The following is a 72089-nucleotide window of genomic DNA, read 5'->3' as shown; positions in this document are numbered from 1 at the left end:
TATATGAGTGGGTTTGTGAGTGTGTATGGGAGTGTCTGTGTGGGTCTGTGAGTGGGTATAAGAGTCCCTGTGTGGGTCTTTGAGTGGGTGTGTAGCTGCCTATGTGTGTCTGTAAAGGGGTGTGAGAGTGCCTGAGTCGGTGTCTGAGTACATCTGAAAGTGTTTTTACCCAAAGTGCACCAAGATTCACAAATCTGTTGCAGATTAACAAGGGGGAGGGGCTCGCTGAGCCGGATTGTGAATCTGTGGATTCCCAAAGTGGAAAAAAGAAAGGTTTTAATTAAATTTCGTACCCAAAATAGGTCCCTCTGACACCCCACCAAATCCCCTAATAACTGAAGGCTCTGCGGAGGCTACTCCTTACAAACCACATATGTCTTTATGACTATTGAATTATTCCGATGAGGTTGAAAAATTACCAGGTCATAATAATAAAGTGGCAGATTATTTGAGTAGATCTCCATTACAAGTGAAAGAAGTAACTTCAAATCAATGTAGGTTTAGGTTGTGAGACTGTTGCTGTCACTAAAGAAGAATGGATGTATAAGTATAAGGAAAATAAGGAATTGAATACAGTGATGAAAAATGTATTGCAAGGTTGGTCTAGCAAAAACAAATTAAGTAATGACAGTCAAAAGGTTTGGGTAATTAAGGAGGAATTGTCCATCTCTAGTTTAGGATTTTTAATGAGGGGAAAAAGAGTAGTGCCGCCCCAGGGACACACACAGGCTATTTCGGAAATAATGCATGAAGTTCATCAAGGAATAGTTAAATCCAAAAGAAGAATTAAGACTTCATATTGGTGGCCAGTGGTAGATCTCAACACGGAAAATTTTGTAAGAAAGTTTAAACAATGTGCACATTCTGAAAAATCTCAAGTGGTGTTCAGCCCTCCATTGTGTACTAGTTATTTACCTATCACTCCATGGTATCCTTTAGGTATAGACATTTTGGGACCTGTGTTAGATAGCAATGGTGTGCAAAAAATACTGTAAGTCAAAAAGAAGATTCTTCAAGCATAGTTTCCTTCCTCAAGAGGATCTCATAAGGGAAGGAATTCCGAGGTCCATTTTGAGTGACAATGGTCCTCAGTTCACTGTAGAAAAATTGAAGAGCTTTCTTTCTGGGGGCAGTATCTAAACAAAAAAGAAATGTGGTTTCTCATCCTGCTGGAAATGGAGCAGTGGAAAGATTTGACAGAGTAATCACGGGGAGTGTGCAATCTACCATCAATGCAGGGAGAGATTGGGAGAAAGAATTGTGTAAATTGGTTTGGGCATCTAAGATTACACATATAGTAACGGGGTATAGTCTGTTCCTGATCTTAAAAAGAAGAGAACCATTTACTAAGGACAACAATGCATGCCTCTCTACAGAGTATCAAAGGAAGTGCTCTCCTACGGTGGTTGGACCTAATCTGGAGAATGCACAGCAAACCTACAAAGAATATTATGATAAGAAATATGGGGTGAAATAAGTTGTGCCTGGGTATGTGTAAAGTTAGACAAGAAAGTCAGAAAATGAGATAGGAAATGTTCTAACCTTTTTCAAGGGAGAGAAGTGTATAGATGCTCTGCTAAACTGGCTGATGGAAACATTTGGCCTTTCAGCAAATTATCTAGATGAAAAAGGATCCTTGATTGTGATAAAGTGAAGGAAGAGTGTGCTGTATCAGGAAAAACCAAATCATGATTATGGGCGGAGGAATGTGAAATAGTTCCCCAACTGAACCAGCATGATGTACATCCACAACCTCTAGGTGTAGATAATTGTGATGCTGAATAAACAGTTTACTGGAGTAGTAGGGAGGAGAATGCTCGCAGCATCGAGCCTGTGGACACTGCTGAGTTTAAATGGAAACCTGTCGATCTGACAAAATCTGTAATGAAAGCTGTTACCACTCAATCCAGAAGAGTTTAAGAGCATTGTATTAACCATAACCAGATGAGCAATGTTGTAGTTATTTTGGTGTTTTGACAAAGTGACTATATTTGAAAGTATTTAGTTATTATTTTTATTTGTTTTGATATTTTATCTTATATATACAATTTAGGGTTTTGACTAGTTATAGTTTTTAGGTTTCAAATTTCTGTTATGATAAAAAGGGGGAAGATATGTGGTGTTTGCTATAACCAGCTGTCATGGCTACAGTTGCTATGTGTGGAATGATTCTAGAATACAGGATGGAAATGGTCATTCTTATTGAGGGCGTTTGTTACTGCCAACGTTACCACTTGCTCTCCTATAATCCCTTGAATTAATACTAAACTGCATCCTGTGTCTTCTCTACAGTTCCTTACCTCCAAGTTGTGCATCTCAGGTCCTGGACCCTTAGAGTGTGGCTCCCAAGCTCCTCAAATCAAGCTTTTGGGCTCTTTGCGACTTTAAACTGTTCCATTCATACCGGAACCACACCACTCGCACAGAGATTCAGCGCGAGTCGCTGCCATCCTGTCTCTTTGCACATCAAGCATCAATCGCCTGCGGAGGAATGCCAATAAAATGCCAGAGCCCTTCCGCGACACCAGGCCTGCTCTTCACACCACGCAGACTTCCGCCCACAACACCTTGATCCTAGTATCCTCTCACACTCAAATGGGACTCTTGGCACCCAAAACTTGAGAAGGTAAACTTTCAGGGGGACTAATATGGGACTGTATCCAACCCATGCCCCTTCGCAGTGGGCATGAACTTTTGTCTTTGACCTAGTTCAGCATGACCATGTAGACGCGGTTGGCGCTTTCTACTTTTAGGTGCTATTTTACAGTTTATTCTTTAAAAATTCCTATCTCCGGTTCTACTGATTAGATCTTTGTCATTTTGGCCTTGTTTTAGTTATTAAATTAAGCTCTGTTTTTCTAGCTTTGTGTGAGTTTCTTTTGGTGCGGTGTTATTACTGTCTTACTGTCCAAAGTGTTGCACAAATACTTTACACAATACCTCTAAGTTAAGCCTGACTGCTCTTTGCCAAGCTACCAGGGGGTTGAGCACCGGTTAATTTGGGTTTTGCTTTGCCTTACCTTGACTAGGATTGTGTTTGCTGCTTGACCAGGACTCACACCCAAGTCAACCTGTAACCCAATTTCATACAGAAACTATATGTACATTAGGTTTGCTCAATCATTACAAAAATTCCTAATTTAGAATGACGTTCCCCTGAGGAGGTCAAAGCAGTTCTATTTTGTCCTCACGTACAGCATGGTTCTGTACACAAAATTTCCTTAATCTGATTTGGAAACCATCATGTGAAGATTTGTTTTGATTTGATAGATGCGTCTCAGTTCAAAATAAACAGAGGTATGCCTTGGTTGACTTGACATAACCTCAGTATTGATTGGGAAGCACAAACAGTACATTTGAATTCACAATACTCTCAGGCTAGTTGTTTGACTAAAAGTGAGCCTGGTAAATGTCGTCTTCCTAGGTTATAGCAGGATTTTGAAAACAATCGGGCAAGAAAGCTCCCCTTTGACCTATATTTCTTCACAAAGTAGATTGTATCTAGTATGGGTATATGAAAAAACTCACAATCAATGCTACACAGTTATAAGATACCAATCTAGTTATTTATGTTTACTTTTATCTTTTACTTGTTGTTCATAATCACTTTGTTCATAACATGTATATCATTTAAAACAACGTGCAATTATATTTTTTTGAAATATTTTTTCTTTTTGTACAAACATTTTTCTTTTTTTTTTCAAAACAAAAATGTTCAAGCTGAGTATGCTCTAAATGCAGTACAGAGATTCTAGAAACCAACTAAAAAACTGAATAATCAACACTATACCATTGGCAATAACACTCATTCATTCAACACAAATGTCCAAAAACATTCAAAACAGATATACACATCTGGGTGTGAAGGAGAAACAAAGATATAGAGAGTCTCCAAGACAAAGTTACTACATGACCGTATGCAGCAAGGGCTAGACAAATGCGGTTGACGCGCGTTTTGCTGGGTTGAAACACAATATGAACTGTAGAAATCAAAAATCCACTTCTCAGGGGTTCCACTGATACTTAGTCCTTTTAAACTCACAAATAACTTGACACAGAAGCTGGAATATAAAATAACATCTTTATTAAACTCAAATGAGTGAGACTACGTCACACAGAAGCCTTAGCAACTGAAAGAGGCAGTCTGCAAGAATGGTCTTACTTCACGTCTTATATGCTGTTTATCCTGCCCCAGGCATGTAAGGGAGTTGTACCAATTACATTCCTAAACAAATGGAAAATCTGGAGTGTCAGCAGGTGAGTAGCCTTTGGGGTTTTAGCAGGATATCGGCAAAACATTATAATTACATAGTTCACAAAGGTTAATCTGATTTAGATGGCACTGCAGGGCATGGCGTGATTACATGTACAGTATCCCAACCCAAAGGTCAATCATTAAGAATGTCCCAAATTCAACCTCCAAAAGCCGGACAAACCTATAATTGAAAGCATAACCCATGTAATGAAGAAACATAAAAAGAAACAGTAACAGATGATGAACAAGATAAGGCATGTGCAAGGAAACTAAAAGTTAACGATGTCCTGAACATTGATTGGCAATCTCAGACAAAGATCAATCAGGGAAATTGGCTTTGCGAGGTCAGTTTCAGGTGAAGAGGTCAATTTCTTACAGTTCATTTCAGAGTCAAAAAGAAACCTTAGTTAATGTATACATGGACTAAGAAGGCCAGGCCACTTTATTCGCCAGGCTACCTTCACAGGCCTACGTGAGGGCAACACAAAATGGTGGCACAATATAAAATGGAGTCAGTCTCGAGAATTACAGAACCACAGACCCTCCTTTTGCCATTATGTAGGCAATAACCTAAGACTCATGTTAATCTGAATCTAGGTCTATATCGATATTCAATAGGTCATCAAGGTATTGCTGTAACATCATCTTATTATTCTCTACTTCTCTCGGGACAGGTCTCCGAACACACATAGTAGCACAAAGACTCACTTCTGGTGGACCATTTTGGGATGCTAGAGGCGGAGCCACTTCCTCTTCCATGGCAATTCAGTCAAATGAGAACTTAATTAACATGTACTTTATACAATTGCACTGGAATCGCTTGTGCAACTGTGCCCAAAGTCCGTTCAAAGCCTCTCTTGCAGGCTTCTATCGTCCATCAAATCTGCTTTCATTGTCTTCTTCCGCATTAGGCCTCTGGATTCAGGCCTTCCATGAAAATAGGTCTTCTCAGTATCCGTTAGAGTGCCCTCCTGGCAAACACTCACAGCTCACTTGAAAGTCTCAATGTCTCAAGGCAGTGCACCAGTGTCCTCTGCGGCAGACACTGCAGATAGTGTGCTCTTCATTGATAATGGGCACAGATCACATTCCTAAACAAATGGAAAATCTGGAGTGTCAGCAGGTGAGTAGCCTTTGGGGTTTTTGCAGGATATCGGCAAAACATTATAATTAAATAGTTCACAAAGGTTAATCTGATTTAGATGGCACTGCAGGGCATGGCATGATTACATGTACAGTATCCCAACCCAAAAGTTAATCATTAAGAATGTCCCAAATTCAACCTCCAAAAGCCGGACAAACCTATAATTGAAAGCATAACCCATGTAATGAAGAAACATGAAAAGAAACAGTAACAGATGATAAACAAGATAAGGCATGTGCAAGGAAACTAAAAGTTAACGATGTCCTGAACATTGATTGGCAATCTCAGACAAAGATCAATCAGGGAAATTGGCTTTGCGAGGTCAGTTGCAGGTGAAGAGGTCAGTTTCTTACAGTTCATTTCAGAGTCAAAAAGAAACCTTAGTTAATGTATACATAGACTAAGAAGGCCAGGCCACTTTATTCGCCAGGCTACCTTCACAGGCCTATGTGAGGGCAACACAAAATGGTGGCACAACATAAAATGGAGTCAGTATCAAGAATTACAGAACCTGAGAACCACCTTCTTCAGGACCTTTCCCAAATAGTATAGGTTTACACACAAACAAGTGAAAAGGGATACAGGCAGTACTGTTCACAGACTTGTTTTACAATTGATCAAGTCCAAACACGAGGAGGATGAACATTCGTAAGCGAAGCATGGGGCAGCAGGGCATGAATCATATGCGGCCCTGGTCCACTTGATATACTACCTACAACCTGTTGTATGTTTCTATGTCAGTTCTTTCTTTTATAGCAGGATTTAATAGATCTCCAGTTACTGGTTATGCGATTTCTCTAACATTTTTTTAAAATCAACTTTATTGGTTTAATTACACATAGTGAACAAAACAAAAAAGATCCACTGTCTACATCACTTATGTTGCTACATATATCCAACAATATTGCTTTACAATGGATTACATTCATTGTTAGTCAAACCATAGATTTAAAACCATCTACACCGATCTTAAGATGTTTATGAGGATATCCTCTGGCATGATGGCAGCATTTTCCAGACTATATATAAAAGCAGAAATCCTTCTATACCAACAAGCTACAGACTCATAGCATTAACAGATGTGGACGCAAAGCTATATGCAGTACCTGAAATCATGGCTAGCAACAAAAACATTTTACCCCGACTACAAACAGGGTTTAGGGCAGGAATGGGGACTCTAACAAATCTAATAGCCCTGACACCTGTAGCAGAAAAGGCAAAAACAAGAAAAATACAGCTATTTGCCTGTTTTGTAGACCTCGAGTCCGCCTTTAATCGAGTGCCACGGGAGGACTTTTGGAAACTAATGGCTGCATGGGGTGTACCGACTAGCCTAATAAAGGCAATTAAAGAGCGGTATACAGGAACATGGGCTCAGGTGAAAATTGGAGACGGCAACAGTGTAACGAACAAAGTCTACACAAATAAAAGATTAAAACTGGGGTGTGTATTGGCTCCATGCCTGTTTAACATATATCCTGCAGATCTAGCTCAAACTATACGGAACATCAACGCTCACCTGCCCACAGTGGCTCAAGAAGAAACAGATTAACTAAAGTACGCTGCCGACATCATATTATTGAGCCAAATGCCAATAGGACTTCAGCAAAGTATGGACGCCTTAAACACATACATGGACAGATATGAGTTAGAGCTAAACCTGAAGAAAACCAAAGTGATATGTTTGGTAGTCTCGAAGAAAAAGAAGTTCACCTGGTTCTTGGTAGGGAACAAAGACGAGGAAGTTAAGTCATATAAATACTTAGGATTCATCGTGGAGCATCAAATGAAAGGTAAACAACACAATGCAGGCGAAAGAGCAATCTTTAAATTACGGCTTCAAAACTTTAAGAACAAAATTGAGCTGTCCTTCATTTGACCATCTTTTAACAGTGATGAGTGATCAGTTAATGCCAACAGTGACTTATGGTAAGGGAACACTGAAAGGACGCGCAGAAGGCATCTTAAACAAAATCCAAATAAGAGTATACACATCTGTATTCAGCATCACGAAAACTGCATCTCCAGCACAGGTGCGTTTAGAGTTCAGCTGATGAATCAAAAATACAAATGTAAAGGAGCCTTTATAAAATTATGCTGGAAGTTAGGTGCGTTGGAAAGAGGGTCAATCAACTATGTGTACTGGAAGAAAATAGAGGAGCAAATACAGCAAAATAAAAAAGATTCATGGGGGCTATATCTAAAACAGGCTATTGAGGAACCTGGAATACAAGACGACCGGAGTGCAAATATTGGGAAACATGCCTTTTATAAAGTGATAAAAGCTACAAACAAGCATTTTTCATATTTAACAGATAAGACAAGCCTAGCACTCAGACGTCACGCATGGACAGTGATACATTTCTATAAAAAACTACAACTACCGAAAATAAAACTCCAGTTTATGCAGTACCATTTCCGAAAATGGGAATCAAAAGATCTAATGGCATCCTGGAGGGAACAGACACCAACCAAAGAATTTCGATAATGCAAATAATAAGGAAGAAAGTCTTGCACATATATTCTGTGTTTGCCCAAGTTACCGGACAGAAAAAAAGATAGTGCTGAAAAGAATCTTTAGGGAGTCTGAAATATGAACATGCAGGCAGCAGTAACCCATTGGTTGGGTGGTTCCTCTATACCGCTCATATGCCGGGGATTACAATTTGTAAAAGTAAACATTGAAGCACAAGAGCAATCAATTTAGGGCATCAGCACCTCAACAAAGAATTACAATTGGGAAGCATAACCAGAAGAGAATTACATCGCATTTGCACTTTAACTCGGGCTGCAAGTAACGTAAAAAGAAAGAACATTAATTAATCTGAGCTAAAGAACTGAAAGTCAATCAATATAATTTAGTGTTATAAGATCGATTAAACAAAAAAATAAAGACAGCGCACTTTAAACCCCGGGACAACGTGAAGGAAGACACTCGAATTAAAATGGACCTTAGCACAATAGCTCTTTAAACATTAGCTCTAGCACTTTAAATAGCAGGACATAAAATGAAATTTAAAAAAGAACAATTATTCGAGTCAAGGCCTCACTAGAACTGCACTAATGACATTTTTATATTTATTTTAATTTGGAGTTTATAGGTCCGGTTTGTCAAATACCTAAGCTTAAATTAAATTTTATGAAATGTAAGGAATAGATGATTGTGTAATGGTTTCTATTGACTAAATACATGAATAAATAAATTCAAATTGTTCAAAGTGTGCTGATAGATAGGTTGCTCTTGCTCGCTGCACCAATCTATTGCTGTTTGGCATTCCTACAGTGCCAGTTCCTCTTTTGGCGAACACTGTAGCCATACCGACTAACACATGTTCACCACATGTCTCTCCCACGTCACTCAAAATCCTGTAGAGCTACTCTGGTTGACATCTCTAATGGTTTCCAAATGTCTTGGGACAAATCTCTCACAATCACTTGCAGGTAAATGGTAATGTTGGGCCATGGCCAGGCCAAGTCAGGGTCTTGGTCAGTACAGTGAAAATAGATGGTAGCAGGGGGTTTCTTTGCATGCCACAGGAGTCGGAGTGTATAATATGTCTTATGAAGTCATTGTAAGTGGACCAGTCTCAGAAGGGATGAGACAGCAATCACCTGGAGAATCATACGAGCTTCCTGCCACTCGGTGTCATCGAGGGGACCGATCCATCCTTATTATTTCTGTAACACCTTGGGTGCTAGAGGTTTTCCCGCTGTGCGCTGGAACTTGAGATATTCCATTGTTCATGACAAAGCCAGCTCGTCATAAGCACAGCGCAGGTAAAGCCCATGACGAGCTGGCTTTGTCATCAGCACTGAAGGACTATGAATTAGTATGGAGCATTGATAATTAATGATCGATATATTTGAGAAATTCCACCTTTTCAAACTTGCCCTATCAGGATTTTGGCCTCCAATAGGCTGTGTTCTAGGACTTCTGAGAGAGCAGTTTTGTGGCTAGCAAGGGCATGAAGAAGCTACAAGTCTTTATGAAATTGTGTTATCAACAGGGAGAGCTGGTCCTGCAGTTCCTGAAATTACAACATATGTGATCCATGGCATACATCTCCCAAGGTTGTAATCCCTATCTTGTCCCTTCTGCTAAAACAGTTGCACAGTATGTCTCAACCAAGTCCCTTGCAATAAAGGAGTCTGTTGTGTCAGTCGTTGGTCCCATCCAGTTAGTCTCATGAGCAGAGCGCCAACGTAAGAATACTACCTTGTTGACCTCAGGGAGATGTTGATGAAAAGAACTGTCATAAGGTCAGGGCTCGAGTCGAGGTACCACGCGGGTGGACGGCATCCTCCCACTTATTTTACCGAGTGGATGCCATCCCCCCTGCCAAACAGCTGGACTTCACTGTTTGGCCTCTCTGGGACGAGATCGGAGCGCACCTTTCGTGACGTCACTTCCGGCCGTGACGTCACTTCCGGTCATGACGTCACTCCCGGTGACAGCGTCCCCCCACTTCTCTTTTTAGGACTGATGCCCTGCATTAGTTGCGTCCGATATACCAGGTCGCCCCACCCAACCATGCTTCATAATAGAGCTGTATGTGAGTCATTCCCATCCCACCATCATAGACCGATTGTCGTCATTTGTCTAGAGCAATGCCGAGAGGACAGTTCATGCACAACAAGGCTCTTATCATAACTGTGAGGATCTTAAACCTTGTATTGGGAAGTCTAAGTGGGAAGTGATGCATTGCATAGAGGAAGCATGGGAGGACCATCATTTTGAATAAGACCAGTCAGCGAAGAATATCTAGTGGAAGTTTTGCCCACCTCTGGAGGTCTTTGGCATTTTGCTTAGGAGTGGGTAGAGGTTGGGGCTTGAAGTCAGAGAAGGTTTTAGAGCACTGTAAACCACGAAATATCAGAAACTCACCCACCTTATTGGGATAGAGGACTCACATCTTATAGATTCATTATCTCCTTTAAGGGGAGTCAGCATCAATGATTTGGACCAGTTGGCACGGAGGCTGTTGGCCTCTTTATAGGAATGAGAAGATGTAGAATGCGAGGCATGGATAGGTGGGGTTTGGCCAGTAAAAGCAGCACTTCATCCACAGATAGTGCTATCTTGTCTTACATCCATCTTCCCAGCTTCAGTCCCACAGCTGAACATTACAACGGATCGGGCTGGCTAGAAGTTCTACGGCAAGGGCAAAGAAGTGCCAGGATAATGGGCAACCTTGTCTTGATTCCCTGTGAACTGAGAATCTGTGTGAGACCACACAGTCTTTTAGTACCCACGCAAAGGTGTCGAAGTAAAGGATTTGTACATACTTTCTAAACCGGGGCCAAAATCCAGATGTTCTAGGACTCTATCCAAGAAGGACCATTCGACACAGACAAACGCCTTCTCAAAATCTGCAAGAAGGAGGATGCAGGAGTCTTTTGATGTTATGCATGTGGGTCGGAGCCACATGTACCAAACATATACAGTGGCGGGTGCTATGGTTGCGTATGAAGCCAACACGATCAGGTCGTACAAAAGCAGTTAGAGCTCATAGTAGTTTATTTGTCAAGGTTTTAACTAAGATCTTAACTTCAGTGTTAATCGGGGAGAAGGCATATGTGACGCACATTAATCAATAGGTCAGCCAGTAGTTTTGTGGATGACTATGAGGGTATCTAGGACCAGCTGTGGGGGAAAGGCACCATTTGTTACTGATTCTACATACAGAGCTAGTAGCCTGGGTGTCACAATTTCACTATATTTACGACAATACTCAAGAGGGAATCCATGTGACCCAGGTATATTGCAAGTATTTATATCTTGTAGGACTTCTTCTATCTCTTTGTTCATGAGGTTGACTCGAGGATCTCCTTTTGAAACCTGTTGATCAAAGGAAGGTAGATCCATTACAATAGATTTGAGTTATTCACTCAAGAAGTGCAGCTGCTGGGCACAGTGTTTGATAGTAGTCAGCAAATGTTGTTGTTATTCCATTGGACATGTACTTCCTTTGACCCTCTGGATCCAGGATTTCTGGGACTATTTGGACATCCAGATTTGTCCCCATGTACATATACCCACCTGTTTGAGGCTCTCGATTAATGGCGAGCCTCAGCAATGCAGATCTGTTGCGAGGAGATCCCCTCTAGCTCCAACTGGCGATGAAGCACACCTGCAGTCTTTGTCAGGCTAATTGTAAAATCCAGGCTTCCACTTCAACTAAATCACTTTGTTTGTCTCTCTTGCTATGACAAAGATATGCCTTAGGAAGACCCCTAATGGTGACTTTCCCTGCCTACCAGTGTGCCTTCCCAAGACAGCTGTGTTTTAGTTGATGTTATCCATGAGGGACGTCAGTCTTGTTGAAGGAACCACGACTTGTACAGTGATTGGTAGTTTGAGATACCTCTTAGCTGAATAGTTGACGCTAAAGTATGAAGGATGTCAGATGCTGGAAGCAGTCTGAGATTTATAAGGGACAGTGGGGCATATAACCAAGTTGGGCGATAGGCAATTATCTCAGATTTAGCGGCCGTTTTCGGCCGCTAAGCAGCGATAATTCTATCGCGCTGTCGCTAACTGATGTTAGTGACAGCTTTTAGGCGATAGCGAGCGGTTTGGGGCCCGCTTTGCATGTCAGCGATGTTTATCGCTAATGACATGCAAAGTGGGCGTACCCAACCAGTTAGCGACTGACAGCAGTCGCTAACGTCGCTATCGCCTATTAGCAAGGCAGGCGTAGCTTTGGAAATATTCATGCTAAGCACAAATATCTCCAAATACTAACACCTGCCCAGACCAGTTCTTAGCCATGTTATCCAATGGAGGTGGATAACATGGCTAAGAGCATTTCGTCACTAATGCGTGAATATCGCTGTATTCTCAGCGATATTCACGCATTTCGCAGTTATCGCTGGATATTTAGTACAATGGAGAAAAACTTTGCTAATAGCATGTTTTCTCCGCTAACATATTCAGTGATAGGCAGTGATAAAAAAAATCATCGCTAAGCCTATTTAGCGATAAATATCGCTACTTGTTGGTAATATGCCCCAGTGTTTTGTGAGCAGGAGAGTCATGTGTATATTATAGGCCTGTGGGACCTACTGAAGTCATCCAGTCCACCAGTATTTTGGACCTCCCCATTATAATTTATGTTGAACGCTCTAAAGATCCTAATGGCGTGAGTGATTTGTATAGATATCTGACGGGAGACACACCCAGGGGTCAGGGAGTCAACATGCTACACATCATTGCACGTTGCGTATACTTACCTCAATCTGTTTCTCATGTCTGCGAAGTTGGCCTTGCAGGTGTCTGACGTATATATATTGCGTAGGTTCCTCTCGGACCATGCACCATTGCTTCTGGAGTGGGAAGCATGCAGACTCTGGCCGAGAGTGCGCTTGTGGCGCCTGTGCCCTGAGGTGCTAGAGTTGCACAGTTGCGCGAGGAGCTCAGAGAAGCGACAGTCGGGTCCTTTAAAACGAATTGTAACTCTGCTGCACTGAGAGGGGTGGAATGAGATGCCCTGAAAGTGGTGACATGCAGGGAAAGCCTTTCTAGGATTAGTGGTACGAGAGGCGCCGTCGGTAGACACAGTTGGCCTGGAGAGAAGCAGTAATTATCAGACCTCCAATGGCCAGCATATCATGTGGGAGTGGGGCAGGAAGCACTACTGATGGGCCAGAGGAAGGTGAGGGAGACCAAGGATCGGCTGGACTGTCTTGTTCAGCATGAGTACTATCAATGGTTGCATAGAATTGCATAGAATTGCCGAGACTGAAGAAAAAAAAAGAGGAAGCCTTCCGGCATACGGCATCATTTTACCATTTTGCCCTCCCTTGGTGCTGTGACTGTGTCCCCCCTATGACCCCACTTAATGGAACTCTGCTCTCATGGTTTTTGGGTCCTGACCTGGGTGCATCTTGCCATCTTTTTCCCCCCTCAGGTCCCCCTCTCTCCTCTCACCAATCTCAGCCTCCAACTCTTCTCCGCCACATACCGCTCTCTACCCCTTTTTCATTTTAATTTTATTTATTTTTTATTTTTATTTCTCTTTTCACTCTGTAAATATGTGATATATACTTCTCCAAGCCGAATCGCTGGTAAAATGGAATCCTGAGAAAATCTACTATTATATGTACATAGAGATAACTCTAATCACTAGTATATGTAGTAGACCATTGTACTCACTACCATTCTTATGTGATTCTTAGAGTTTATCCATTTGTATCTCTTTCTTGAGTGACTTTACAACTTGTACATTTGCAATTTTTTTCTGTTTGTATCTCTTTTTTGTGTGACTTTACAACTTGTACATTTGCAAAATGTTTTTCCTGTTTGTATCTTTTATGTAACTCATGTAATCCTAAGCCCTTATGTATCGCAACTGGTTCTTTTGTAAAGCACGCTTACACCTTCAGGTAATGTTTGCACTATAGAAAATCGCATTAAATAAAATAAAATAAAATAAATATGTTGGAGCGACTCCGGGCATGGCTATTAAAGAGAGAACACCCAACCCCGTTAGTCTTGTCTCCAAGGTGCAGGGCTGGAACCGTAGCTGGGATGCAGGCAAGTGTTAACTCCCTGTTGTGGATGGTGTACAGTGAGGTGAAGCATGACGGGGTAGTGAATGTGGGGGTTTCCTGGAAGGCCTTGAGCTACGGTAGTACAGGGAAGGAAACTCCTAGTGGATGACTTGAAGGACATGGTCCGGGATATTGTGCATTTCCGTGGGCTGGGTCCAGAAGGGCTCCCGCTGAAATATTACCAAGTGTACTCGGATCTGCAGCTTCCCCACCTGCTGGAGACTCTCCAGTAATCGAGATGGCAGAGAGTGTTTCTGAAATCCATGAGAGAGGCCCAGATTGGCCTGCTCCCTAGACCGGGTAGAGACCTAACAAACGCTGGTTTCTACAGATCTCTCTCTATGCTGGGTTTTGACACAAAGTTACTAGCAAAGACGCTGGTGACTAGACTGTGGGAGGTGGTACCCGACCTTGGCTACGAAGATTAGTGTGGCTTTATGCCTGGGTGGGTGATGCAAATGAACCTGAGGAGACTGTCCCATGCGCTACTTTCTGTAGTGGGTAAAGACCTAGAGGCTGTATTGGTATTTGGAAGCGTTAAATATTGAAAAAGCATTCAACAACCTCACCTGGAAATATCTTTGGGCGGTGTTGAGGAAGATGAGAATGGGGCCGATATTTTTGGCCTGGATGGGGTTTCTCGACCCCCAGCTTGTTGGACGCGTCCGGACCGGGAATGTCATGTCTGATTGCTTGTCCATAGCGAGAGGCATGAAACAGGGTTGCAAAAACCACAGTTGATGGACAGAATGCAAAACACTGTCATACATTCACCCCAGTACAGAGATCTGGGCCAAAATCCATCGTTTTTTTGCACTCCACACCACCCCAGTTCAGACATGGCCATATGCAAATCAGTCTGACCCTGTGCCTCATGGGAACAGTCCAGCCCGAACTGCTAAGTCATGCCTTCCCTGTGCCAGAAACAAGCTTTCAAGGACCGGTTTCTGACATTCCAGCCGTCTTTAGCCAGGCTTGCTTGAATCCAGTGGTGTGGAGAGCATGGGACTCACATCTGAGCATACCCATCCCACTCGGGGTGACAAATGCAAAAACCACAGTTTGGACAGAATGCAGAACAATGTCATACATTCACCCCAGTACAGAGATCTGGGCCTAAATCAATTGTTTTTTTGCACTCAGGGTTGCCCTCTGTTGACAGTCATTTTTTTTGTTGCTTTAGTGATGGAGTCCTTGGCGATCAGGCTGCGTAGAAACATGACAGAGTGAGGCATCAGAGTGGGCGATAACACCCATGTTGTCTGGCTTTGTGCAGATGATGCACTGGTTTATGTCGCAAACCCAGAGAGGTCAGTCCAGCTATTGGCCTACACATTAACAAGCAAAAAATGGTGCCCCTCCCACTTGCGGAATAGGACAGCAGAGGCCCCACCCACCTCCCAGTGGCAGAATTCCAACAGGAGTGGGCCCAATTCGGATATCTGCACTCCTCAAAAGGCCGCTACTACCTGATTATGGGTAAAGTGCTCAAGAATCCGAGGAGGACTACCAGGATAGAACAGGTGATATCTGTATCAATTTTTTCATTCCCGTTATTTAGTTTGAAGCAGTAGCAAATACTTAGGTCCTGATGAAGCGGTAGGAATGTCTGACATAATATCGACAGACAGAATATCGAAATACAAAAATATCGGCACAAAAATATCGACATCAAAAATATCGAAGTCATATCTTCATAAAGGTAAGTACAAAAATATCGATAAAATAATATCGTAGTACAAAAATATCGAAGTTAAAAATATCGTTTTTTTTAATGTATTAATAATAATGTAAAAATAATTTTAAAATACATATAATTTTACAAATATTAAATACAAATATTAAAACAAAATTAAAACTAATACATATACATTTAAAATAAATAAAACACTTAATAATTTAATGTAATTTTCTTTTTTTAATTTCATTTAATTGATTTAATGTAAATTATTTTTATTTTTACCCTGTACGCCTGTACCCCAAAAACCCAAAACTGACCCTGAACCCTTAAAATATCCCTGTACCCCAAAAACCCAAAACTGACCCTGAACCCTAAAAATATCCCTGTACCCCAAAAACCCAAAACTGACCCTGAACCCTAAAAATACCCCTTTACCCAAAAACTGAAAACTGACCCTGAACCCCAAAAATACCCCTTTACCCAAAAACTGAAAACTGACCCTGAACCCTAAAAATACCCCTTTACCCAAGAACTGAAAACTGACCCTGAACCCTAAAAATACCCCTTTACCCAAAAACTGAAAACTGACCCTGAACCCTAAAAATACCCCTTTACCCAAAAACTGAAAACTTACCCTGAACCCTAAAAATACCCCTTTACCCAAAAGCTGAAAACTGACCCTGAACCCTAAAAATTCCCCTTTACCCAAGAACTGAAAAATGACCCTGAACCCTAAAAATACCCCTTTACCCAAAAACTGAAAACTGACCCTGAACCCTAAAAATACTCCTTTATCCAAAATTAATTAATATTATTTAATTACCAATTAATTATTAATTAACAATAACAATAAAGTAAATATATTAGCACATTAGCAGTAATTAATTTAATTTAATAATTAATATTATTTTTCCCAATTAATTAATTAAGAATAACAAAAAAATATATATAAAAAAATTACTCTAATTAATGTAATTAACTAATTAATATTAATTAATTACCAACTAATTAATAATTCAAAATATGTACAAAATTATATTAATTAATTAACTATTTAATATAACTTAATTACCAATTAATTATTAATTAAAATATTTACAAACATATATTAATTAATTATTTATTATTAAATTACTTCCCACCCTATTCCCCTATAAACCCATAACCCGCTACAGAACATATTTATCAATTAATCAATTAATTAAAATTAAATAAAAATGAATTCTCAATTAATTAATTAATAATTCCTACTAATTAATAATTAATTTAACATAATTAAATTACTTCCCACCCTATTCCCCTATAAACCCACAACCCGCTACAGTAGTAAAAGACAATATTTAATTAAATTACATTAAAAATAAATAATAAAACATAATAAATACAATATAATATACACTACATTTATTTAAAAATTGATATTAGTAACATCAAAGTTATTTATTTCGATATTATTGACATCGATATTTAAAACTTCGATATTACTGATATCATACTAATATCGATATTAAGACTGTCGATATTACTTACCTTCGATATTTTGTCCCATCGATATTTAAACTTCGATATAATTGTATATCGATATTTAAAAATCGATATTTTGTCTGTGTACCGCTGAACCTACTGGCCTTTTGCACTGAATTGTTTTTATCCCGTTAGAAGTGGACGGCACCAGAATAAAATGTCGTTTGCGTTCACTCTCCAATTTTATTAGAGCACTTTTTCTTTTTCACAATTTTTCCATGCACTGCTTTCAGTTACTAATACAAACTAGCCACTAGTTCTTTGAGTCCTTTATTTAACAGGATTAGCCATTTCCATTCTACATCAAGCGAGGTGGCAACAACAGGGACTCTCCACTCTGAGAAGTGGTCCAAATGATGAAAGGGCGGCAAAGGAAGAGTAACTGATGGATATCTCTTCACATAGTGCGATATCCTGTTGTGTGCTCTACTAACACACTTGGAGTACACATAGAGTCATCTAGACACACATAGATTCGTTGTAGACCCACAGTTATTCTTTTTGTAGTACATAATGTGTTTAGGGGGCTGTAACTGTGTGGTCACTAAATATTCCCTTGGACCCTCAACCCACCCGTTTGTGATTATTGCTGTGTCCCAGGTGCCTGTATCCCTTAAAGAATTCACTATGTAGCATCCTGAGGTGTACAATCATCAAATCGAATAGTATCATGGTGTCCCGGGTGTGGGCCGGCAAGAGGAGTAGAGCACCATGAAAGATTCTGTAGCCGGACAGAGCCTGGCGGTCTGGGTTTGTCGGACCAGCAGTTGTATTATCTAGCTGGAATGCTGAAATATGCAGCATAGTGGTGCATGGATGGCCTGGATGATGGTTAGAAATTGCTGGTGGGATGGATGTATGGTGCAGACAACCAGCAGGCCTTAATGCAGGGTGTGGGGGTCCCGGAGGACTGCCCATTTATTTTCCAACAGCTGGCAGAGGTGTGAGAGCTGCTTTTATACAGAGCACCTCATGCCAGGCCACCCCCCCACTGCAATGGTGTAGCGACTGGATTTTTGGACCAGATGGGATCAGCTCCTGAGAGCCCCTCTAACCCAGCCGGAACGTAATCACCTCCCTCCTCAGGACCATCTATCCAGGGACCTGGGTACCTACCTGAGGATGGGGAACTCGCAATATACAAGCTCATATCATCAGAAACACCACTAAATCTATAGGGATACTAAGAATACTCACTGATTACTAAGGACATCCATGCCCTACACCACACTCATACCTCATAGTCTCGCGACCACATGGGTCCAGACTAATCTACCCTGGGGCAGTTCTGATTATATACTCTCACACACTGATCTCCCTCAGTGCTCACTCGGCACGCAATCCAGCGTGTCTACACACATGGGCCTGCAGTCCCAGTGCTCTCATTTACACCCGGTCCGCAATCCGGCAGACCTACACACCCTCTATCTTAGGTGCTCTCATTTACACACGGTCCGCAATCCGGCAGACCTACACACCCTCTATCTTAGGTGCTCTCATTTACACACGGTCCGCAATCCGCAGACCTACACACCGACCACAATCAGTGCTCTCACTAACGCCACTTACCAATGACGACCACTTTCCTATGAATACCTTCAGCTCTCTGTCTCTCTATGTTGGGAAGTCTCTCTCATTGTCTACTCAGGATAAAACTACGATAATATAAATTGGTATGGCTTTCCAAATTGCAATATTTACCTTCTGCTCCTGACATCAAATGTCCCCTTTCCTCCTTATTGTTCACTCATCTCTTACCTGATCGGGATTCACATCCGTTCACGCAAACTATGCTTGACTAGAGGATAAGGTTACCCTGATTGAACAAGAATACAAGGCACATGTCGGTTCACTAAGAACTGGCTCTCTGTTTATTTTAACAATGATGAAAACTAACCGCTGAAAGAAAAGGAATAGGCATACAGTACAAGGTTATCTGTGGGGACAGGAACTTTTAACACACTAGTGAAAGAAAAGGATTAGGCATACAATAGCCTAGGGAATAAGGACAAGATTAAGGGGTAAGTATAAGAACGAAGTCACCTTGGGAGAATGAAGTCTTGCTCTAGCTGTCTTCTGGGCTCCTCTCTCGTCTGTGTCTTGGCTCATCTCAGACTCTCTCTCTCCTGCACTCTTGAATACACATCTGCGCTGATCACTTTGCACTGGATTTCTCTCCCCCACGGACTCTCTCCACCTTCCAACTTCAATCTAATGGTTTCTGCCCCTCTGATAACTGTTCATTCCACTAGCTTGTTCACTCTGTTTCAATGTTTCTGTGCCAATGTCCAATTAACTCCAGCTGCTCCCACAGGTTAATCCACGATATAACTTCGGTCTCTTCTAAAAGGCATTACTTCAGACTCCAGCTATTCACAACTCCTCCTGATAAGTAACTGCTTCTGACTGCTTCCTTCAGTTCCAGCTCACTGACTGTCTGTTTGTCTTCTCTCTGTTCCAAGCATTTTCTGTCTCTTCTTCTCCTGTAATTCCATTCCTCCAACTCTACCAACACTCTCTGCTCCTCCAGTTCAACTAACTGCAACTTCAGCTCAGCTCTCTCTCTAGCTCGAACTCTCTCTGCAACTCCAACAACTCTCTCTCTCTGCTCCTCCAACTCGACTGACTGACTCCGCCTCTGCACTTCACTAATATAGAATGCTGTCTCCTCATGGAAAGTTCCAGCCAGCAGCTTCCTCCCACCGATCCCATGCACCAGGCTCCTTGCGCTAGACGCTCCCACAGTGACCAGCTGCTTGTTTCGTCTAGAGACCTGAGCCCAGAGACACTTCCTGATTAGATTCAGCTCTGGCCGGTTCTCTCCGGTTCGCTTAGGGCGAACAACAGCTCAAAACCAAAATATTACCTTTTCCCCTGAAGCCTCTCAGCTCCATCAAAATGGAGTCTGTCTAGTTCTGGACCTTGTAGGCCTATGAAGGATGAAATAACCCTTAGCTCTGTCAGAGTACCTACATAAACCATACCAATGTGTAATATAAAGTCAGGACCACAGGATCCAACCTCTACTATAAGCAAAAATGACAGGCCAAAGCCAATAGGCAATAGATGGCCTCTTCTATGTCTGAAAGAAAGGGCTTAAAAGGGCCAACACAAGCTAGGAATACATATCCTAGATGTGAGCAAGATTAAAGTCCATATCACTGCCAAATAGAGCCAAAAAGCCTGTCAAGACAAATGGGTACAGCCATTCCTGCATAAACAAACAGGGACGGGCTTGTGTCAGTGGACAGAGGGTGGTTGCACCATGGCGGAGACCTATACTCTATTTGTACTTTCCTGACTATGGGTGAGAACATATTCCGGCTTCAGTCGGGTCAGTTCTTACAGTATGGTAAGCTGTCCTGTATGGCCTGGGGGGTATGGACAGCTTTTCCTGCAGAGTTGGTAGATTCACAGACGGTAATGCTGTTGCAAGACTCCAGTTCCAGGAGAGGCCTGATAGGGCTCTGAAGGGAGACCTCAATACAGACATGGCAATAGCCTGAGACAGGTGGACAGCTGACTTACCGATGCCACTTAAGGAGGACGAGTGGGCTCGGGCCTGTGCTCAGGTCAGGGATGCGGCTAGCAATGTGAGGTTCAAGCTCACTCAGTTTTATTATCTACATGGAGCCTACCTAACACCACAGCGGCTTCATAGGATTATGGCGGCACGGTCAGATGCATGTCCCAGGTGTGGGACAGCTCCAGAAGCATTCCTACATATGACATGAGAGTGCAGTAAGCTGCAGAGGTTATTGGAGGAGATGCTGGGGACACTGCTGGAGTTGGCACTCAAACGAATAGACCCCTCAATCAAGCTTTGCCTGTTGGGTATGCTCACAACCCCCAAAAGAGGTGGTAAAATGAGACACAGATTTGCCCTCAAGGGACTGACAAAAGTAGTTAGGTCATACACTGGGCGCAACCCAGGCCGCCTAGCATCCAAAAATGTCTGGCTGAGACACCCGAGTGGGGATGGCAGAGATAAGATTATTGCACTTACCTAGAAACATGGTGAGACATGTTGGAGATTGGCAGCGGTTGAGCCCATGCCGGATGATTTGCCAATTATCTCACTGGCTCCTGCTCGCAAGGACTCCCAGGTGGAGGCGTAGTTGGGGAGGCCCCTGTCCGCTTGGTGGGGGAATACATGTATTAGGGATTCCCTGGGGATGTAGTAACCTAGGCATTGGGTGGAGGTGCTTATGTGTGCACCCACCCCGCCTCCTAGAAGTGGGGAGAGCTCTTGTGCTGGATATGAGTGCATGTATGCAGATTCGACTGATATCAGGGTGCAGTTACCTGCTCTCCCGGCTCCTTCTCCTCCCGCCCACCAGTGATGCATGTAGGACTGGGGCTATGACATGACCGCTGCTTGTCCTAGGCTGCTACTTAGTATTATCAAGGTTGCACGTTTTATTTGGCAACTGTTATCATTAGTTTAGGTGGGAAGAGATGCTATTGCCTGACTGGCGGAATTGTGCTGCATAATGTGTGGCAGATGGTTCAGCACATGAGAGCAGTAATATGAGTAGAGATGGGCGGAGGAAGATGGCGGCCGGCTGAGACGCTCGGTCGTGAGCTCCGACAAGACTCCAGGAAAATGTGCAGATAAAACGCTGTTGCGTGTTTATCTAGGTTCCTGATCGATACTGTGACCTTATGCCCCTATTCGGCTATAAACCCATTTATTCCCTATATTGGCATAACCATTCAAGTGCGATTTTCTGAAAAGTCATCTCTGGCCTCACACGAACAGAGCCACATTCCAGCATGACTCTCTGCTACTTCCTTTGCGACCAATTAGTGCAATGACAGAGCAGCAGTCACTATCTGATATTCCTAGATAACACTCCGAGTTCTTCAACAAGATAAAAACTTAGCAAACCTGAAAATCCCCGCTTGCTATGTTTTGATTAGTAATGGAACTCTAATGAGCAACTGATAACTATCACTTCCTAGTGACATCTTTAATTGACGTCTTATGTCCAGCAAACTTGCGTCAAACCCGGCACCTGTCAGGTATAAATATTACCAACGTTGCCTTAAGCAATGTTCGTTGCCTGTTGCTGATGCCAGCTGCCTGCATGACCCTGTGTTGGTAAATCTAGCACTCTGTCGCTGCAGCCTGCTATCCTGTGGTGGTGAAGCTGCTGATTACCATTATCGCCACTAAAGCGCGACCTATGGTGCAGTACGCTTAAGGAGCTGAACAGCCGTCCCTCTGCGAAGACATCCAGCAGATTCCAGCTGCCCGCGGACGCTGTCCCCCCTCCTTCCTCGACGCGCTGAAGAGAAGCCGCTGCCTTTCTCGTGCAGAGAAATCCAGTCCCGGCGCTTCCGGTTTACCCTCGCGGGTGACTGGGATATCGAGAGAGACCCCTGAAGGAGATACCAATACTCCATCATTCTATTCAGAGGTATGGTGTTGACTAAACCCTTAGACGAGAATTCTTGAAACAAACCTTGGCAAAACCAACTTAACTTAAGCTACTTACTTACTCCCCTTTTCACGTGTTAAGCTTAGGTCAGGCACACTGGGGTAGGCTTAGTTAGAAGCACCAGTTGAGTATGTTAGCCTAATGTATATATGACTGTATATATGTTTTATTACTTTTAAACCATTGTATGGCTAAGAAACCATATCAATGCTTTTACAGTTCTATTTCGCAATACTTATCTTACTGTACATACTTTTTATAATAACAATTATTGCAATTGTGGCAATACATTTCTCTTGTACGAGAAGAAAGACTGTTCAATAAATGTTAACCCTTTATTGACAAACGCCCGTCTCTCTATTCTCTACATCTCGTGAAAGTAAACTGCACTAGACTGACTGAGTGAAATACATGTCTATTGTTTCACACGACCCTAGAGATCGACTCTTGATCTGAGGAGCAAAGTTGTCATGTTGCACGGTTGTTGGAAAACTGAATCCCTTCTTGTCTGTGCCAAGGAAGCTGATCACTTCCTATGCAGAGAAGAAAGTTTCCAGTGACCTCTGAGCTAGTTGGTAACACAACCCAATTAAGTTTAGCATAGTCAGTGGAGGCCTGGAATATAAGCAGTTCCACGTCGATACTACTGTTTATGTTATTCCAATGCGCAGGGCCTAGTGGGAAACTAGGAACTACACTACATGGCGCCCAACGTTTGGTAAGGCGATAAACTAACGTAAGACTTATAGAGTAACTCAGTCGTGCATATTTCACAGACCCCTTTCTCCCGTAAATACTCCAATAGACGTCTGGAGTGGGTGAAAGGTTAAAATCCGCCCGACCTTAGTAGGAAGAGATTCCTATGTAAAGCTCTGGTTTATTCAACGTTGAAGGATACAGTGTTCCAAAATATTGTGCACCTAATCTTTGTCTCCTTGGAGACCTACTCTGCAAACCTGCATTTTTAAAATGTCAGTAGAAAACAACGGAACCTCTGGGGCCGCAGTAGACGCGACTCAGCAAGGTCCCGAACAAGCAGACCCGGATGCTATTATCATCCCGGTTCACTTAAGGAAATCTATAACTTTAAAACTTATAGAAAACGGACTGACACCTCAAGGTGGTACAGTAATTTTCGTGATAGAGGCTCACGAGTATCGGCAGACAGAGGTATTCTATTCATGGATAAACTTTCCAGCGGCAAACGCTGCAACACAAGAGTTTCACTATTACAAAATAGAGGAACCTCCGGGAGAGTACGCTCCTTTCGAGGAGATTGAAATCCCACTTAAATTTCAAGAGCACCTGCTCTGGTTTAATGGCGCCCTAAAACACAATAATCACATAACTAGGCTCGGTCCACTAGGGAGACCAGGAGCAACGTGGCCGGTTCTAGCCAGCTACACACCACATCCTGACATTGCAAGAATGTCAAGAGAAGAGCTGTTAGTACAGCTAAACACACTAATAAAAATACATAGGCAATTAGTCCAATATGTAATGCGGACTGCAACAGTCCAGCCAGCTGTTAATTCACACCAGCTGACCCCTCATCAGGGGAACACAAATAAAATTACACCACAGAACATACAGTCATGTCTTGGTAAAACACCCGTAAAACGGGAACAAATTCCTTTCTGGTTAGCACAGAAAATCACTCAAATAGAGGCAGTATTTCCTGATACTACCCCTATTGAGAAACACAGAATCTTGACCATCTGCCTTCCTATGGGAATCGCACCACACGTGGAGGACTGTGACACTTGGGGTACAGTCTTTGCTTCCATTTACACAAAAACACACGGTGTTCCGTCTATGGCGGTAATACCAGAAGTGCTAAAACAGATTCAAAATGAATTCGGTCCAGAGCCCGCTTTAAATCTAGGTATGAAATTACTGAAAGACTTCAAGCAGGTCACGGCTATATTATTAGCCAATATAAGAGGAGAAGCAGCATCTGTGGCGATTCGCCAGAAGTTGAGGGAAACAGATATAAAAGATCCTGTTGAGCTTGCAAAAATCATAGAAAAGTGCTATGAAGAATTAGGTAGAGACAGCTTGGGTGGGAAACCAGTAAAGCCCCAACTGCTCGAAAATCCTGAAAAATTATTTATTAAAAATAATTTAAACACTCCTAGAAAGAGCTGGGATGGAAATAAACAATCCACTCCCAAGGAAAAAGTTTTCCAGTCCAGAGGAAGGTCTCCTCGACGGAGGGAAAGAACTCCGACTCGAGAACGCCAGTCTCCCCAGCGGGAGCCATCTGAGAAAAGATATAACCTTAGAAATAGGGATAATCTGAAAAAACCTGATAGATATCAAAGTATTGATACACGTCCCTCTCGATCTCTTCCACAGAATTCGGAAAGAAGAGGACGGTCAGACCCAGGAGAGCACACCAAGTCCAAAGACAAGGAACCTGCTCAAAATAAGAAATCTCAATTTCAGAAAAAGAAGGTAGCCAGTATTAGAGTAATCAACCATGCCGAGAATACTGAGGACACAGTTGAAAAACGGGGAGTGGGCATTGACAATGTTGGACAGTGCAGCAGAAATCAGTATAGCGCGCAAGAACTTGATGAGTCATCTGGAGACAGTGGACACGAATGAATACATTCAGGTTGAAACTGCCGACACCAGACTTAGCGAGCCCCATAAAATATACGAAATAACATTACGTATGGAGGGTGATAAGACTAGGAAAATTAAGGGTCTATTTTGGGATAAGCTCTCAAAAGGCTATGATATTCTGTTAGCTGAAAAAGATTGGCCCCCGTAGTTTGTCAGGGAGTGCCCTCGTGGCGAGGAAGTGATTATGCCTGCCTTCTCGAATCACATACCGATTCACAAAAAATATACATATGCAAGGATATGGGCAGTGGCCCAGGCACCTGCATTATATAAAAATCATGTAGGATGGGATGAGGACTCTCCTCCTCACAAAATCCAATTAAAAAGTGAACCAACTGCCCAACGGCAGTATCCCATAAAGCAAGAAGCTAAAAAACAGGTCAGGGAGATCTTAGATCAACTTGAGTACCAGGGGGTGATTGAAACATGCACCTCTCAAATAAACAATCCTTTGTTTCCTGTCGCCAAGCCAGACAATTCATATCGTCTAGTTTTGGATGTTGCGTGTTTATCTAGGTTCCTGATCGATACTGTGACCTTATGCCCCTATTCGGCTATAAACCCATTTATTCCCTATATTGGCATAACCATTCAAGTGCGATTTTCTGAAAAGTCATCTCTGGCCTCACACGAACAGAGCCACATTCCAGCATGACTCTCTGCTACTTCCTTTGCGACCAATTAGTGCAATGCCAGAGCAGCAGTCACTATCTGATATTCCTAGATAACACTCCGAGTTCTTCAACAAGATAAAAACTTAGCAAACCTGGAAATCCCCGCTTGCTATGTTTTGATTAGTAATGGAACTCTAATGAGCAACTGATAACTATCACTTCCTAGTGACATCTTTAATTGACGTCTTATGTCCAGCAAACTTGCGTCAAACCCGGCACCTGTCAGGTATAAATATTACCAACGTTGCCTTAAGCAATGTTCGTTGCCTGTTGCTGATGCCAGCTGCCTGCATGACCCTGTGTTGGTAAATCTAGCACTCTGTCGCTGCAACCTGCTATCCTGTGGTGGTGAAGCTGCTGATTACCATTATCGCCGCTAAAGCGCGACCTATGGTGCAGTACGCTTAAGGAGCTGAACAGCCGTCCCTCTGCGAAGACATCCAGCAGATTCCAGCTGCCCGCGGACGCTGTCCCTCCTCCTTCCTCGACGCGCTGAAGAGAAGCCGCTGCCTTTCTCGTGCAGAGAAATCCAGTCCCGGCGCTTCCGGTTTACCCTCGCGGGTGACTGGGATATCGAGAGAGACCCCTGAAGGAGATACCAATCCTCCATCATTCTATTCAGAGGTATGGTGTTGACTAAACCCTTAGACGAGAATTCTTGAAACAAACCTTGGCAAAACCAACTTAACTTAAGCTACTTACTTACTCCCCTTTTCACGTGTTAGGCTTAGGTCAGGCACACTGGGGTAGGCTTAGTTAGAAGCACCAGTTGAGTATGTTAGCCTAATGTATATATGACTGTATATATGTTTTATTACTTTTAAACCATTGTATGGCTAAGAAACCATATCAATGCTTTTACAGTTCTATTTCGCAATACTTATCTTACTGTACGTACTTTTTATAATAACAATTATTGCAATTGTGGCAATACATTTCTCTTGTACGAGAAGAAAGACTGTTCAATAAATGTTAACCCTTTATTGACAAACGCCCGTCTCTCTATTCTCTACATCTCGTGAAAGTAAACTGCACTAGACTGACTGAGTGAAATACATGTCTATTGTTTCACACGACCCTAGAGATCGACTCTTGATCTGAGGAGCAAAGTTGTCATGTTGCACGGTTGTTGGAAAACTGAATCCCTTCTTGTCTGTGCCAAGGAAGCTGATCACTTCCTATGCAGAGAAGAAAGTTTCCAGTGACCTCTGAGCTAGTTGGTAACACAACCCAATTAAGTTTAGCATAGTCAGTGGAGGCCTGGAATATAAGCAGTTCCACGTCGATACTACTGTTTATGTTATTCCAATGCGCAGGGCCTAGTGGGAAACTAGGAACTACACTACAACGCTTCCCGAGGCGGAATCAGCAAACTTTACGACATGAGCTAAGTGTTATAAGTGAGCCAAATCCGAGGACCCCAATATACCCCCAATATACCCCAAGTAGAAGAGGAGCAGACACACAATAAGCAACAGGAAAGAACTGAGGCAGAAGAAGACAAAATAAATCCCCAATACAATAAAGACCCATTTTCACAGAAATCGGAGGAGGCTGGTAACAATCACACTGCCTTACCCCTGGGAAAACACAACATTAGCAAAAACAAAAAGGAAAAAGGCCCCCCACAATTTGCACAATTTGCTGACACCACAAGATCAAGATCAAAGAAGACACAAGCAGTAGGAACAGCACTGTCCTCTGTGTCAGAGAGATCAGAAGGAGGAGTAAGGTCCGCATACTGTCTTAGGAATCAAAACCTATCTAAACAGAACCCTTTACAAACTACAAAAAGGTGCATGACCCCGAGAAGCACAAAGAAAAACGTGAAACTCCCTCCACGCTCAGAGGAATTAACAGAAAATATAAAAAGCAGAGGGTCTAGGAAAAGTAAAGACCAGAAAATCAAGATTACACCATCTCTGAGGTCATATTTTAAGGTACAACAAGTGGTGCAAGTAAGAGGAGGGGGTCATTGTCTAGCAACTAATACGACCAACACAACAAATATAGCAAACACAGCGAGCACAGCATCTTTGTCAGTAACGGTCAGACAGTGTGTCAGTACAACTTCCGAAGAAGAAGTGGAGGAATTTGCAAGAGAGGAGACAGTAGAGAGAGCAGATATGCAGTCGTCCCTGACTCCGAACGTCATCGCAACCCTTCCATTGACACAATCAATATCACCAACACAGATAAGCCAGTCACCTCAACCAGTACAATCATCACAAACAAGCTCCCGGAGTTCTCCGCGAACCGAAATAGTCAATGATCAAGAAATTGACCTAGAAACTCAAGAGGATGCTTTAGAGCAGGAACATATGGAATGCATGGTTGAAAATCTTGGAGGTGTACATGGATAAAATGATGGACAAAATATTGGGGGAAATGAGAGAAAAATTCTCAATCTCGGAAGGAAACCAGAACAAAATACAAGAAGTCGTGGAAAACCTAGATCACAACCTAAATGATTTAGGGGTCAGAGTTACAGCGGTCGAAAATGAACTTGGTTCCTTAAGCAAAAAGATAGACATAAATCAAAGTGAAATAAGACATCTAAAAGACAGCAAGAAAGCCATCAAGGAGAAACTAGAATCTTTGGAAAACCAAGGAAGAAGAAACAATCTTAGAGTGTTGAATGTCCCTGAAAACTCAGAGGGATCTGACATTAAGGCTTATGTTCTATCTCTCCTAGAAGAGTTTCTTCCTTGGACAAAAGATTGTGACTTAGCCGCAGATATTCAACGAGTCCATAGAGACCCCTTCAGAAAAAGCAAGGAGAGAAAGGCCCTGAGAAAAATCTTGGTAAATTTCAGATCCTACTCACTGAAAGAAAAAATACTGAGTGAGGGACTAAAAACTGGGAATTTGAATAAAGATAATTGGTCATTTCGTATACGATCAGACATCTATAAAGCCACACAAGACAGGCAGTGGGAGCTGGGGCAACATATGCAAGAACTGAAAGCTTTGGAAGCAAACGTACAGTTGAAATTTCCAGCCTCCTTAAGAATAATGTGGCGAAATAAAATGCACAATCTAAGGGAGCCAAAAGAGGTAGAAAACCTCATTCAGCTGATAAAAGACCAAATTGAAATTTATAAACTAAATAAAGAATAATGCAGTAATGAGTAATAGAAGGAACAAACTTTAACACATTTTTCTTAAAAAAACTATAAGAAGAATCTAGGAATTTTGAAAAAAAAAAAAAAAAAAAACGGAAAATACTTATACATATGTATAAACACTGCAGCAGGACATATATTGGGAAGCATCTACGTAATAAAGAATAAAATACCTGGAGAATCGGAGCACGAAATTGGGTGTAATAACACCTGAAAGAAGAAAAAGGGAGGCTTCCTCAGGGAGGGAATCTCAAGCAACATTGTACCACAAAAATGCAATTCTTAAATACACACGGGTGGGGAGCAAGGTAGGGAAAAAAAGAAAAAACAAATCCTCAGTAATATGAGCTGAGAGGATGTTGGATCCCTGGGCCAGCGGTGGTGCCGAATCCTTTCCTGTAAGGGATGTACTTCCTGTGTTGACATTGCCTGTACTAATATTCGCTGTTCCAAACTGCTGTCAATATTCTATATGTAATCTCAGTAAAGACATGTTGAAAACAAAAAGCACTAAAAAGTCTTTCAAGGGGGAATTGGATTTTAAGAGAGGTGGCTACTAGTGAATCTATTATTATTATTATTTAGAAGTTTTCTATAGCGCTAACAAGACCCGAAGGTATCAGAGCGCTTCACAGTAGTGGGCATGAAAAAGAGAACAACATGAAACAAACCCAATAAAAGCAATCGGCGACAGACAATTTGGAAAGAAGAAAAGTTCGGACAGCAGGGCTTTACATGTCTAAGTTGTTAAATCTATAGGCCAAGTATGTCTTTCAGGTAACCAGCAAGACTATGGTGAATTTAGGTGGGTGTTAAGAGTATTCAACTTATATCCAAAATCTAGGCAAAGAAAAACATATAGAACTTCACACACACAAGACCCCCCTGAACCACACTTCCCCCCTGGAAACATCTGTCGCCCACCCCACATACAAACTATAATAGAACTAAAACCGGTCTGTAGTAATGGACTCCCATTACTACAAGAAAAGCAAAAAAGTATCAAAGGCTACATGAGATAGCAGTGTTATCTATGCTTGTATCAATGCTTGGGCGTAGAACCAAGGAGATCGAGATTCCATTACCACCTCTTCCCCGATTAGGTAAGAACAGCCATATGGGAGACAGCTGAATCAGAATGAGTAAGCAGCAATTGAGTTCTTTGTTCTGACTCAGTGCAAGGACATTTTTTGTCCTTCTCATGGAAGAGGGAGAGGAGAGGTGCTAAAGAGGATGGCTGATCCTCCATACTTGAAAATCCATCACAAAATTGAGAGCCCCACTCTATCGTTTGGACTGGCCTGCCTTTTAGACAAAGCAAATGCTTTTGTTCAGTACAAGCCTTACCCACCAGGGTTGCCCCTTAGTGGCATGCGTCATCATTGGGTTTCTTCCCGTTCTGCTGCAGAACGGGGCGTGCTGGTACCTGTGAGAGTTACACAGGAGCACTGAATAGTATCAGACCAATATTAATTTGAGATAGAGGGGTTCCTTGTGAGCTAAAAGTACCTGGCTAGTAGCAAATTCAATTTTAATAAATCCCCCAGTCGGTATGAATAACATTTGGGAAAGAAAAACTGAAGTTTTATGGGGTTTAATGTCCCTAACTTCCTTCTTATGCCTGGTCTACATGTTTCTGCCACCCCTTCCTGGAAGTTTGTCAGGACCATGAATTTCATTCTCTGAGACCACTTCTTACTTGTTAATGCATAAATTCTTCCACCTGCTTGGTGCCTGTTCCACTGTGGTGGCAGCCTTAGCCCGGGTGGAAGGTTGCTTTTTGGTCAGTGCATAGCAGTTATTCATGCACAGAACTATCCACCTCGACATGGTCCTTTTCTGCTCTGCCTTGGCTTTCCTTGCACAGAAAATCCCATAAAAAGCTGATCACACAATGGTCTTTGGTGCAATTAATGTAAAAGTTAAAGTCCTTCTGGCATCCAGCTGATGGTGTCTCTCCTCCTCGTTCAAGCGGTGATGAAGAGTAAAGAACATTACCACACATTTGTGGCGCAGTCCGGAGCCACTAGTATGACTTGGGCCCATTAATTTCTGATCTTCTTCATAACTCAAGGGAGGAGAAGCAGAGGTAAAAAGATTTACAGGATTACCTTGCTCCAGTCTAGCCAGAATGCTTCTCCCAAAGAGACCGTTTTTTGGGACTTCCAACATGCAAGATTTTGACACTGCACATTCTCGACTGTGATGAAAAGATCCAGAAGGGTTCTCCTCATACTTGGAAGATGCCAAGTGCCTCCTCAGGTCGTAACTACCATTCGTATTCTGCCGGGAATCGCTAGGTGAGCTTGTCTGCCCTGGAGTTTTCAGATCCCACCAGATGGTTCACAATGAAGGAGATGCCCTGACAACTCAGCCTACTTCAAAGGCACAGACCCACATGACCCAGGAACCCAATCTGCCCTGCTTGTTGCAGGTCCATATGGCAGTGGTGTTTTCAATGATGACCTGTTCTAGACTCCCATTGATGGATATTAGGAAGACCTTTATCACCAGTCGAATGGCCTGTAACTCCAACAGATTGATGTGGAGTCAGGTTTCCGCCGGGGATCAGAATCCTCTGATCTGCAAATCTCCCAGGTGACATCCCCACTGGGCCCACTGAGACTTCAGACTCCACTGCAGAGCCTGCATATGCCCTTTTGCATAGTCAATAAGCACAAAGAAGAAGGCCAATAGGCTAAAAAGCCTGAGAACCACTCTCACCAAGACCCAAGTCTGAGGCTGAAACATTGGGATCATAGCCGGAATGTCCTGGTTTGTCGTGAGGAAGGAAGGCTCTGAACTGCACCGTATCCAAGACAGCGCTTATGAGAGGAAACCTCTGCAAAGGGTTCAGGTGCGTGAATAACAACCAGCCTCTATTTCCAATGCCGGCGGGAGGGCCACCTGTTGCCTGTACACCAAACATCTGAAGTGTCCAAGGAAGGGAAAAAAACTGATGATGAAATTGTCCAAATAGCATGCAATGACTTGCCTTTTTTTAAGAGCTCCCGGGCAGAATCAGCTTTTTCTCCAACAAGGTGGGATCCATCATAAGCCATATCCATAAGAGACTGTCTGCACATCTTCAAAAAGCTTGTGGAACTCATCCACGTGTGGTGACAGAGCACCACACTAGTGCCAACATTTTGCATCAAACAATAGGCATTATCTAGGCCAGCCTGAATCACATATTTGGCTGTATCCGGAATGGTTTGAGACAAAGGAGACCTAAACTCTTCGGGACCACCATCAAGCTCACACCAGCCAAGGCCCAAAGGGGTGAATATAATGGTTGAGTAGGCAACTTGTGTCGATCAACCTTAAGTCGAGGCCAGCCAAAGACAGCAAACGTTTCAGAATGCCTTAATCCTTTTAGACTCCCTGTCAAGAAGGATCGTAGAGAACAAATTAGGATTCACTTTGCTGTTGAAAGCTTGGACCACCAAACTCTCAGGAGTAGGATGCTGTTTAAGAAAATCAGGGTCGCCCACCACCAGTCAGAGGCATCTGGTCATCTGCCTATTCACTGATGGGCAAGAAAAGGGTTTAGACCAAGTGCCAATATGATTATCAGCTAGGGCTCACCATTTTGGTGTTTGAATGCAACATCAGCAAAGTATCAGTATGTCAAGCGAATATCGAGATCCAATGTGATCTACCTATTCCTTGAAAGTAGATTTCCACTTGGATATGTACAAATGTAAAAAACCTCAAAAAATTTTTTCTAAAAAGTGATTAGCAGTTAGGACTTCGATGAAAGGTAGTAGGGGCTAAGAAAAGCCAGCTGAGGCTATAGAACTCCAGTAAGCACATTTGTTTCTATCCTCAACAGAAGAAAGTTATAGATCCAGGACCCAAGCAGCACTTCTGATGATTTCGGTGAAGGAAGCTTTCTCTTACGCTGGAGGGCCAAAGGGGGAAATCAATCTGTATCAGGTTAAGTATGAAGCCTAATGGCCACTTGTATTCACATATTTACTCTCATCATCATAATGTGGAGGTAGATCATTCCCATCACCTCCATTGTCATCTCTAATAGGCGGAATCAGAAATGAAAAGCTGGTGGAGCAACTGAAGACAGCTCCATAGAGTGTTTGGTCTGAGTCTGACTGTATAGAAACCAGCGGTGCTGAAGTAGAGTGGGAGAGCAGCCTTGGTAAGGTCGAGACGGGTTTGGCTCAGGGTCAGATTCTGGTACCGCTTAAGCCCAGCTTCAAACAAGCATTTGCAATGCAATAGGTCTTGCATTAGGAAAGTTTGAGCTATTGGTCTTGTAAATGGCAATTTTTTTATTTATGTGTTGGTTTTGAAAATAGCTAAATTTATTGCTTTGTCATTTACAATGCCAATAGTTATAACTTTCGCAAATGTGACACCTATAGCATTTGTAATGCAACATGTTTTGTATTTTCATGACCTAGATGTATTGATATTACAAATAACAATGGCTTTTCATTTTTTTAATAATTAATACTTAAATAAAAGTGATTGTAATTTATAATGGCAATAGCTTAAACTTTTGTAAATAACTTTTGTGAAGATTATGTTCAGTGTATTTTATTGTGACGAAAATCCAAGAACAGAAGTGAAATATTAACATCTTTTTGTGACATTTGTAATAAAGCTTGAAACATTGAGAGAACATATTTGAACCAGTTGTTGAATGGTTGCACAGATTGATGCTGTGATGGCGAGGAGTGATGTGGTGGTGCGGAGTGGTGCTGGGTAGCGCTGAGTGATGATGTGGTGATGCTGAGTGGTGCTGAGTGGTGCTGTGATGGTGCTGTGATGGTGCTGAGTGATGCTGGGGTGGCGCTGAGTGATGCTGGGGTGGCGCTGAGTGATGCTGGGGTGACACTGAGTGATGCTGGGGTGACGCTGAGTGATGCTGGGGTGTTGCTGAGTGATGCTGTGGTGGTGCTGAGTGGTGCTGTGGTGGTGCTGAGTGATGCTGTGGTGGTGCTGAGTGGTGCTGAGTGGTGCTGTGGTGGTGCTGAGTGATAATGTGGTGGGGCTATACTATTGCTGAGTGATGCTGGGGTGGCACTGAGATGCTGTGGTGGTGCTGAGTGATGCTGGGGTGGCGCTGAGTGATGCTGGGGTGGTGCTGAGTGGTGCTGAGTGATAATGTGGTGGTGCTGAGTGGTGCTGTGGTGGTGCTGGGTGGTGCTGCTGAGTGGTACTGTGGTGGTGCTGAGTGGTACTGAGTGATGCTGTGGTGGTGCGGAGTGATAATGTGGTGGTGCTGAGTGATGCTGTGGTGGTGCTGAGTGATGCGGTGGTGGTGCTGAGTGATAATGTAGTGGTGCTGAGTGATAATATGGTGGTGCTGAGTGGTGCTGTGGTGGTGCTGAGTGATAATGTGGTGGTGCTGAGTGATAATGTGGTGGTGCTGAGTGGTGCTGTTCTGCTTCCGGAGGAGGAGGAGGTGGATCACTGGAGAACCCGTGGGTCAGCAAAATAACTCAGGAATGCACAAGAGGCCGCTTCCTGCGGTGCTGAGCCTTTTTAAACCTGATAGACTGAAGAGCAAAGACTCAATCTCGGCGTCGACTCAACAGCCTGTGATTCTGGGCAAATCACTTCATCTCCCCGTGCCTACAAAAAACCAGACCGAGCCGCTGTACGCTCCCAAAAGCTATGGACCTCAGCAAGAGGAGAGGAGGATAGACTATCGTTGGGAAGAGAGAAATGATAAGTGGGGAGGAGGAGGAAGTGGTGGTGCAAACAAGGAAGTGGAAAGCAAATGGAAAGGAGGAGGGAGGATAGGTTGGACAGAAGAAGTGGTGGTTGCTGATTGGTACACCTAGCCGTGAGATAACTGTTCAAAATCTAAATATTTGTTGACAGCCATCCCGGGGAAAGATGTTCCAATCTGCATTAAGACTTCCATCGAAAATCACGTTTGCTCAAAAACATATAAGAAACAGGGCTTCTGCATTAGAAAGAAGACTGGTGATCCCCAGGCTGCTGGGACTCTTCCTCTGTGCCGCAGCCCACCACTATCAATCTTCAACTTGTTTCATTCTTGCACCAATGTACTGTTCCAGAAATCAGCAGGGTGTCCCAAGATGAGAACAACATAACTACCGTGGAGCAGTGCACCATTCACACCAGGTGAAGCACCGACTCTTTCAATAAACCCATCTATACCCCAATGGCTAAAGACCCTAAGAGAAAGCAGTGACAAGCGGAAGATCGGAGCCTCAAGCAGGAGAACAACAAAAATGCATTTATCATGAGCTGTAGATGGCCCAGCAACCTCAGTGGTGAAATATTTACAAACCTAACAGTTTCTGGGCACTTCAAGTGATAGAAAACCCGCAAAACAGAGGACTGTCCCTCACCCTGGCTCTTCACTTCGTGAAGCATTATTTTAGACTGCAACTTTTTACACCCCCAGTGCTCTATAAAATAGTTTTCAGCAGCATAAAGAGAGAAATAAACGCTTCTCCATCAGCAGACATGCTTAATTTACTGAATGCACTTATTTTTTATAGTTAATTGTCCTAATCTAAAAACAACAGAACAGTTAAAAAAAACTGTACAAAAAGCAGGCAGCCCTATTTGCAAAGTATAATCGACTTCTTGCAGCAGGCACAAACAAATAATTAATTATAATAAATTCGCAGTCGAGTTGGAGAATATACCATTACAGAGCTTTGCCGGTTGTGATTTGACTGCATTTGCCAAATGTGTCACAAGAGTTACAGGGAGATTTCAGAAGGGCATATAACACACAAATAAACAGGTTCACCAAAGAGAATAATTCCCCTTTCAGAGTCAATAAATAGGTACTTTATTTGGTTAAATAAAAACCACAAAAGTACATCACATGCATAAAAACAAAGGTATAAGAAATATTTAATCATAAATAATATCGTCAATCTTTAAATACTATAAAAAGATTCAATTTTAAAAAAAGACCTTTGCATAATTACTGCTGCCTGGATGTTTTTTCCTACTTCTTGGAGCATCCACCCAAAAACTTGCCACATTAAAGCAAAAATTGGGTGACTGTAACATTTGAAGGTGGATCAGGGCTAGTTTTACCTGCTAAAATCCCTTCCCTCTGAGCAACGCTAAAATATAACGTTGTCTTAGGGTCAGGTAATGATCAAAGAAAAATATAAAGCGCACTGTATCTTGGAACGAGAACTTATCACATGCGCATGGGCCTTGGTTTTCCACCTTATGCTGCTCGTTTCAGTGAAGTACCCTGCAAAAAAGCATCTTCATAATGACTCTTCCAATACTTATTTACCTCCCTGCATTGTACATCTCCGGATTATTTTCAATGAAATAAAAATGTCAGCAAAGCACACTGGAAGAGACAGGCAGAGGACGATGAAGCAATAGCCGGGGTACAGTGTTGGAACAAGGCTCACAAGAGGCATCTTTATCTGTCATACTGTGATAGACAAACTTAATTAACCTCTGCCAGTCACTTCCAGCGACCATTTGAGAGGAAGGAGCTGACCCATAAACAATATGTTACCATGAGGCTCGCCGGGGCTCTGACATCTGGAGATATAGCCCTATCAGCAGTATCGTAAAACAAAACACTCAGATTCGCTGCTGCAAGATATATAGATTATATTAATGTCACACATGAGCTGTCAGAAACATTAAGACACTTTTAGCATAAATCTGCACGACCCGAAAGAGTCTAATGCATAATGTATTGCTTGCAGGACGAGCTCGAGACAGCTTTGCCTTTCTGCTGTTGCATTACAATACATTTTTGAGTAATTGTTTTAAAATGATGCACTTCTGAAATACATTTAAATACACACACAAACTCACTTATATGTGTGTGCATGATGCAATATTAAATGTATGTCAATTGCTACTGCACAAACAGTAGAGGCTAAAAAGCATACTTTAGAATTATAAGAAAATAATCAGAGTCGGACTGGACCATAGAGCGGCCGGGAAACTGAAAGTACGGCCGGCCACCGGCCAGCCATGAATAATTAGGGGAGGAGAAGCCGCACAGCACACGCTGGGAGAAGCCCTTTGATGTGGTGGCGGGCGTGGAAAAAATGCAATTAGGAGGGAGGGAGGGAGGCTGATGCGCATGCTTGTTTGGTCACGTGATTCATGTGAACTCGAAGAAAACCGCACGAAAAAACCCGTGGTTTCATGAGTATTTTGAGCACTTGAATTCTCGCTCCGCTCAATGCGCATGCGATTGATAGGTCGCGAGACCTAAAAATAAGGGACTGGTGCAGTTCTTGGAGACAGAATGGAATCCAGCACTGGAATTACTGTGGAACCAGATATGCGTTCCAGGCAGAGGCATCTTAAGGTTTTTTGGGGCCCTGGGCCAAACGTATTTTGGGGGCCCCGGTTCTGAACAGATTTTAATTTATTATCCCATTTCAACTCTTTCACACCCTTTTTGACCATGCCATTGACAGTGCACAGACACATTCGTCCAAATTCTAAAGTCTTTTCATCTTATATTCAGGGATAGTGACGTGTTTTCAATGGTCTAACACAGCAGCAGATCACCAATATTACTGAAAATAAACTCTGTGACTCACTCCCATTTCTCATACATGAGGTCCTGTTTTGATCTAAAAGAAACTTTTTTATGGATGTTGCATGAAATGTAAACAAGATTTTGAGGCAAAATGTCTGTAATAGACTCTCACACATCACTGACATTAAAAATAAATTAAAAGGAAACAGTATTTAAACAATTTGTTTAAGATTTATTCAAGGTCATCAGGGCAAGATCGCCTGCAGAACAGAGCTGGCTCTATCAGGGGACCCCCCTTGAGAGGATGGGGCCCTGGGCCAGAGCCCACTTTGTCCATGCCTTAAAACGCCTCTGGTGCCAGGCACTCAGACACGACTGAGGATGAATCTGCAGGCGGCAAACCAACTGGGTGGCCCCTTACAGATACCTGGAGCCCAACGCATGCCATAGGGAGCTTGGTCACCCCAAAGGCACCAATCAGCTGTAATTGGCTGGGGAATTAGGAATCAACTGCATGATAATCTCCTCAATCAAAGAACGGGAGATCAAGTGGCACTTTAGTGCCCTCATGACTTCCCTTTGGAAAGTGACGGGTTGGGGTAAAGTCCTGCTACGCTTTCTTGTGCTTCCAGTTCGCTTTGGACTTTGACCTCATGGATGACCTCAACACCACCGAGGACCTGTGTCAGGATCACACTTATGAGCATGTCCGTGGCCTTGAATTAGAGTGGAATCGAGACTTGTATTGCATCTTTTGGAATGTCATTCAGTAGAGGTTGTAAGTAATTCCTTCCCATTAAAAGTGCAGACCCAACTTCTTTTCATGCATGTCTGTTCAAGGATAACCTGAGCAAAGATAGGGTTGGTGTCAGAAATCTCAAAACCATAAATCATTATCAGTGTCTAAGTTAGAAGAATATATATGCAAAATCTCGTCATCATTTATAAATACGACTTTAATCCAGTTTGTCACTTATGAAAGGAGTGGTTCAGTCAATTATGCTCTTTAACTGTAATCGCATATGATACTGGAAAGGCGGGAAACTTAATCTAGAATTTTGAAATAGATCTCTAGAATCCCGTCACAGGTCGATTAGACCTTTGTACCTGTCATAGAGTGTAGAAGGCAATCTTTTTCAACCAATCAATTCGGATCCCTTCCATCTGCTTCCCCAAAGAACCACTGACAAAAGGTCAAGTTTGAAAATGTATTATAAAGCCAAAAGCAATTGTGTATATAAACACCTCAGTAAAAGGTTCAGCAAATACACAGGTACTAATACAAACATAATCCTACGGAAAAGTCTCAAACGACTGAGAAACAGCACTAATATAATTTCCAAGACCACCAGGCTTGCAAGGATTGCTATGATCTGGGTCTTGGTAGGCATGGAAGAAAAGAAGAAATACATCAGGATAAGTCTATCCCTACACTATACTAAGTGTCATCCCTACAGCCGGATTCTCCCCTAACAAAGGTGTCAGCCGTGGTGACTTCCAAAGAAGTACACTCACTTAGTTCGGACTTAGCCTCTTGAGTTCATCTCGCACAGCAGCTCTCTGCCTACCCAGCATCTTTCTTCGCCCTTGTGCGCTTCTACTCTGCTCTCCTCACGGGGTGCTGTCCCTAATACGAAACCCACAGTTCGGTTGACACGCCCCAAGGGACGCCCCTCTCGGAGTGTTAGTTTTCAAAGGGTCTTCTCATTGATGTCTTCATCCTTGTTCGTTGATAAACGGCCTTGGGTCCCACAGTCGTCTCCGCTTGAAGTTGCTTCCCTAAAATTCCACAACCACTCCTCCGGGTCTGTAACCATCATTCTAACTCTCATATACAATGGGCCCTTCTTTACTATCTTTGGCTAACCTTGCACCTGCAAAAGAACGCACATAAATCGGTTCGCGACAACATGCTACTTGCAATTAATTCTTTGAGGCAACCTTCTAGGAAAAAGGCAGTTCCATGATTTAAAGTTAGCAGACACATTCCTAACTCAGCCTACACAAACCGTTATCCCCACCTGGGCCGCTGTACATTTCGAGATGTCACCCCCTAACATTGGCAAACAATTCTACTCGTTAGGCCTACATCATTATAGCAGAAAGAAAAGAATACATTTTCCAACTAAACACTTCTATGTCATTACATGAATACAATAATGAATTACTAAACATGCATTGAAATACATGATGTCTCTTCAAGGACACTTTAACTGGATTAGCATTACCTTCACAAATACATTTCTAGGTTACATGGCATTAAGATTTCAAAGCACTTCACGTTACAGCTGTGTATAATTCTGATATATGAGTTCATAGCTTTGTGTCACACTTGAACATGATTATAAGCCTCTATATATGCGGGTGCAAGCTACTCGTGAATATGATGCACCCCTACAATTTCTAACACAGTTTTGCGCTCTCTCAGTCCCCCCTTTGATGACCTGTGTCATCACCACCATCCCACATTCCTTAGGGTAGGGACCGGTCTAAACAGCACTTGTTGCAACATTTCCTCGCCTGAGCATTTCTAAAGCTCTTAAGCTTCGGTATTGATTGTCCTGCAACTCCTCCATCCTCTGTGCCTGTCCCCTCACTGCTCTATCCAACCTATTGGACCTATAGCATTTGTACAATCTCAACAAACCCCATATTCCAACCACACAGGCTACTTTGATGAGGAGAGGCTCTAATATGTACTCAAGAAAACTCCTTCCCAAGTTTGCAAACCAACTTCCAACACCTCCAAGACCCTTGCCAACCTTTTCCCATGTGTTTTCTTGTGTCAAATCGTTAATCTCATAGTGGATTGCAGTAATGTTGCGTATATATTTCTTCAGATCTTTAGAATTATCCGGAATATACGTGCAACATTCCTGGACCTTCAAAAGTTTACAGACTCCGCCCTCTTTTGCTAGCAGGACGTCTAAGGCAAGTCGGTTTGTAAAACCATTGCCCGTATCGATAGCATCTCACCATGAATCAACACCAGTGATTTTGCCGTACTCATCGACAATTCATCCACCACTGTTGCTAATCTTCGTATCTTTACATCATTTAAAATCACTCCCAGCATTGGTATGGCAGCTCCAAACACATCTCCCACTATTGCAGCAGCACTTTCTCCTCTCTTCACCCTTGTCAACTTGCCACCCTCAACTTGAGCAAAATCCTCAGTGTGATATATCTTGGGAAAGATAATTGCCAGGTAACATGTCCCATACCATTTATCCGGCAATCTCATGTATGCATTTCTTCCACAAACGAAATACACCGTAGGGATCACTTGCTCCACACTCTTCAGAAAGTCTTTGGTGTAATATTCTAATTTGAAAGTGTGTTCACAAGTTGTCTCACCCACATACACATTTTCTTAGTATGTCTTTGGCCTATGTAAACACAACTTCCCATTCTGTACTATGTCTAAGGCTGTTGGACCATAACTTCCCTTAGACTTGTGTCCAAGCTCTTCATCCGTCCAATCTACCTTACCCTGACATGACGTCTGTAACTGCTTCTGTTTTTGGTATCTATCCTCAACCTGCTCTACGAACTTCTTCTCTACCTCTGTCAATGAGCAGGTCAGGTTGTGTCGATGTGCATATGAGGTATCTATGGTTTTCGTGGGAATGAAAAAATATCTAAGTCTATCCTCCACTTGTTCAAATGCTTATAGTTTGGTACTTCTGGTAACACAGCATCATAATTCGAAAAGAAATATTCAAAATGTGATCTCCCATAAAATATGCTAAGCAGCAAACTACATGAAATTCCATACGTTAATGGCAGGTGATGGTATCTAATACCCTCGTCTACTGAAGCTGGCAATTGCATACACACGTAACAATCTTTCGCATCCATCGCGTCAATATACTCATACAGCAATTTAGCATAAGCATTCTTTCCAAAGTTTCCTTTGGACAAATCAGCATGTAATCTACGGCTTTCTTCAGCTAGCAAAGCTTTTTCGGCTCCTATGTTTACCTCCTTGTGGCTAGGAGTGGTAGGTGTAGGTGTTCCCTTGACCTCCACTTCCTGCTCTTGTGGTGCTAAATAAGAAACTAAAACTACTACAAATATAAAGAAAATCACTAACCCTAATAGTGTACCTATAATACATTTTGCCCTACGAGTCGGGTTCCCAGCCTCCATGGTCTCGGACAGTGTGATTCGATTCTAGCAGCAACACAAAGTCTTGGCAATATAAAGTCTGTTGCTTAGCTTTATGAATTTCCTTGAACCACACCTAGAAGCGGAGATCCCCTTTCAGATTTTCATTGTCCATTTTGTTTTCAGACGACCCTACCCTTCTCTGTCCTCTAAGGGATGTCCCTAAATTTCTTCTTCTTCCACTCGGCTCTAAGTATTTTCAGCAGCTATTTACAAAGTCTTTACTGCGCATCAATGATAAGGTTTTCTCCAAGTGCACAGAGTACGTAGTCTAAAAGTTCCATATGAAGGACTATTGCATCATAGGCTGGTATTTCAGGGCCAAATGTAGGAAAAGTCAATCTGTTTAAGATCAAATCACTTATCTTGCTTAGGAAAGGGGGATTAGGAACAGTGATTGTCAGTAAGCCTTCGATTTCCAGTCCAGGCACCAACAGTATCACTTCCAATTTATAGTTCGGGGCCGTATCGGTCACCAGCACTGACCTCACCCTCCCGGATCTCAGTACACCTGGCATTTGTCAAAGGGTAGGTCCACTCTGGAGTGGCGTATCTTCTGCAAGGTACTCTCACCCTCCTTGATCTCCTCGGACCCTTTTCCTCTGACTTTTGGTCTCCTGTTTCCGGGTCTGATTCTTCGGATACAGGCGCAAGATCCTTTTCAGATATCAGCCTCACATTCAACCTCTTCCGCCTTTCAGGCCAACTTGCCTCGGTGCCTTTTACTCCTCTGTTCCTTATCGGCACAACTTGTTCATCTCGACCTTCAGCTTCTCCAGAGTTGGGATCTCCCTCACAGCAGCTTTCCCATTCAGTGGCTGTTTCAGTGTCACTGTCGCTGTGATCTCCCTCAGCTCGGTCGGATGGGTTACCAGCTTCTTCAGACACCCCCACAGCTTGACTTGTCCCCACTTATGGATCTTCCTCTACAGCTGGATTTTCTTCTACGAGAGGAGCTGTTTCTTCCAGGGGCGCTGGTACTCTTCGGGTGTGCGAAGCATGTATCCAATTTGGCAATCCACCGCACTTCACAGCAGTGTTCGTCACCAGGATGACTTGGAACGGCCCTCGCCAGCGGACGTCCAAGCAGCTCTTCCTCACGTGCTTCCGTACTAGCACCCAGTCTCCGGGACACAGGTCGTGACAGAGGTCTCTAGAAGTTGGGATTTCTGCCGTCTGCACCTGAAGGGACACAGAATGGATGACGTCAGATAATCCTTTGCAGTAATCAAGAATCAGATCATCTGTGATATTCAGCAAGACCGCTGAAGGGACAGATGGCAACCTCATAGCTCTTCCCATCAGCACCTCATGAGGTGAAAGTCCTGTTCTCCTGTCTGGTGTACTACGCATGCTCATTAGCACCAAGGGTAAAGCATCTGGCCATTTCAGGGATGTGGAAGAACACACTTTCGCCGTTCGTGCCTTGAGCGTTCCATTTATTTGCTCCACTATGCCAGACGCCTCTGGCCGATAGCTACAATGCAATCTCTGATCAATGTTCAATGCCGAACAGAGCATCTCCACAACTTCACTGTTGAAATGTGTTCCTCTGTCCGATTCCAAAGAGGTCAGGACCCCGAACCTAGGTACTGACTCCCGCAACAATAATTTAGCTACTGTGAGTGTATCGCACCTACGAGTGGGATATGCCTCGACCCACCTGGAGAACACACATACAATTACCAAGACATATCTGAGGCTGTTACACTTAGGCATCTCAATAAAATCCAATTGCATTCTGTTGAAAGGCCCTCCAGACCTTCCCACATGACTCAACGTAACTGGTGTCCTCTTTTCAACATTCATCTGTTGATACGTAACACACCTCTGACACACCGCTTTCGCAGCCGTTCGGAACTTTGGGTTATACCAAGTCTGCCTGAACACTCGTATCATAGCGTCTCTCCCCAAGTGTACAGAACCGTGAATCTGGCGAGCCATCAGGCTCACCAGTTCATTCGGCAACACCGCTCTCCCATCTGCCAAAATCCACAAATCCAGATCCCCCTTTGTACAGCCAGAAGTCACCCACACTCTTTTCTCAAAATCTGACGCTTGTTCCTGCATCTTTCTCAATTCGTCCCAAGTATTTGCCACTTCAAGTACCATGTTTAGCTCGGTCCCTCTGTGTATTCCTTCAACAACCTTGTCTGTAAAGGAGTAAGCTTGCTCGGCACAATAGCGTGCTACCTCATCCGCATATCTGTTGCCCAGGGATACAAAATCAGAACCCTTGCTATATGCTGTGCATTTTACCACTGCAATCTCTGCTGGTCCCTGCAGAGCTTCCAGCAGTAACCTGACACATTCTCCATTCCTGATAGGGGAACCTGATGATGTCATGTAGCCCCTTTGAGACCATAACTGACCGAAATCATGTACTACGCCGAACCCATATCTGCTGTCGGTGTATATTGTAACTCGAATCTTGTTGGCTGCCAGACAGGCACGCGTCAACGCAACTATCTCAGCTACCTGAGCGGAGTGTACACCTTCTAAACAAGCAGCTTCGATTATTCCATGGATCGTGCAAACGGCAAAAGCCGCCCTTAACGGCCCAGCATTGTCCCTTATACATGAGCCATCTACAAAGAGAATTTCATCAGGGTCTTCCAAAGGCTCATCGACAATGTCTGGTCTCGGTTTGGTGCATAGTTCAGTCACTTCAAGGCAGTCATGGTCTTCACAATCATCATCTAAAACATTTGGCAGTGGCATCAAGGTAGCAGGATTCAAAACTGAGCACCTCTTTAGGGTCACATTCTCTGCAGCAAGTATAACCTGCTCATAACGGGTGAGCCTGTTGTTAGTCAGGTGCTGCGTTTTGGTCCTTGTCATTAACAATTCTACTGAATGTGGAACGTGTACCACCAATGAATGCCCCATTACGATGCTCTCACAACGCTCAATGCTGACACCCGTTGCAGCAACGGATTTGAGACATCCGGGCAACGCTGCGGCTACTGGGTCTAAAGTAGCCGAGAAATATGCAACTGGTCTACGGGCACCTCCGTGATCTTGGGTCAAAACTGCTAACGTGCAGCCCTCTCGCTCGCAGCAAAACAATGAAAACAATTTAGTGTAATCAGGCATTCCCAGGGCCGGAGCCTGACATAAGTCTTCTCTCAACATTAGGAAAGCCATCATGCAGTCTGTGTCCCATGGTACCGGATCACTCACGTCCTTGAGCGTCAGCTTCTGTAAAGGTTTCGCTTTTAGTGAGAAATTTGCAATCCACTGGCGACAGTAGCCAACCATTCCGAGGAACATTCTAACCTCCCTTTGTGTGGTAGGCACCATCATCTTCATTATTGCCTCTATTCTGTCTGGGGACACCTTTCTTATTCCCTTCTCTATTCTGTGTCCCAAATACTGTACTTCAGGAAGACAGTATTGTAGCTTGCTGGGAGATACCTTGTGACCATTCTCTGCCAAATGGTTTAACAAGGTGATGGTGTCTATTCTACAGGCATCTTCTGTCTCTGACGCAACAAGGAGGTTGTCTATATTCTGCACAAGAACCGAGTTCTGGGGCAGTACTAGACTTTCAAGATTCTTTTTCAATAATTGATTAAAGATCAATGGACTTTCTGTATACCCCTGTGGGATACGACACCATGTTAATACACGGTTTTCCAGCTTAAAAGCGAAAATAAATTGGCTCTCCTCATGTAACGGTATAGAGAAAAAAGCCTGACACAAATCAATCACGGTGAACCACTCAGCCTGTGCTGGAATCTGAAACAGTATCACTGATGGATTTGGTACCACTGGATAGCATGGAACAACAATGTCGTTTACTTTTCGTAAATCCTGCACAATCCTGAACTTCCCGCTAGGCTTTTGCAAGCCCATAATCGGAGAATTACACGGACTGCCCATTATTTCTTTTAGGATTCCCTGTTTTATCATGGACTCAATCACAGGTTTTATTCCCGCAATTGTTTCTGGGGTCAGCTTGTACTGGGGTGTTCTTGGAAATTCTGCATCTCGTCTTACTTGTATTCTGACTGGCTCTACGCCTTTGATTAGACCAATATCTTCTCCTGTAAAATCCCAAACCTCTTGTCTGACTGTCTCCCTTAAGTCCCAGGGGAGTTCCTCCACTGTGAGTGCAGGATACAATTCTATGCACAGACGTGTGTTTGCAACCTTAAAGGCGGCATCATCATCATTTGTCTCCAACTCTACTCCCTTTGGTGTACAATAGATGGTGCAGTTGAGCTTGCACAACAGGTCCCTTCCTAAGAGACACACAGGACTTGAATCACATACCACAAATTGATGGTTGTCCCTGAAGTTTCCTATTTTCACTGGAACTGGCTCGGTCAGGGGATTCGTCATTTTCCTATTCGCTACACCCACAACTTGAATGGTCTGTCCCGACAGAGGCAGGTTAGGGACCACTGCGGACCGTACAGTAGAACGAGTTGCACCCGTGTCCACCAGAAAGGTAGTGGGGTGTCCAGCTACCTCCACATCTACAAAGGGTCCTCTCTGATCTATCTCTAATGCTGCTCCTAAGGTGCATTCCTCCTCTCCGTCCAGACACCTTCCTGTCACTGGATTAAAAGCATAGTATTCATCTCCGTCTATCAGGAGGGGCATCTGCTGGTATATCCTATTTCCTGCTCCGATCTTCGGTGGCTGGGGAACGGGGGCTCTAGGAGCGGAAGTCCCCCCTTTTGCCACTTTGAGCTTAACTACTGTTGATCTCGGGGGAGGAGCTTCGCGGGCAACCAAGATGGCCGCGTGAGCTCGGAGCTCCGAAGACCCTCCGATCCTCCGCATTGATCCTGCTACCTATCCTGTCCCACGACGGTGGGAATCAGCGGTTAAGTTGATGCTGATGCGGCGCCCGGTCTCAGACTGAAGATCCGAGTTTCCTGGACCGAGTTATGCCGTCGTGAAATTGGCGGGTGCTGCCAACGTCATCGCCTGGCATTGTTGCGACTGGAAGAGGCCTGCTTCGGAGCACTCAGTGCGGACCATCCACACTTGTCGGACCCGTTGGCCCGAGTGGTCTCCTTTATAACTTTCCCTTTGTCAAACTGGGGGCGATTTGCACTGTGAGTCTTTCACCGAGTGGAGGTGTTATAATTGACCTGCCCCCCTCCTGGACCGTACTGTTCTCGCTACTTTAAAATGGCGGGCAGAGGGGATCCGGACAGAGGGAAACCTCCGAGGGTCAGCAAGAAACCTACCCAGTCCCAATCTACCATCCCGGAACGATTCTCCCATTCTAGGGGATCGCCGAGCGCAACGGGCCATGCCAAAGACCCACACCGAGATGGGTCCCCTGATGATTCTGAATTCACTCTCCGGGACGTGATGGAGCCATAGCTGGTGTGAAGGCTGAGATGCATAGCCAACACGAAGCACTGTCCAGCAAAGTGGACACCCTTAAGATCGAACTAAATCTCATTAGAGCCGACCTCGGCAAAACAAATGACAGAGTCAAGTCGCTCGATATTAAAACGTTGAGTCTGACTAACGACATGTCGGACGTACAGGCCGAGGTGCGGGACCTGAAGGCTGCTAATGGGGCGCTTGCTCGCCGGCTTGACGATTTCGAAGGACGGTGATTGGATGTCTCCTTACTCCTCTGGGGGCTTCTTGTAGAGTAGTTTTAGGGGCGACAGGCACACTGCTAGTTGGGGTGGCTTTTAGTCTAATGCAGGGGTGCAGGGTGGGGGGTAGTTGGGGTGTGTGCTTTCTTTTTGTTCTTCTCTTCCTCTTTTCTTCATGGCTAGGGTACTATTGTGCTACATGTATCGGAGTGCTGGCTGCATTCCGAGGGGGACTGCTGGGGTGGGTCATCTTTGACGATGGGGGGTAAATCTTTGAATGTATTGAGTTGGAACGTGAATGGGTTGGGGGACCGTATCAAGCGTGGGGTTGTGATTCAGATGCTCAAACGTTGTGCTCCAGATGTTGTTTTATTGCAGGAAACTCATCTTGTTGGCAATACTTGCAAGGCTTTGAACAGGAGAGGGTTTAAAATGGTGGCCCACTCAGGGTTCTCTACGGGGTCCCGAGGGGTGGGTATCATGGTGCGCATGTCCCTTCCCCTGGAGGTGGAGTCTACGTTGGTGGATGGTAGAGGCCGCTATGTGGCCGTGGTGTGTAGGTGGGAGGGGCGTACTCTGGTATTGGTTTCGGTTTATGTCCCCCCGGGACTGCAGGCGGCCACCTTTCAAGACCTGAGTGGCGCCATTTTTGGCCTTCCGGAGGGGCTGCTGATATTGGGTGGGGACTTTAACTCTGTGGTTTCGGGCACAATGGATCGTTTCCCGTCCAGAGATCTTCGTAGTACTCAATCATGGCTCCCGGATTTCATGAATACTATGGGCTTCGTTGATTGTTGGCGACTTCTTCATCCCGCTCAGCTACAGTATACCTTTCACTCCGGGGCTCACGGCAGTCTCTCTCGTATCGATTATATACTGACCCCCTCGGTTCAAGCGCAGTCGGTCTCTAGTGCTCGTCTTATGGCCAGGGGTATCTCGGACCATTCTCCGGTCTGGGTGTCCTTTGATTTCGGCATCGTAGTGGCAGCCAGGTGTTAGATTCCAGCCGGCCCATGCACTGCAGGAACGTAGCATGCACCAGTCCCCTTTACTTGCCCACTGGACACCCACAGGTCAAACTCTATGGGTGCACCGATGGACCCAAAAAGAGGGTGGTAATGTTGAGGAGACACCAAGTCTTCCACCCTTAAAGGTAACCGGACACAGCTCCCTCCTGTCTTTACGCCTCTGCACCTATGTACAATAGGGGGAAAGCATAACATTCATATACGCCGTTTATAATGGTGTATCCCAACCTCCAATGACCATGCCTTACCAAACAAACAGAACCCTCCTTACCAGTAAAGAGCGCAGGCTTTGCCTCGTAAAGATGTGGAGTGAAATAACAGCAATACGTGGAACTCCAATATCTGCGCTATTAACTCATAGCAGTAGTAGGGAAGGAGCCTTCGAAAATATGTCCAAGTACCAAGAAGTAATAAAAGGGGAAAAAAGGATTGTCAAATGGCAACTAGCCAATACCTAAAAAAAACCCTTCTTCTAATAAAGGGAAAACGAAGGGACAGGGAGCAGGGAAACCCTCCTTAGCGCTACACAACCAATGCTTTCGGAAATGAGACCACCGCGGAATGACCCAAAAGGTCACTTCCGCACATAACGAGGCACAGCATCTTTCAGCAAAGACGCGTTCGAAACAACAGCGAGCCTCGGGAAAGCAGCGTAGTGTGTAACAATCGCTAGCTAGAGTGCGCGGGAGCCCCCGGACACTCAGCGATGACAAAACAAAAAAAACTCGGTCACAAAAAGAAACAAGGGAGGAGAGAAGGGGTCACCAGGAACCCGCTAACTATCTATACAAAAGGGGAAAACAGGACGGGGACGGGGAAGGACAAAATAGATCGGGAATAAGTACAATCCCTTCTCACGAGCCCGTGAGGAAGGGCAAATCAGCAACAAGGCTTCAAAACAGCAGGAAGGGCTCCGCTCAGCAGCAAACAGCAACCAACAACCAGGAAAGGAATCCAAACACTGGCAATAACGAGCAATGAGCCAAAGGCAGGACTAACCTTTATCCTCCCTTCCACTGTCATGTGATGTTAAGGCATGGTCATTAAAATAGGACTAGCTCGATTCCTAACACCAGGGTGGCGCCGATCAACCCCTGGTATTTTCGGAACCCCAAGACTCGTGACCTCCTTGCTAAGTCTATTGAGCTGTATTTTACTGAAAATACGGGCTCGCTAACTTCGGCCGTCTCTCTTTGGGAGGCCTTCAAGACTGTCCTTAGAGGAGAGGCCTTCTCCTTGATAGCCGAAGCGCGTCGACGACGGGATGAGGACTTGGTGCGGCTGGAGTTGGATATCGCTGACCTGAATTCCCAGTTAGCACTGGGGCCGATGCCGGAATTGCTCCATGCACTCTCCCTGAAGCAGTCGGAGTATGGTGCCACTGCTACCGACGCGGCCAAGGTGATGGGCAGGGAACAGCAAGGTAGGATCTACGATGCCGGTGACAAGGCGGGTAAGCTTCTTGCCTGGTTGGACAAGAAGGAACTGGCTTCTTGAGTGGTGCCTGAGATCCTGGGCGACGACGGCCAGGTAGTCACTGACCCTACTGCTATTGCCGCGGCGTTTGCGGACTACTTTGAGACGGTCTACACATCTGTCTCCGCTCTGTCAGAACCGGACTCGGCGTCCTTTTTGGAGGGGATTGAGCTTCCCTGTCTGTCGGATGTTGAGCGTGAGGACATGGATCGAGGCATAACGGTGGACGAAGTTGCGTTGGCAATAAGGTCGCTGCGCTCCGGGAAGGCCCCGGGACCCAATGGTATCCCGGTGGAGCTGTACAAAATCAAGGCGGACACCGTCGCTGTACCCCTGAGGGATATGTTTCTGGCAGCTTGTGACGCCGGTGAACTTCCGCTTGATCAACGTTTGGCCATCATTGTGGTCATCCACAAGGAGGGGAAGCCTCGAGACCTATGTAGGTCATACCGTCCTATTTCCCTGCTAAATGCCGAGCCCAAAATCCTGGCGAAGTTACTAGCTAATCGGCTCGTGGGCGTGATTGCAGACTTGGTTTACCCGGACCAGTCTGGTTTCATCCCCCATCGGAACACGGCCCTTAACTTGCGCAGACTCCACGCGGTCATGACGCGAGCTCACATGCTCACTGAACCGACTGTGCTTGCCTCGCTTGACGCGACGATGGCTTTCGATTCGCTCGAGTGGAATTATCTTTGGGCGGTGCTTGCTAAATTTGGGTTTGGGCCTGACTACATCAGTTGGGTTCGGCTCCTTTACTCCTCCCCGATGGCCAACGTGACGGTGAACGGTCGTTTGTCAGCCTCCTTTGCGTTGCGCAGAGGTACTAGGCAGGGTTGTCCACTGTCGCCACTCCTTTTTGCTTTAGCGCTTGAGCCGTTGGCCGCATGGATCCGCGCACATCCTGATATCGACGGTATCAAATGGTCGCCGGGCTTTGAGGATCGCGTCTCGCTTTATGCGGACGATATTCTTCTTTATCTCACCTCTCCCTGTCGATCCTTGATTGTGGCGTTTGACGTGCTGGGTACTTTTGGTAGCTACTCGGGCCTGGTCATCAATTGGTCTAAGTCCTACCTATACGTGCTGTGCGGGGACATTCCGCGTCTCCCTAGAGGCTGCGCTATACAGGTCTCGCAACAGGGATTCAAGTACCTGGGCATCTACATTTCACTGGATGCCCGTACACGATATGTGAACAACTTGCTCCCCCCTCTGGTTCGCCTGCGGCGCGACGTGGAGGGTTGGAAGAACTGCCGCTGTCCCTGCTGGGCCGTGCGGCGTTGTTTAAAATGATGTCCCTGCCGAGGTTCCTCTATGCGCTCCAGAACACACAAGACCTAGTGCCGTCCAAGTACTTTGGAGAGGTTGAGAGCTTGCAGCGCACCTTACTGTGGGATGGTAGATCGCGGATCTCTATTGCTAAATTGACTATACCGTGGTATGACGGGGGCATTGCCTTGCCGGACATACGCCGCTATTATTGGGCATCTCAGCTGGCGGCCATTAACCATGGCTTCTATGGACCGGCAGTCAACCCGGGCTACGCCATGGATCGCTGGCTCATGAATGACGGGATGTACTATAGGGCGCTGTATTCTAGATCTCTGGACCGGAAACTAACTGGACCCACGAAGACTGCAGTGTATTTGTGGAGGGCGGTGACCAAAACGCTGGGCTGGCAGAATAGGCTCACCATGGCTACTCCCATTTATGATTCCGACTTGTTGGGGAAACTGTGGCACTCTAAGGGGTTTGACCGGTGGGACCTCATTGGCATTTCCAAGGTTGCAGATATGCTGTCACGGGGGGAAATCAAAACATTCACTGCCTTACAGACCGAGTTCCAATTGGGGGCCACGGAGCACTTTCGATATTTACAGCTACGACATGTACTTTCATCTTCATTGCCTGTGGGAGAGAAGGTTCCGGAGTCATCCCCGTTGGAGGACAGGGTGCTGGATGGCCATATGCCTGATAGCGCTATTTCTCTGACCTATAAAAAACTTATCAACGTACCAATGGACCTATTGGTGAAATTGCGTGACCTCTGGGTGAATGACGGGATTGAGTTGGATGACGAGGAATGGCAGTCAGCGGTATCCTCCCCTAAGGAGGTGGCCATCTCGGCCAGGCTGAGGCTGGTCCAGTTGAAAGTGCTCCACAGGATCTACGTCACAGGCCCCAGACTACTTCACATGGGGTTCTCCCAGGATGGCCTTTGCAGAAGAGGGTGTGGCGCCATGGCCACCTTTATGCATATCATCTGGGAGTGTCACGTCATTGCTTCGTACTGGGAGCGTGTACATGCGATAATGAGAGTGGTGACTGGAGTGACCCTGCATGCGGAAGCTCGGCGTTGCCTGTTGAACGTGTGGGGTCCGGCTGACTATAATACTGCTCAGACCCGATGGGTCACCCTGGGGAACATGATAGCCAAGAGAGACATCGCCCAGAGGTGGGGTGCCCCGACCCCCCCCCCACTGTTAGTCTTTGGAACACCAATATGGATTGGTGCATGCTCCGGGAGAAAACTGTTTATATGGCCCGGGGTAAGCCCAAGATGTGGGGATTGATCTGGAGTGCCTGGAACTCATACAGGGGAGACATCTGTGTACCCCCGGAGACGGCTCAGCCGGAGGTCCGCCTTTCTCCGTAGCTCCCCCCCCACAGGTTCCACATGTTTCATCCTGATTTTCTGCTCCCCATTTATGTGATTGCCTTGTGTCCTGATACTTACATGATGTGTCGACCCCGCCATTCCCCCGAGACGTGTGCCTTACCATTTTTATGCTCCTTAGCCTGACTGTTTTTCTTCTCTCTCTCTCTTCTTCCTTTCCCTCTCCTCTCTTTTCTCTTTCCTGACTTAGCTGGTTTCTTTCGTTATCTTAGAGTTCTTCATATTATAAAATTAAACCTGACTACTCCTGTTTTGCTGTTTTGTACATGTTTCCGAATTGGCTCATAACGCTGCCTGGCCTCCGGGATGTACGGCTGAATAGCGGTGTACTTTGTTTTGGTAAATAAAGGTTTTCCCCAAAAAAAAAAACTACTGTTGATCTCGGAGTTTGGGGAGTCTGACTCTCCTCTTCCTCCTCCTGTACTTGATTCTCTGGGTTATGGGGACACTCACGCCTCCAGTGCCCGATCTCGTGACACTGATGGCACCTTGTTGTCTTCTTCAGAGTCGCCAGATCCACTCTTGGCCTTGAGCCATCCCCGCTGTCCCTTTTCTGGCTGTTCGATCTTCTCCCCAACGTTCCACTTCCTGACTGACCCTGTCCTCCCGATTGCATTTGGACTAGCATCAGCTTATCTTTGAGTTTCTTAGTCTTTGAGTCTATCTCATCACTGCAATATCTCGTGTACCTCAGGATCTCGTCTAGAGGCTTGTTTTGCCAACAAATCAGATGTTGCTGTATCATTAGACAAATCTCGGGTCTCAAGCCCAAAACAAACTTGGACACAAACTGTCCCATGTCCTTTGGATCCATCACATCCAGACCACTGCACAGTTTAAATATCTGTAACAGTCTCTCATAATACTCATGAACTGTCTCCTTTGGTTCTTGTCTAGTTCGATCTATTTTCACCCAATCTATGTCTTGTGCTGGCACCTTGGTTTTCAACCACGTAATCACTTGCTCATATTTTACCAACACTCTTGGTGAAGGTCCATTCGTGTGTGCATCCCGTTCTGGCTCCTCTATGGGCCACTCGACACTGACCTTGCACGCTACCCACAGATCTCCCGGCACCACAATATCGAACAGTGTGTTCAGATCTACCCACAGTACCTTTGAGATTTTGACAAACCTCTCTACCTGCTTGTACCATTCTACCGGGTTTTCTCTCAATTTTGGAAATGTGTTCGTAAAGGCAGCCAAATCTCCCCTACTCCAGGGTACGTGCACATATCCTCCATGGGCTACTTCTCTGAAGGGGTATGCCTCTGCATGCATTAGCCCCGTTCCTGGAGGAGTCTCTATGGTGCTCCGTCTAACACTTTTTTTCTTTGACCACTTCTCCTCCCATTTGTCCAGTTGAACCCATATTCGGATTCCCACTACTAGTTCTCTGATGTGGGTTTTTAATCCGATCACTCTCTTCTCGTCAAGATCTTGATCTGTATACTGCAACCTATGGCCTCCTTGGAACGCCTTTGTCCTGGTCAGATCCACTGAATATGTGTTCGCTAGTTCCGTCAGCTTCTCGTGAGCTGTCCTAGCCCTGCGGGTAACATCTTTCGCTACAAACAGCAGTTCATCTGGTTCGTAAAGTTCTATTCTTTCTAGAGGGATTGTACCTTCCACTATCTCTTCTACTTCCGACTTCAGTCTTAGTACATCTATTCTCCTTGCCTTTATCACTGCTCTCAATGTGCCTTGGCTAGAAGTTTCGCTTGGGTCTTTCCCTTTACATTCCTGACTCACCCTTCTGTCTTCCTCGGGGGTGTTATGGGGAACACTCCCTCTCTCCCATCTTTCACAGTCACACTCTTGTCGTCTTTCTGTAGTTCCAGGGGTGAAAGTACCTCCATTTCCCTCACTCCCCCGATCCCCATCTTGTCTACTTCCATTAGAACTGCAATGGGACACTTCCCTGTTCTCCGAACCCCACTGTCTGCAATCGTCTCTTGACCGGTCACTCTGGTTATCCGCAACTGTCTCCCAGGTCCTCAAATCTGGCCTCAATTCTCTAATAGGCCGGGGCCGTGGTCCTCTCAGATCCATCGGTCCTCTTAAGCCTCCCTGTTCTCTTGAGGAATCTGCTGCTGCTGCCAAAGGAGTGCTCCTTTCTATCGGTCTGGACCATTGATTCCACTCGTCCGCCACATTACTCCTACCTTCGTTGATATTTCTTTCCCTGTCCATCTGTGGCAGACTCTCGGTTTGTGCTTGTTCTGGATTGTATACTGACACTATCGGACCTATGGTAACAGGTACCGTGAGGGCATCTGGTAATCTTTGAGCATTGGCCCCCTCTTCACAGTGTACCTTCTGTACAGTGAATCTTCCCACTACTCTTGCTTCCGGGGCTAGTTGAGGTACCTCGCTTTCCACTGAGACGGCCCTGTTCCCTACTGGACCTAAGTCACTCTCTCTTAGGATACCACCGTCCACTGTCGATGTTCCCCTTTCTGCTGGTGGTGATGAGGTACCTTCTATTTCTGGATTATATGGAGGTGGTCTGTCCCACAATAGCCTCTCTATCAGACTATCTTCCATTTCACTGTCATCGTCTTCTGTATTCCTTTTCTGTGCTTCCTTCTCACTAACCAACAATGGGTACAACCTATCTCCTTCTATGGTCTGTACTCTCCATCTCTTGGCTAGTGCGTCCCACCTCGCGTCCTGCACTGCTCTAACTGATCTGTTCACTCTTTCTTGTCTTCTGTCCCTGTTTTTTTCATGGGCTGCCCTGATCCATGCATTCAATGCTTCGAACTGTGTTGGCCTAGGCAAAGGTCGCAAAGAAGACATAATCGCTTTGAGCTGGTACAACACCACTAATCTGAACGTCCCGTACTTGGGAAACGTTAGTTCCTCATTCCCCTCAGTCATCTTACACCAGTTCTCAAGCCACAATATAGTATGTAACCCAACGTTCGTAGCCATGTAATGAGCTGGCGTATCCTCGGGAGGAGCCTCTTCCCCACCCCGAGGTTCTAGCCTCTTCTCTCCAGAAAAACAACTTCACAATCCTTTTAAACATTTCATGATGATACCCACAACAATTTCTTGTTTACTACTTTAGTTCGTTTCCCAATGGCAACCCACCAATCCCAGCGCGGCTTCACTCTGGCCGTCCTATCCTAGCGCGGCTCTTCGCTGGCGTCACTCACTTCCCGCTAACCGCCCTATCTCAGCGCGGCTTCATGCTAACCATCCTATCCCAGCGCAGCACTTCCTGACGTCACTCTCCTCCGTTTGCAGCAGTTCCCCTCCTTTCTCCGCACATCTCTCGGTCATGCATGCGTCCCAATCATACACTTTGAAATGATTACTTCCGACCAAGTAATCACTTCTCTGACTGTACGTCCACAGTCTGACTGTAATTGTCACCGACTGGCAAATGTCTGTCCAATTAAAGAACAACAATCGCCTCTCTGATAGGTTTCATACACACGGTAACTTCCGACCAGTGTCCTTTACCCACGCACTCACACACTCGTTCCCCCTATCTCGGTCCTGCGGGCAATCAATGGTACCTCATGATCCCCTTTCAATGGTCGACAACTACTGTGAGTGTTCGATACACTCGAACCACTTAAACTCTCCTTGAGCTTAAGATTTTCACCGGTTGCGCGCGCTCACAACCTGATCTCCTTTCACACTACAGGCACTCAATCTCCGCTAGACAATACAATACAACAACACAATACACACTGCAATCTCCAAAGTGGAGAAGTGTGGCTCAATGGTTAGAGCGGCAGACCTTGATGCAGAGCACTGGCCAGGGACCAGGGTTCGATTCCTGCCTCAGCGGGATCGGGCTTGAATTCCTCTGACCGGATATTCTCGCCTCAGTGCCGAATCTAAGCATGGGCCCCACGCTGCAACTCTGGGCAATAGCTTGCTTAGTCTCCACAACGGCCCCCGATACACTAGGGATGCCTGGTTTCACCATGGGATGCCCAGGAGTGGACACCTCACAAGGAAAAGCCAGGAGGGGTTCCCTTGTGGTAGGAGTACAAGCGCCGGGATGCTTACGGGTTACTGTTCGCGCTATACAAATACAACACATTTACAATCTAACACGCATGACCCTTTTTATACTCACTCTCTTACGACCTGCTGCTTTCTGCCGCACCGTCACTCTCCGTCATCTTCCGTGGATCGCCATTCTCCGTCCTCTGCTCTATGGACGCACATCTTCAGATCTCTATGGGCCTTGGGGAAATCTTAACCTATGTGGATTACCTTCACTCCAGAAGATAAACCATCCTTCTCTGCTACCAACTGGAAAGGCGGGAAACTTAATCTAGAATTTTGAAATAGATCTCTAGAATCCCGTCACAGGTCGATTAGACCTTTGTACCTGTCATAGAGTGTAGAAGGCAATCTTTTTCAACAAATCAATTTGGATCCCTTCTATCTCCTTCCCCAAAGAACCACTGACAAAAGGTCAAGTTTGAAAATTTATTATAAAGCCAAAAGCAATTGTGTATATAAACACCTCAGTAAAAGGTTCAGCAAATACACAGGTACTAATACAAACATAATCCTACGGAAAAGTCTCAAACGACTGAGAAACAGCACTAATATAATTTCCAAGATCACCAGGCTTGCAAGGATTGCTATGATCTGGGTCTTGGTAGGCATGGAAGAAAAGAAGAAATATATCAGGATAAGTCTATCCCTACACTATACTAAGCGTCATCCCTACAGCCGGATTCTCCCCTAACAAAAGGTGTCAGCCCTGGTGACTTCCAAAGAAGTACACTCATTTAGTTCGGACTTAGCCTCTTGAGTTCATCTCGCACAGAAGCTCTCTGCCTACCCAGCATCTTTCTTCGCTCTTGTGCGCTTCTACTCTGCTCTCCTCCCGGGGTGCTGTCCCTAATACGAAACCCACAGTTCGGTTGACACGCCCCAAGGGACGCCCCTCTTGGAGTGTTAGTTTTCAAAGGGTCTTCTCCTTGATGTCTTCATCCTTGTTCGTTGATAAACGGCCTTGGGTCCCACAGTCGTCTCCGCTTGAAGTTGCTTCCCTAAAATTCCACAACCACTCCTCCGGGTCTGTAACCATCATTCTAACTCTCATATACAATGGGCCCTTCTTTACTATCTTTGGCTAACCTTGCACCTGCAAAAGAACGCACATAAATCGGTTCGCGACAACATGCTACTTGCAATTAATTCTTTGAGGCAACCTTCTAGGAAAAAGGCAGTTCCATGATTTAAAGTTAGCAGACACATTCCTAACTCGGCCTACACAAACCGTTATCCCCACCTGGGCCTCTGTACGTTTCGAGATGTCACCCCCTAACATTGGCAAACAATTCTACTCGTTAGACCTACATCATTATAGCAGAAAGAAAAGAATACATTTTCCAACTAAACACTTCTATGTCATTACATGAATACAATAATGAATTACTAAACATGCATTGAAATACATGATGTCTCTTCAAGCACACTTTAACTGGATTAGCATTACCTTCACAAATACATTTCTAGATTACATGGCATTAAGATTTCAAAAGCACTTCACGTTACAGCTGTGTATAATTCTGATACATGAGTTCATAGCTTTGTGTCACACTTGAACATGATTATAAGCCTCTATATATGCGGGTGCAAGCTACTCGTGAATATGATGCACCCCTACAATTTCTAACACAGTTTTGCGCTCTCTCAATACCTAGGTGTATATCCGAATATCTTTTTTTAAATATATTTTTAAAAGTATTGTATACTAATATCATATACAAAACTAACTTCCCATTTGATGTAGGGGTTCTCTTCTTAACTGCAATGGGGTGATATGTTTGTAATTTTATGCTAGACGCTACTCTGACAACAATATTGTGGTACCATGTCAGTGAGGTGGGTATTCACAAAAATATTACACTTTCACTTACTTCAACTGCTAAATGTGCACCTAAATTAATCAGATGTAGGTGATGTATTAAGGGCCTAATTCACATAGGTAACTTACACTTTTCAATAAGTTTACTACAAAAACACAGTCTTTGAATATCAAAAAGTATTAAACCTCATGAAAAGTGTAATTTACTGTTTGAAACCTGTTGAACCAAATGAGCAGGCCTTTTTAATTCAGGCCTTTACCCAGGATGAGATCCGAAGAGCCATCAATTCAAGCAGAGGGGGTTCAGCAGCAGGCGCAGATGGTATACCAGTTAAGCTATAGAAAATTCTTGGAGATTCATTACTCCCTTATATGACATCCATGTTTGGGGAGATCCTACAACAAGGTATGCAGCTGCCAAAATCCTGGAATGAGGACATACTGACACTTATTTTGAAACCAGGGAAAAACCCCTGTGATGTGAATCTTACAGGCGAATGTCGCTTCTTAATAGCGACTACAAAGTTTTTGCAAACATTCTGGCAGAGAGGTTGAGCAAAGAAACCGGAGGGTTATTACACAATGATCAGATGAAGTTTATTAGAGGAAGATATTACATGAGCTAACATATGGCCTTATTGGGTCTAATGATTTTGCAACTACTCATACTATTCCCTTAGCAGTGGTAACATTACATGCAACACAGGCCTTAGAGAGAGTGAATTGGTCTTACTTGGCTACCATCTTAAAACAACATAAACTAGGGGGAAAACATCTGTAGGGCAAAACATCTAATTTATAAGGATCCCTTGGTAAGAATATAAGTGAAGGGAAATTTAACCTGAACCTTTAAAATATCTAGAGGAACAAGACAAGGCTGTCCTCTATCGCCCTAATTGTTTAATCTTTATATAGAGCCCTTGGCATCTAAACTTAGAGCTGCACCCACTATCCTGTCTTTTTGCTACAACAGGTGGAAAAAGGAGAGCTCATTATATGCTTTTGACCGTATGGTTTTCACGTCAGATCTTGCTTTGGCCCTGCCTGTTATCTTGTAGATATCCTCAGACTTCGACAAGGTTTCAGGAGATGCTGTGAACGCAGGAAAATAAAGATCCTGGTTTGGATTCTGGGTAAGGATAACCCTCTGATTAAGAAGGATATGAGATATTTGGGTTTAAAGATCATGAAGGACATCAAGAGAATCCGTGAAGTAAACCTTGGGAAAGTATTAATTGAAATTAAAACCTTAATGAAGGGGTGGCTACATCAGGAAACAGCCTTTACAATGCGGGCTGAGCCACGCATGCCATTTTCATGCAAGCGGAACACGCTTGCCTTAACTACCGATAAGCCTTTACCATGCATATGCCTTAGCCACACAAATGTGTGGTAAAGACAGTTAGCGGTCTAGCATTGCAGCGAGTTGGCAGGCATGTTGGAGATTTGGAGAGTTCCTGCAATCGGGGGATGAAATGGCACCTGGGTGAGTACTTTCTAACTTTTTATTTACGTTTTAGGGCGGGAAAGGGGCAGTTTTTACGGCTCGAGGAAGTTTTAGGGTTCAGGGCGGGGGCGGGCTGGGGGCGGCGTAGTTATATGGGAAGGGACTGGGTTTTAGGGCTCATGGCAGGGGGAAAGGGTAGTTTTTAGGGCTGGGGATGTGTAGTTTTTAGGGCATGGACTGGGTTTTAGGGCGAGGGGAAGGGGCAATGTTCAGGACTGGATCAATTTTAAGGCTCAGGGTGGGGTCTGGGGTCGGGGTTGTTTTTTTGGACTGGGGCTGGGTTTTAGGGTTCAGGTTGAGGGTTTGGGGTAGTTTTTCGGGCTGGGGCGAGTAGATTGCATATATGGGGTCGGGCTTTAGGGCTTAGGGGGGACTGTGGTGTGATGTTAACTACACATATACCTTTACCAATTATGCCTTTCACAGTGACATTTTTGTAAAGGCATGCATGGTAAAAGAATACATGGTTAAGACACATTTGTTGCAACCGCGTTGTTGAGGCATGAGTGGTTTAGCAATGCGTGCTTCAAACAACCTGGTACATCTACCCTTAACTATTTTCGGTAGGGTCAATTTAGTAAAGATGGTGAAATTGCAAAAAATTACTTTTCTCTTCAATACAATTCCCTTACATTTTGAGAAGGCCCTGATTGATTAAGTGCAGCAGGCTATAAATCCCTTTGTCTGGGCATACAAGGGGATAAGGAATTCATGGGAAAAGTTGCATAGAAGAAAGGAGAATGGGGCCTATCCCTGCCAGATATCCAATACAATGCCTGGGCTTTCCGGTTGACAAAAACCAGAATACTTTTTTACACCCCAGACGACTCAGAATTGGGGACAGTGTTTAGTGCAATGGTAAAATGGAATACCGAGGAAGCAGATCATTTCTTATTCACGTTCGGAGATCCGAAATTCTTTTAAAAAGTTAAACTAAAAGAGCTGCAAGCACTGGCCAGAATGTGGTTTAACATCAGATGGATGACTAAATTGGAATATTTTTCAAATTTGGCTCCCATATGGGACTCACCAGATACGCCAGAGTGCCTCAAGGATAAATTAGCTCTGCTAATAAGGAATGCTGGAATACGCCACTTGGGCGAACTTGCTCAATATGGTTAACTTATTCTCTGGGATGACATAAGTAAGATGCTGAGGAGAAGCTTCAAAATTCAAAAATCTGGGAGCAAAGTCTGAGATCACTCTTGGGCACTGGGGATTACTTGGAAAAACAACTTGTTGGGAAACCTCCAGAAAGGAAGGACGTTTCAATATGGCATTGGGAACTGAAGAGATCGTGATGGACAGAAGAGCTACGGGGAGGATGGCAGCCGAGGGAGCAGTTACAAAATATGTGGCAAGTATCGATGTGCATATTATTTTCCATTGCTAAACCTGCTTTTTTAAGATGAAATCATTTTTTTTCACTTCACCGAGTGAGAGATTGTCGAAGATGGGGAAATGAGGAGCAGCCAAATGTGCTAAGTGTGGTTTAGAAAAGGCGACCGACGTCCCTCTGTTTATGCAATGTCCTGGAATTCTGAGGATTTGCGATGAAGTGGGTAAGACTGTTACAAGCATTTTGGGGTTACATGTTCAAGTAAGGCTTTCTGTGGTTACCTTTGGAGTGGTTTAGGGGATTACAAGGGCTGCTAGAGACCTCCTGATCTATTCATTGTTACTGGCAAGGAGGGAAATATGTCGAAAGCGAGTGAGTGGTAGTCCTCCCCAACATGCTGAGTGGCTAAATGCCCTAATCTATATGTCCAAAATGGAATAAATGGGAAAAGCATTCAAGAAGAAAAAGTTCTGGGGATTGCTAACATAGTGGGTAGGGGTAGGAGTAGGAAATCTAGGAGCATATACCTTGTCTAATGATAACACCTATATAACTTTCCTGGCTGCGTTTTTTAATGGAGCTTCCGGAAACTGGACTATATGAGAGAGACATAGCCTCCTGGGCAATGTCTCCCCCCATACTTGACCGTGGGCAAAATTTGAAGTAAAGGTCTGGGTGACAGGTATTGGAGTCTATGGGTAATGAGGACCAAAAAAAAATGTAATTTACTACAAAGTGCAGTTTGTGAATATCACTGTGCAGTAAGTTTGCTATGGTACCATTGCAGAATTACTACAAAAGTGCAGACTTTGAATAGCACTTTGTTGTATATATTGTAATACTACTGTAGTACTACAATATGAACTATAAAGTCCAGTTTGTAAATTAGGCCATCTGTGTGGAAAATTGACCAAACACCACTCTTTAATGGGTGTCTAAGGGAAGTACAAGTCTGCACATGAAAAACATGATTTTCATGTTAGAAAAAGTTAAAAGAAAATACTAACATTCGCAAAACATAGCAAGCATCTTAAACATGCCCATGTGGATTTCCAAAAATTCAAATTATACACAGAGTTACAGCACTCCAGCGTATGCGAGTGTAGCTACCTGAAACTTTCATTGTGTGTGCTAAACACTAGAGTGAATGTAATCAGATCAAAAAAGGCCTAACTGTATATATTTTATTTGATTAGTACAGTTTGCAAATAGTGCAAACTACGTCTAATATATCGTGAGGGAATCCAGGGCAGAGTACTTTGGTAAGGATAATTATGAAATGGAAAGAGCCCACCAGTTATGTAGAACTCTTTTACATATTAGAACATTGGAATGTTGAGCGCTCCATTGAAAACAGTGGAGTGCTCCGGGCTTCTAATGGCTGGTAGAAGCCCAGAGCATCAACATGCCAATGTTTGTTCACAGCTGCTGCTTGGAACAAAGGCCTCACATAGTTCGATGGGATTTCAGTCCTCTCCAGCTCCGTGATGCCTTAGTTTTACAAATTAGAACAGTCTGCCCTCAAGGGGCGGAATGCTCTAATAGTCTTAGACTAAGCTGGCTCTACATCCATTGAAGGAACGCTCCCTTGTTAAAGGCTCTCGCCGAATGGCTGGCAGAGTCCACTACATCGGGTTCTCAGGCTATATTAGTCTTTACCTGAAGCTAGGAGCCTGACAATTATGTTTGTGACTAGCACTTTTTGCGTCTGTGTTGAAAAGACTGGAAATGCTTTAAATCGTAAAAGGCAGCATTGGTTATAAAACGCACTTTGTCGGTGGCATGTGTAAAGGGCTTTTGCGGACAAGAGACAAGCAAATAATGATTAGTGTTGCACTATTTTCTTGCTAGGTTAGCTTTCTTTCAAAGAAGCATGCATCCTCTTGTCTTGCACAAACTGCCAAAATAACTCAGAGGAACAATAGGACTATGAGCACATGTCCACAACTTTCAACCACGAACAGGAAGTGAGAGAGAGTCAAGGGGGAAGTAAAGCTAGGAACATGTCATGAGTATTTCAGAAGTACAAATGACTCAGGGTGCCACTGAGTGCCATATCATCAAATTCAATAAGTCAAATGAGGTAGTGGAGCCTGGGCACAGACTAATGATAGGTAGAGGAATGTATGGAGAGTCAGATGTTACTTCTTGGTGAACAACTGGCTCATTCTCAACAGTACCACCATATGAATTAGTCCCATGATGGTCATCAATACAATTGCTGGTATTAGAGAGACCCGCCGAGTTGGTGCTTTGCTTCGTTTCTTTCGTGACCCCAAAACAAATTTCAACTGGGCTGCGCCATGGACGTCAATTCACCAAAATGCCAGGGGTAGTGGAATAGCATGCCATTTGACCTTTACTTTGACTCAAACACTCATGCTTACACGTACACACACTCTCATCCACAAGCATGCATGCAACAAACATTTAACAGCATTTTTTACTTACCTCAGATTCCAGGTATGGTCATATTCCAGCTAATGTATTCCATTTTTATTACACTAATAGTGAGCAATAATTTTCACTTTTGTATAATACCAAAAATTGACAGAAACCAGGTAAGTGGAGCTCCAACCAGCATCCCTTAGGAAGAGCTTCCCCTGTGTTCCAGGCACTGATTTTGTCACCTTTGAGCAGTGACGGCTCCTTGAGGGAGTGCTGCGGGGTGGTGAGGTGGGGAGGGTCAGGGGGTAGTAAACTCCGGCATACGGCCAACCGGAGTTAAGTAAATAAATAAAACAAATTACATTGGGCGTGCTGCAATGCAGCACGCGCAATGTAATTCGGTTTATTTATTTATTTATTTACTTAACTCCGGTCTGCCATATGCCGGAGTTTACTACTCCCCACCTTGCCCCTCCCCCGTGCCGCCTCACCGCCCGCAGCACTCCCTCGAGGAGCTGCAACTGCCTCTGAGGCCAGGGGTCACAAAAGCAGTGCCAGGGATAGCAAGGGGCAAGCCAGGGCCCGAAGCTGCTACCTATTGTGACCCCTAAATGAACTCCTTGAGCTGCACAAGAACACTTGTGAATTATTCCTCTCTTCATTCTCACTGCTCTTTCTGTTGGCTCCCATATATCAGGTTGACTTTAGCAACCAAACAAAATCAAAATATGACAAGTCTGCATTGGTAATCGTGGCCTTGAAACAGCTATATGTGTCTACACTGTGCAAAAAAAGATTTGGAGACTCTCCAGAAGTAGGGAATTACCATAGTCTAGTCTTGACAGAACTAGGATTTTAATTACTTGTTTGAAATCATCATGTGGCGTTATCTGTACATGTTCTAATTGTGCTCCATTGGCTAAATGGCTCATCTGCTGCTACAGGTTCAAATGTGTTTCAAGGTTGAGGCTCATCAAATTAGTGCATTACAATACAGGGGATTCTCCAATCCCCGTATAAAAACCTTTCTTTCATTTCTTTATCATGGGCGACTTGTGATGCACCTAGTCAACAATTATATAGAAATGGCACCAGAGCTCAAATGTAATACCTATTATTACAGTTGAATTCTGACATCACAGTGCCTGCTGCCAGAGCCAGCAACCAAGGGAAGGGCAGGTCATCTCACGGAGCATAATTAAAGCAGCTGTTTAAAGAACGAAACATGGGGCGTGGCTAAGATGGCCGACTGAGCAGACGTACTGCTCTAGAGCTCCTGCCGATGACCTGCACTAGCACTTGCTCCCTGGGCTGTACCTGCTACAGTCGGCCTTCATCTTCGTGGGAAACTGTCCAGGGTCTAGCGGAGACAGTTTTGAGGCAGTCAGTGGCTTCCAGAGGGCTGATTTACCCGAGCGGCAGGCTGGTCATTGCCACGGTTGGAGGAGGCTCGGCGCGGTCCAGAGCTGTGGCGGAGAGGTGAGTGACTTGTTGGGCCGCCAGTCGCCCTTGCTGGGTGCTGTAGGCTGAGTGGCGGACTGCGCTGCGGCGGCCCGGCGGAGACGGGCCGGTGCCCTCCCCCCCCGCGCGTTCGGGAACGACAGCCTCACGGCGGAGCCAAGTTGACCGCCATCTTAGTCTGGGCCCGGGACGCTGGATTGGGTCGCAGGAAGTAGAGGCCTACATCGTGACTCGTGGCCACCGGTGAGCCGCGGTGAGAAGAGATCGGCACCGGAGCCCCGTTCCTCTGAGACAAACCGGCCCCACTAAGCCCTGATGCTCCCCTGGTGACGGGGTCCAGTGGCGACATTGTGGAGAGGAAGCAGGGCCGCCATCTTGCGACATGCCTGCCACGCCCGGATCGGCGCAGACATCAGAGTGGACCCCAGGGGTGTTGCTGGTGAGTGGAGGGCCCAGATACCCATCGCCTGAAGAACGGCTGGGGGCCCCCACGTGATACGAACTGCCCGGTTTAAATACATGCATGAGGGAGGCTCAGAGCACTGGTTTGCTGTGGGCCCACGTTCGGGCCTGCTGCTTAGATTGCTGGTTGGTGGCTGGAGACTGCGGAGGAGCCCACTGGGGGTACCGGTGAGTGGAGCGGTGGATGGCTGAGCGGCGCTGGGCGGTGGCGGGGTCTGGAGTGCCATCGCTTACTGACCTGCGTGCCACAGTCACGAACGGAGAGGCTGAGTGGGACCATATCTGTGCATAGCCCAGAGTCGGGAGGCAGACTGATGGTGTGAAGTGCTGCTTCCGGGAGTGCCCCTCTATAATTGTCGCCCCTGGTGTCTGCGGCAGCCGCTGGCGTCAGTGGTGGTGGAGACGGATTTGACTGTGGCTGGGGTACGCTTAGCCCTGGACTGATCGACAGCGCGGCAGCGGAGGGGGAGCGCGGCACGATCTGCTGCGGTCCGAGCATCACCCGCGCCCCACCCCGGCTTCTACAGCTGCCCGGCTTGGGCTTTGGTAGACGAGACTGAACGCCAGAGGAGACCCTTGTAGCTTGAGGCAGGTGAGAGCGCCACAGTCTGAGCACATTGGGAGCATCGGTGTGCCACGGGGAAGAGTGGCTAGATTCCGGCCTGTGAGACCTAGCATGAACCGTGCCAAAACCAAGAGTCCCTGAGCATATTGGGGGGTTGAGAACAACACCCCTCATAACACCTCCTGAAGCGCCCAGTGTGCTGACTCCTCTGTGGGCCGGGGGGGCATCAATTGACACTAATTGTTGAAGGGGAGCTGATCGCAGTGACAAGGGGGGGCCCTGCACGATGCTCTTGAGCCTTAACCGGAGAGTGCTATGTCCTCCTCCAGAAATCGAAAGGATAAGACCATTAAAGACTTGTTTGTCAAGGCACAAGCGGATCAAATGGCCTCTAATGCAGCGGCGGGGTCCTCGGGCCCAAAGCCAGGGAAGGAAGACGGAGCTGAACCCATTACCAAGGTGTTCCTCGAATCCATGTTTGTTGCTCTGAGGGAAGATATCCATACCCTCAAGCAAGAGTTCACATCGGAGATTCAGGAGGTCAGACAAGATGTGGACGGCATTGGCGAGAGAGTCGCTGATCTGGAAGGTAAAAGCGATGGGAGGGACACAGAGATAGCGGCTCTGCAACAGGAGATTCTCCGGATCCTCTGCTCCCCTCGTTTTTCATGCCTTCTGCTCCCCTGATTGCACTCGTTTTTCTTGCCTCTGCTCCCCTGATTGCACTCGTTTTTCTTGCCTCTGCTCCCCTGATTGCACTCGTTTTTCTTGCCTTCTGCTCCCCTGATTGCACTTGTTTTTTTTGCCTTTGCTCCCCTGGTTGTACCCGTTTTTTGTGCCTTCTTCTCCCCTGATGGCACACTTTTTTCTTGCGTTCTGCTCCCCTGATTGTACTCGTTTTTCTTGCCTCTACTCCCCTTTGTGCCTCTATGCCACTCGTTTCCCCCTGCTTTTTGTGACCTTTCTGTCCTTTCTTGGGACCTTTGTGCCTCTGTGCCACTCGTTTCCCCCTGTTTTTTGTAACCTTTTCTGCCCCTTCTTGTGACCTTTGTGCCTCTGTGCCACTCGTTTTCCCCCATTTTTTGTGACCTTTCTGCCCTTTCTTGTGACCTTTCTGCCTTGGTGCCACTCGTTTCCCCCCGTTTTCTCTGACCTTTTCTGCCCTTTCTTGTAATCTTACTGCCTCTGTGCCACTCGTTTCTCCCCGTTTTTTTAGACGTTTCTGGACTTTCTTGTGACCTTTCTGCCTCTGTGTCACTTGTTTCCCCCCGTTTTTTGTGACCTTTTCTGCCTTTTCTTGTGACCTTTGTGCCTCTGTGCCACTCGTTTCCCCCCGTTTTTTGTGACCTTTCTGCGCTTTTTTGTGATCTTTGACAGGCAGGTCGCCGCCACGCGGCTGCTCGTAACCTGACTGCCTGGTTCCTGCCTTCTTGCTGCTTCCTTGTTTCCTGGGTTTTCCTTCCCTTCTGCCCTGTGCACCAGTTCCCCCCGCTCCGCCGCCGCTCCTGATCCGACCCTTTCCTGCTGCTGCATCCCTGCTGCCCGCCCCCCCTGCACACCCATTCATCTCCCCGCTCCCGCCTCCCAGCTGCTTCTCCCTCCCAAGCCACCTCATATGCGCTGGCGGACACGCACACCGGGCGTGCCGCTGGTGTGCAGCACTCATCCGCACCTGGGCCACGCCCAGCGCCAGAACCCCTAGACCCCGTGAACGCCACAACACCAGAATCCACAATAACGCCAGCACCCTCAACGTGCTCAACACCGGCCTAAACCACACCTGCTTCCAGGCCACCCCAAAACGGACCCACAGACCCTTCTCCTGCCACACCTGCAGCTTCACCTGCGACAGAACCACCAAACCTCCAAGGACTGGACCCAACCACCTCCGCTGCATACTCCTCAACACCCGCTCCGCACGCAAACACGCCGTTGAGCTCTGGGATCTGCTCAACACCTCCGCACCAGACGTGGCCTTCCTGACCGAGACCTGGTGGAACGACTCCTCGGCGCCCGACATCGCCATAGCCATCCCGGACAGCTACAAGATCACCCGCAAGGATCGCGCCAACGGAATCGGAGAAGGAATAGCCATCGTCCACAAGTCCACCCTCAAGGTCGCCACCCACGCAGATGACACCCTCAACACCGCCGAACACCTGCACTTCCGGATCCACACCGACCCCACACCACCCTCAGAGGAACACTTATCTACAGAACCCCCGGACCCCGGGCTCAGTTCAGCGACTCCATCGCCGACCTCGCCAGCACCCACGCACTCGCCTCCACGGGTTACATCCTCCTCGGGGACCTGAACTTCCACCTCGGGAACAACAACAACACCAACTCCGCCACCCTGATCGCCAACCTCGCCAACCTGGGCCTCAGACAACTCGTCACCGCACCCACCCACGCCGCCGGCCACACGCTGGATCCCATCTTCTCCACAGGCTCCCACGTCGCCTTCGACCACACCACCGAACTCCACTGGACCGACCACCGCTGCAACCATTTCACCTTCAAGAAACCAACCACGCACCACCGCACCCAACAGCTGCCTCGCCTCTGCTGGAGCAAAGTCACCGAAGACCAGCTGATCACCTCCCTCACCAAGAACCCACCCACTGACCCCACCAACCGAGACCCTGCAGCCCGAAACCTCAGACAGTGGATCTACGAGTGCGCCAACACCCTCGCCCTGCTCACGAAACCCTCCAACAGCCACGCCAACAACAGAGCCACCTGGTTCACCGACGAGCTCCAGACCTCTAAACGTGCATGCCGGAAACTGGAGAAGACATGGCTCCATGAACGCACACCGGACAACCACGCAGCCCACAAGGACACCACCCGCAGACGCCACCTCATCAGATTAGCCAAGAGATCCTCCTTCAAAGATCACTTGGATAACAACGCACACAACAGCAAAGAGCTCTTCAGCATTGTAAAGGAACTTTCCAACCCCAGCGCCAACGCCAACGACATCCCGCCCTCACAAGAACTGTGCAACTCACTAGCCATCTTCTTCCACCGCAAGATCGCTGACATCCACGACAGCTTCAACACCACGCCAGCCCCGACTACTCCAGGCTCCACCACCCCTGTGAACACCACCAGCGCCAACCGCCTGACCTCCTGGTCCAACGTCAACGATGACGAGACACGCAAGGTCATGAACTCCATTCACTCAGGATCTCCGTCTGACCCCGACCCACACCACGTATTCAACAAAGCAGACGCAGACATCGCACCCCAACTACGGAAGGTCATCAACATCTCCTTCGAAACAGCGACATTCCTGGAAAGCTGGAAGCACGCCGAAACCAACGCCCTCCTCAAGATGCCCAAAGCGGACCCCAAGGACCTCAAGACTTCCGGCCCATCTCCCTGCTCCTGTTCCTGGCAAAGGTCATCGAGAAAATCGTCAACATGCAACTGGCCCGCCACCTCGAAAACATCTTGGACCCGTCCCAGTCCGGATTCAGACGAAACCACAGCACTGAGACAGCCCTCATCGCCGCCACAGACGACATCAGGCGCCAACTAGATACGGCGAAACATCAGCCCTCATCCTCCTGGACCTGTCAGCCACCTTCGACACGGTCTGCCATCACACTCTAAAGATACGCCTCCTAGAAGCGGGAATCCAAGAGAAGGCTCTTGACTGGACAACCTCCTTCCTCTCCGGCAGAACCTAGAACGTCCGCCTCCCACCATTCTGATCCGAAGCCACCGACATCATCTGTGGCGTCCCCCAGGGCTCATCCCTCAGCCCAACGCTGCTCAACGTCTACATGGCCCCCCTTGCACAAGTGGCCCACCATCATGACCTCAACATCATCTCATACGCTGACAACACCCAGCTCATGCTCTCCCTCACCAAGGACCCACACACCACCAAAACCAACCTCCACGGGGGAATGAAGGCCGTCGCCAATTGGATGAGTAGCAGCCGTCTGAAGCTGAACTCGTACAAGACGAAGGTCCTCATCCTCGGACCCACCCCATCAGCCTGGGACGACTCCTGGTGGCCGACTACACTGGGAACAACACCAACACCCACCAACCATGCACGCAATCTAGGATTCATCCTCGACTCCTCCCTCTCAATGTCTAAGTAGGTCAATGCTGTCTCCTCCTCCAACACCCTCCGCATGCTCCGCAGGATCTACAAGTGGATCCCGACCGAAACAAGAAGAATGGTTTCACAGGCCCTCGTCAGCAGCAGACTGGACTACAGCAACGCACTCTACGCAGTAATCCCAGCAAAACACCTACGACAACTACAACGCATCCAAAACGCCTCTGCCCGACTGATCTTCAACGTCCCCCGCTGCAGCCACATCACCCCCCACCTGCGAGACCTACACTGGCTCCCCGTTGACAAGTGAATCACCTTCAAGCTCCTCACCCACACACACAAAGCACTCTATAACGCCGGACCAGCCTACCTGAACAGCAGACTCAGCTTCCACACCCACACCCGCCAGCTCCCCTCTGCCAGTCTCGCCCTTGCCGCTGTCCCCCGCATCCAACGAACGACCTCCGGCGGCAGATCCTTCTCCTACCACGCCGCCATGACCTGGAACACCCTCCCTACCCACATACGGCAGACCCAAGACCTACTCGCCTTCAGAAGACTCCTCAAGACCTGGCTCTTCGAGCAGTGGCAGCACCCCCCCCCCCCTCAGGGCCTTGGGACCCTCACGGGTAAGTAGCGCGCTTTACAAGTACTCTGATTGATTGATTGATCGATGACCAACAGGTAGACCTCCAAGCACACGTTGCACGTTGAGGACCTGGAAAACAGGTCCCGGTGCCACAATATACGTATCAGAGGGGTGAAGATGGATGAGGATTCAAAGGATCTATTCGCCTACTCCAGAGAAATTTTCACTCACATACTGGGCAGACAACTGGAGACGGAGCTGGGACTGGACCCGGCGCACAGAGTGGGTCCTGTGAGCACTCCATCGGCCCCACCGCCTGACATACTAGTCTGTGTCCAAGACTTTCGCACCAAAAAGGCTATCCTCCAAAAGGCACGACAACTGCACCCCCTACAGTTTTGAGATCACACTCCTGTACGTTATCAAGACTTGTCCGCCCTCACCTTGCAGAAGAAGAGAACCTTCAAGCCTATCACTATGCACTTACAGCAGCGCATCATCACCTACAGTTGGGGAGTCCCGTTCAGACTAGTGTTTCGCATAGATAATAAACTGTACCAGCTGCGTTCTCTGTCCGAGGCTTGCAAGCTGCTGGGTGTGGAACTACCGGAGTCGGAGGGTGGAGATGAAGATTCCAAGGAGGAAGTGGATGATTCTAGTCCTCGATGGCGTCAGTAGGGCCGCAGGTGCCGTCTCTGGAAACCCGAGCTGCGGAGGTCATGGAGGGCAGGAGATCAGCTTTGGAGGCCGTCTCTGCGGAACTCCCGGGTACCCAGCCCGGCTGACTTTGGACACTATGCCTGACCGATTGTCTGATTTCCTAAGGTCTAGGCCGTTGGTGGGAGGGAGATGTCGTTCCTGTTGGTATTCCACCCCGATATTCTTTCTCTGAACAACCATGGTTGATGGACTACATCTTTTTGTCTCTTTTTACTTCCTTAGAATGTTTTGAAGTTTGGTAATTGCTGGGGGATTTGAGGGGGTTGTCCAGTGCTCCACGTTCGACTTTCCTTTAGTGCTAGCGTAGCTCCACATGTCCATACTGCCCTTCCCTGCCTAGCAATCAAAGGCGCTGGCGGCGCCACACATAGTCCCCTATCTACAAGTCTGACCCTGCCAGATTCTGGTCATTCCCGATATCACCTTTAGGATTTTAACCCTCAATGTGAGGGGTCTTAATAATCCAATGAAACGCAGAGCGGTATTGTCGTTTTTAGAGAACACACAAGCAGATCTATGTTTACTTCAGAAGACCCATCTGCTGGCGCGCGACTATCATAGGCTGCGGTCCTGCAAGTTCCCCACTCAGTTCTTCTCCTCATGCTCTAATAAGTTGGCTGGGGTGGCGATTTTGGTGGAACAACGGTTTAAAGGGAAAGTACTGCATAAAGGT

The sequence above is a fragment of the Lissotriton vulgaris genome, chromosome 6, assembly GCF_964263255.1.
Source record: "Lissotriton vulgaris chromosome 6, aLisVul1.2, whole genome shotgun sequence".
Taxonomy (NCBI): domain Eukaryota; kingdom Metazoa; phylum Chordata; class Amphibia; order Caudata; family Salamandridae; genus Lissotriton; species Lissotriton vulgaris.
Note: the sequence above shows the minus strand (reverse complement) of the source record.